This window comes from Saimiri boliviensis, chromosome 4 (genome assembly GCF_048565385.1).
Source record: "Saimiri boliviensis isolate mSaiBol1 chromosome 4, mSaiBol1.pri, whole genome shotgun sequence".
NCBI lineage: Eukaryota > Metazoa > Chordata > Mammalia > Primates > Cebidae > Saimiri > Saimiri boliviensis.
This window is the reverse complement of record NC_133452.1, coordinates 24,058,327-24,130,415: the sequence shown is the minus strand read 5'-3', so window position 1 is coordinate 24,130,415 and position 72,089 is coordinate 24,058,327. Positions and strand designations below refer to the sequence as shown.

The 72,089-nt window shown below is 37.2% G+C and overlaps 1 protein-coding gene and 1 long non-coding RNA gene across 3 annotated transcripts; one reads left to right on the top strand and one right to left on the bottom strand.

Annotated features, from left to right (window-relative positions):
* Positions 1-13,916: 13,916 nt before the first annotated feature.
* FBXO30 (F-box protein 30) lies at positions 13,917-34,709 on the bottom strand. 2 transcript variants are annotated; one of them, XM_039467885.2, is made up of 3 exons: positions 34,520-34,709; positions 24,407-26,462; positions 13,917-20,647 (listed from the first exon to the last, which is right to left on the bottom strand). In XM_039467885.2, exons 2-3 carry the CDS (start codon positions 26,444-26,446, stop codon positions 20,444-20,446), a joined length of 2,244 nt encoding a protein of 747 aa, XP_039323819.1. In that variant the 5' UTR covers positions 26,447-26,462; positions 34,520-34,709; the 3' UTR covers positions 13,917-20,443. The 2 variants fall into 2 exon arrangements, with proteins under 2 accessions (XP_039323819.1, XP_074253418.1); XM_074397317.1 differs by lacking the exon at positions 34,520-34,709 and adding an exon at positions 33,199-34,297.
* A 61-nt stretch (positions 34,710-34,770) lies between these two features.
* On the top strand, positions 34,771-54,720 carry LOC141584247 (uncharacterized). Its single transcript, XR_012517163.1, has 3 exons — positions 34,771-34,994; positions 53,409-53,642; positions 54,559-54,720. It is a non-coding gene; the product is annotated as an uncharacterized LOC141584247 (long non-coding RNA).
* The last annotated feature ends 17,369 nt before the right edge of the window (positions 54,721-72,089 follow it).

The following is a 72,089-nucleotide window of genomic DNA, read 5'->3' as shown; positions in this document are numbered from 1 at the left end:
ATTGGCTGCTCGTATGTCTTCTTTTAAGAAGTGTCTGTTAATGTCTTTTGACCATTTTTCTAATGGGGTTATTTGGTTTTTGCTTGTCGAGTTATTTAAGTTTCTTATAGATTCTGAATATTAGATCATTGTTGAATGAATAGTTTGTGAATATTTTCTCCCATTTTGTATGCTGTCTGTTTACTCAACTGTTAATAGTTCTTTTGCTGTGCAGAAGATTGTTAGTTTAATTAGGTCTCACTGAACCAAGATATTTCCCTGATCGCTTTGTGGGTGAGAACTGGAGTGCAGAAGCAAACTCCACTCACTTGCTACTCCACCCCTCATTCGAGGGAGAGCACAGGTGTGCAGATTCAGGAGCCAGGGTGAGCACTTTTGCGTGTCTGCAAGAGTAAACTTTGTGCTGGCCCTGCAAGAGCAAAGCTACACCATCAAGCTGTCCCTCTGAAGTCAAGCCACTTCTTTCCAAAGCCACACCATTGAGACGACCATCAAGCTGTCCCTCTGAATTCAAACCACTTCTCTCCAAAGCTACACTATTGAGCTGACCATTAAGCTGTCCCTCTGAAGTCAAGCCACTTCTCTCTAATGTCCAATTATAGTCTCCAACATTCAGCTGCTTCTCCTTTTCTGCTGTCTGAGCTTGGGGTTTTTATGGGCACAGAATGTGTGGCTGTTCGAGCCATGAATGGTTTTGCAAAAGGCAACATCTGAACAGGAAATCAGAGATGTATTTTCTCACTTTGGACCACAGTATCAGGCTTTTCCACTTGAGGGGAGCCCTTGCACAGACCCACTGTCTTCTGTCTAGAATTTCCCTGCCTCCTATCCCTATCATCACTTGCCAATTTTTCTTTTTGTTGCAGTTGCTTTTGAGAATTTAGTCATAAATTATTTTCCAAGATTGATACCCAGAATGGTGTTTCCTAAGTTTTCTTCTAGATTTCTCATACACTTTGATGTCTTACATTTAAATTTTTAATCCATCTGAAGTTAATTTTCTTTTCCAAAAACACACAATAACAAAGATCACAGTCAATTTACATCATTTACAACAGAATGAATCTCTCACTCTGATTGTTCTTATTTGAAAAATTATACTTTCAATTCTGGGATACATGTGCAGAACATACAGGTTGTTACATAGGTATACATGTGCCATGGTGGTTTGCTGCACCCACCAACCCGTCATCTACATTAGGTATTTCTCCTAATGCTATCCCTCCCCTAGACACCCAACTCCTGACAGGCCCTGCTCTGTGATGTTTCCCTTCCTGTGATCATGTGTTCTCATTGTTCAACTCCCACTTATGAGTGAGAACATGCAGTGGTTGGTTTTATGTTCTCGTGTTACTTTGCTGAAAATGACGGTTTCCTGCTTTATCCATGTCCCTGCAAAGGACATGAACTCATCCTTTTTTATGGCTGCATAGTATTCCATGGTGTATATGTGCCACATTTTCTTTAACCAGTCTATCATTGATGGGCATTTGGGCTGATTCCAAGTCTTTGCAATTGTGAACAGTGCTGCCGTAAACACACATGTGCATATGTCTTTATAGTAGAATGATTTATAATCCTTTCAGTATATACCAATTAATGGAATTGCTGGGTCAAATGGTATTTCTGGTTCTAGATCCTTGAGGAATCACCACACTGTCTTCCACATGGTTGAGATAATTTCCAGTCCCTCCAACATTGTAAAAGCATTCCTATTTCTCCATATACTCTCCAGCATCTGTTGTTTCCTGGCTTTTTAATGATCACAATTCTAACTGCCATGAGGTGGTATCTCATTGTGGTTTTGATTTGCATTTCGCTAATGACCAATGATGATGAGCTTTTTTCTTATGTTTATTGCCAACAAAATGTCTTCTTTTGAGAAGTCCCTGTTCATATCCTTCACTCACTTTTTGATAGTTTTTTTTCTTGTAAATTTGTTTAAGTTCTTTGTAGATTGAATATTAGCCCTTTGTCAGATGGATAGATTGCAAAAATTTTCTCCCATTCTGTAGGATGCCTGTTCACGCTGATGGTAATTTATTTTACTGTGCAGAAGCTCTTTAGTTTAATTAGATACCATTTGTCAATTTTGGCTTTTGTTGCCCTTACTTTTGGTGTTTTAGTCATGAAGTCTTTACCCATGCCTATGTCCTGAATGGTATTGCCTAGGTTTTCTTCTGGGGTTTTTATGATTTTCAGTCTTATATTTAAGTATTTAATCCATCTTGAATTAATTTTTGTATAAGACGTAAGGAAGGGATCCAGTTTCAGTTTTCTGCATATGGCTAGCCAGTTTTCCCAGCACCATTTATAAAATAGGGAATCCTTTCCCCATTGCTTGTTTTTGTCAGGTTTGCCAAAGATCAGTTGGTTGTAAATGTGTGGCATTATTTCTGAGGCCTCTGTTCTCTTCCATTGGTCTACATATCTGTTTTGGTGCCAGTACCATGCTGTTTTGGTTACTGTAGCCTTGTAGTATAGTTTGAAGTCAGGTAATGTGATGTGATGCCTCCAGCTTTGTTCTTTTTGCTTAGGATTGTCTTGGCTGTATTCACTCTTTTTGGTTCCATATGAAATTTAAAGTAGTTTTTTCTAATGCTGTGAAGAAAGTCAATGGTTGTCTGATGTGGATAGCACTGAATCTATAAATTACTTTGGGCAGTATGGTCATTTTCACAGTATTGATCCTTCCTATCCATGAGCATGGAATGTTTTTCCATTTGTTTGTGTCCTCTCTTATTTACTGAACAGTGTTTTGTAGCTCTACTTGAAGAGGTCCTTCACATTACTTGTAAGTTGTATTCCTAGCTATTTAATTCTCTTTGTAGCAATTGTGAATGAGAGTTCACTTATGATTTGGCTCTCTGTTTGTCTGTTAATGGTATAAAGGAATGTTTGTTATTTTTGCACATTGATTTTGTATCCTGAGACTTTGCTGAAGTTGCTTATCAGCTTAAGGAGATTCTGGGCTGAGACAATGGAATTTTCTACATATACAATCATGTCATCTGCAAATAGAGACAATTTGACTTCCTCATTTCCTAAATGAATATCCTTTATTTCTTTCTCTTGCCTGATTGCCTTGGCCAGAACTTCCAATACTATGTTGAACAGGAGTGGTAAGAGAGGGCATCCTTGTCTTGTGCTGGTTTTCAAAGGGAATGATTTCAGCTTTTGCCCATTCAGTATGATATTGGCTATGGGTTTGTCATAAATGGCTCTTATTATTTTGAGATATGTTCCGTCAACACCTAGTTTATTGAGAGATTTTAGCATGAAGAGGTGTTGAATTTTATTGAAGGTCTTTTTTATATCTACTGCAATAATCATGTCATTGTTGTCATTGGATCTGTTTATATGATGGATTACATTTATTGATTTGCATATATTGAATCAGCCTTGCATCCCAGGAACGAAGCTGACTTGATCGTGGTGGATAAGCTTTTTGATGTGCTGCTGGATATGGTTTGCCAGTATTTTATTTAGGATTTTTGGATCAATGTTCATCAGGGATATTGGCCTGAAATTTTCTTCTTTTGTTGTGTCTTTGCCAGGTTTTGGTATCATGATGATGTTTGCTTCATAAAATGAGTTAGAGAGGAGTCCCCATTTTTCTCTTATTTGGGATAGTTTCAGAAGGAATGGTACCAGCTTCTCTTTGTACCTCTGGTAGAATTCAGCTGTGAATCCATCTGTTCTTAGGTACTTTTGTTTGTTTGTTTGTAGGCTATTAATTACTGCCTCAATTTCAGAACTTGTTATTGGTCTATTCAGGGATTCTACTTCTTTCCAGTTTAGTTTTGGGAGGGTGTATATGTCCAGGAATGTATCGTTTTCTTCTAGATGTTCTAGTTTATTTGCATAAAGGTGTTTATAGTATTCTCTGATGGTAGTTTGTATTTCTGTGGGATCAGTGGTGATATCTCCTTTATCGTTTTTTATGGTGTCTATTTGATTCTTCTCTTTTCTTTTTTATTAGTCTGACTAGTGATGTATCTATTTTGTTAATCTTTGGAAAAAACTAGCTCCTGGATTCATTAATTTTTTTGAAGGGTTTTTCATGTCTGTATCTCCTTGTTTTGTTTTAATCTTAGTTATTTCTTTTCTTCTGCTAGCTTCTGAACTTGTTTTCTTTGCTTCTCTAGTTCTTTTAATTGTGACATTAAGGTGTTGATTTTAGATCTTTCCTGCTTTCTCCTGTGGTCATTTAGTGCTATAAATTTCTTTTTAAACTCTGTTTTACCCATGTCCCAGAGATTCCAGTATGTTGGGTCTTTGTTCTTATTGATTTCAAAGAACTAATTTATTTCTGCCTTAACTTTGTTATTTACCCAGTACTCATTCAGGAGCATGTTGTTAAGTTTCCATGCAGTTATGTAGTTTTGAGTGAGTTTCTTAATCCCAAATTCCAATTTGATTGCACTGTGGTGTGAGAGACTTTTTGTTGATGTTGATGCTATTTCTTTCGGTTAGTTTTCCTTCTAACAGGCCCCTCTGCTGCAGGTCTGCTGGATTTTGCTGGAGGTCCACTGCAGATCCTCTTTCCCTCCCCAGTGGAGGATGCAGAACAGCAAAGATTTCTGCCTGTTTCTTCCTATGGAAGATTCATTCCAGAAGGGCACACCCCAGATGCCAGCATGAGCTCTCCTGTATGATGTGTCTGTTGACCACTACCATGAGGTGTCTCCCAATCAGGAGGCACAGGGATCAGACACACTTGAAGAAACAGTCTGTCCCTTAGCAGAGCTCAAGTGCTGTGCTGGGAGATGCTGCTGTCTTCAGAGACAGCAGGCAGGAACGTCTAAGTCTGCTGAAGCTGTGCCCACAGCTGCCCCTTCCCCCAGGTGCTCTGTCTCAGGGAAATGGGAGTTTTTTCTATAAGCTCCTGATTGAGGCTGCTGCCTTTCTTTCAGAGATGCCCTGCACAGAGAGAAGGAATCTAGAGAGGCAGTCTGGCTACAGTGGCTTTGCAGAGCTGTGGTGGGCTTCACCCAGTTTGAACTTCTCAGTGGCTTTGTTTACACTGTGAGAGGAAAACTGCCTACTCAAGCCTCAATAATGTTGGACGCCCATCCACCCACCAAGCTTAAGCATTCCAGGTCGACTTCAGACTGCTGTGCTGGCAGCGAGAATTTCAAGCCAGTGGATCTTAGCTTGCTGGGCTCTGTGGGATGGGATATGCTGAGCCAGACCACTTGGCTCCCTGGCTTTAGTCCCCTTTCCAGGGGAGTGAACTGTTCTGTCTCACTGGCATTCCAGACACCAATGGCATATGAAAAAGACAAAAAACAAAAAAACAAACAAACAAAAAAACTCTTGCAACTAGCCTGGTGTCTGTCCAAACAGCCACCCAGTTTTCTGCTTGAAACCCAGGGCTCTGGTGGCATAGGCACCCAAGGGAATCTCCTGTTCTGTGGGTTGCAAAGACCATGGGAAAAACACAGTACCTGGGCCAGAGTGCACTGTTCCTCATGGCACAGTCCCTCACAGCTTCCCTTGGCTAGGGGAGGGAGCTCCCCAACCTCTTGTGCTTCCCAGATGAGGTGACACCTCACCGTGCTTCTGCTCACCCCACCCCACCCTGGGTGGCACCCATTGACTAACCAGTCCCAGTGAGGTGAGCCACATACCTCAGTTGGAAATGCAGAAATCCCCCGCCTTCTGCATTGATCTCACTGGGAGCTGCAGACTGGAGCTGTTCCTGTTTGGCCATCTTGCCAGCCACTTCAAGTTAATTTTTTTATATGGTGAAAGGTAGGGGTGCAGTTTTATTCTTTTGCCTAAGGGTAGCCCAGTATCTCAGCATAAATATAAAATTAATAAATTTAACATCTTTGATGAAATTGATGAATTTATTGAAATGCATGAAATACTAGACCTGATTCAAACACAAGAATTCTAAACATCTTTTTATATCTATGAAATAAATTAGTTCCTAATTTTACAAACCCTTCCCATAAAACTCTAAGCCTAATTAGTCTTTCTGGTAAATTCTATCAAACAGATTAGAAATAAATAATACCAGCCTACACAAACTGTTTTTGAAAATATAGAAGGAAGAAACACTGCTTTTCAATTCTTTTTATGAGGGCAGCATAACCTCAGTACCAAAACCTGACAAAAATTTAATAAGAAAATTATAGACCAATATATTTCATAAACTTTGAAAAAGTTCTTCATAAATTATTAGCAAATCATATCATGCAGTACATAACAATGTCAATACAAAATAATGAAGTTAATCTCAGAAATGCAAGGTTACATTGAAGATCAATGTAATTTGCTGCAACAACAGAAAAGTAGAAATATTATATAATCATCTTACCAGATGCAGGTAAATCATTTGATAAGATTCAACACCTGTTTGTAATAAAAACAAGATCTCTCAGCAATTAGGAAGAGATGTTAAATTCCTCAATTTGCTATACAGACAGTGTGTAAAACCTACTGCTAACATCACATTTGATGATTAAGTGTTAAATACTTTGGAGAAAGGTAAAGACGTTTGTCTTGCCATTTTTACTCTGTACTGAACTGGAGGACTTATAAAACAGATAAAGGCAAGAAAAAGACAGATGTAAGGATTGGAAAGAGATAAACTGTGAAGCTGAACACTGTGTTTGCCTTCTGCCAAAGCTTCCATACAGTGTCCTTATCTACTACTAACACGTTAAGTACCTTCAGGTCTGCTGGATCATATGGCCCAACCAACACAGTAGCTTGTACAGCCTGGACTGTTGCAGAGCTGTCTCTTGTTCTGGGCTTCAATCAAAATGGATAGTTTTTGAGATCTTACAGTAAATGGTTTGTAATAACATACTCAAAAGAGACATATATTGCCTCCAAAATTCAAAGAGCCCTACTAGGTGGTGTGCATTTTCCTTAGTGTTAAGAGAGGGTAGATATAGCAACTTGTTCCTCACCTTGAAAGAGATATCTTGACATGTCCCAGACAATTGGATTCCTAGAAATTTCACTAGAATAACTGTGAATTTTTGTGGGCTTTATTTCTTACCCATTTATAAACATCTTACTAATGTGTCTAGATTAGTTGCTAATTCTTGGTCACCAGTTCCAGTCACATATTATAGGTTAATGTGTGTCCCACTAGAAGTCAAATATTGAAGTTCTAACCCCCAGTATCAAAATGTGACCTTATTTGAAAAGATATCTGATTGTTAAGATCAAGTCATGCTGGAGTACAGGTGGATCCTAACCCAATATAACTGTTATCCCTATAAAAAGGGAAATTTTGAAAATTTGGACACAGGCATGCATATAGGGAGAATACCATGTGAATATGAAAGCAAAGATAAGATGATACAGTCACAACCAAGGAAAACCAAAGACTGGCAGAAAATCACCAGAAGCAGAGACAGAGATTCATAGTCAATCCACATTTACTCCCTCCTGGCCCCAGAGAAAACAGTGATCTTTCTATCACCATAAGTTTCTTCCTGTTCTAGAGTTTCATATTAGTGAAATAACAAGTGTGTATTCACTTGCATCTGGATTCTTTTTCTCAGCTTAGTATTTGGAGACTGTATATAGTAGTTCATTCTTCATTCTATTGTATTGCTGAGTAGTATTTTCTTGCATGTTTACAGCATAATTTGTTTATTCATTTGCTTACTGATATACATTTGAGGGTTTTTTTTTTTTTTTGAGCTAACAGGAACTGCTATATATTTGTATAGTCTTTCTGTGGACATGTTTTTATTCTGTTGAGGAAATACCAAGGAGCAGAGTTGTTGAGTTAGATCGTAAGTATACAGTTATTTTTAAGGGAAAGATTACTAAGATGTTGGCCATTCATTGCAGTTTGAAATAGTAACATCCATGTGTAAATATCCAATAGGTATTTTGAGATATAGATACCTAGAGCTATATATCTAGAATATGGCACTCTTTCTTCCATACCCAGGATTCATGGAACCAGGAATCAAGGGGTGCAAATGGGTGTGGCACTACCCACTATTACCCCTAGTGATACACTAGCAAAATTTTTGCTTCCTATTTCCACAACTTTATGCTCTGCTTGCCCGGGTGTTTTAGTTCCAGAGGGATGAATGTTTCTACTAGAATACATAACAATGTATTGTATTCTGGATCTAGAAGTTAAGACTGCTATCTGACCACTTTGGGCTCTTCATGCTTCTGAGTCAGCAGGAAGAGGGAAGTAACAGTGTTGGCTGCGGTGACTGATCTGGACTATCAAGGAGAAATTGGATTGCTATTCTACAATGGAGGTAAGGAAGAGTATGTCTGGAATACAAGATATCCCTAAGGGTGTCTCTTAGTATTACAATGCCCTGTGATTAAGGTCAATGGGAAATTATAATAATCCAATGTAGGTAGAGCTACAAATTGCTGAGACCCCACAGGAATAGAGGTTTGGGTTATTCCATCAGGTAAAGAACGATAACCAGCTAAGGTGCTTACTGCAGGCAAAGGGAATACAGAACTGGTAGTAGAATAAAGTAGTTACAAATACCAGCTACAACCATGTAGGTAGTTACAGAAACAATGGCTGTATAATCCCTGTTTTGTTAAAAATAGGCTTGTGTAAATATACACATATATGAAACAAGGATCTTTGTTTTCATTGCTTTCTTATCTTTTGTCATGTAACATAATACATATTGAGCTTATATTAGTATAAGTACTGTTAATTTTACATCACAGAATTTTAGTTATGGGATAGCAGAAAAGGAGTAAACATCATTCAAGAACTTCACCTCCTTTTCTGGGGAAAGGATTCGTGAGTTTTGGGTTATGCACAGGATAGCCATATTGTTATTTAGACATTAAGTATGATATAGAGATGTGTGTTAAGTTAACCAACTTAATATGGGTGTTAAGTTGACAAGGGGTGAACATGTGATGATGATTTGGGTCAACTTGACTGGCTTAAAGGGTATCCAGGTAGGTAGTCTAGAACTACATATCTTCAGTGCTTCAGTAGGCACTAAGCCCAACCCTCTTCTGCTGAAAGGAAATCCCAGGTGTTTTAGCATTTGATTGGAATAATTGGACTGCCCTATGTATGTCCATGAGGGTGTTTCCAGTGGAGACTGACATTTTAGTCACTGAACTGAGTAGGGATAATCTGCCCTCAATGTGGATAGGTACCATCTGATCAGCTGGATAAAACAAAAACATGGAGGAAAGGTGAATTCTTGTTCTCTCTTCTGGACATTGGACACCCTTTAACTTCTGCCCTTGGACATCAGAACTCCAGGTTCTCTAGCTTTTGGACTCCTGGACTCACACCAGCAGCCCCCTAGGCTCTCAAGTCTTAAACCTCATACTGAGAGTTACACCATCAGCTTCCCTTCTTTGGTGGTGAAGCCTTCGAATATGATCCAGGTTACTGGATCTCCTGGTCCTCCAGGCTACTAGATTTCCTGGCTCTCCAGCTTGCCTATCATAGGACATAGCCTATCATAGGACTCCCCAACTTCCACAGTTGAGTGAGTCAATTTCTCTCGATCGATTGATTGATAGGTAAGTAGGTAGGTAGATAGATAGATAGATAGATAGATAGATAGATAGATAGATAGACAGACAGATAGATAGAGATATTTACCTCCTATCAGTTCTGTTGTTTTGGAGAACCCTGACTAAAATACTAGCTTTACAGTTTGAAAAAAAAAAAAAGATAATTTTGATTTTGAATTGGCTCTAGTTTTTAATATTCAGGTAGACTGAGTGAAAATTTCCTGACTGTTTATAGATTTAAATAGGTGTGATTCTTCTTTTTCCTATACACATACTTATTTCCAGTGTGACTATCCTACTCCTTCCATCAAAGGGTATACAGTCTATTTCTTCACTCGGTGAATCTGGGTTTGGCCATGTGACTGCTTTGGAAAATGGGACATTAATAAATCTGATGAGCAGTAGCTTGGAAAGGGGTTGGACGTAGGGGCTTCCACTCTTGTTCTTGTTAGTGCCCTGTAAATAAGCCCGAGCTAGACTGATGGAAGATGAGAGACACATGGTGTAATCATCTCCATAACTCTGGCCAACAGCCTGCCAACTACCAGATGTGAACCTTGATCTTAGATCATCTAACTTCCAGCCAGTCCATCAGCAGACCATGGACATGAGCCAACTAGGAAGACATCAGCCAAGTCAGGCCAACCAGAAATGCTGAGCCAACCAATCGTGAGCTAGTTATATTGTTGTTTAAACAACATATTTTTAGGGTTTCATGTTATGCAGCAAAAGTGACCTAACACAACACTAAATTATTCAATTATTTTTCATCATTAGATTAACAAACATCTACTGAATGTCTTCTGTATTAGTCTGTTTTCATGCTGCTGATAAAGACATACCTGAGACTGGGAAGAAAACTAGGTTTAATGGACTTTCATTTCCATGTGGCTGGGGAAGCCTCACAATCGTGGCTAAGGGCAAGGAGGACAAGTCATATCTTATGTAGATGGCAGCAGGCAAACAGACAACTTGTATGGGGAAACTCCTGTTTTTTTAAAGCATCAGACCTCATGGGACTTATTCACTGCCACAAGAATAGTATGGGAAAGACCCACACCCATGATTCAATTACCTCCCACTGGGTCCCTCCCACAAGATGTGGAAACTGTGGGAGTTACAGTTCAACATGAGATTTGAGTGGGTGGGGACATAGCCTATCCATATCATTCCACTCCTGGTCCCTCCCAAATCTCAAGTCCTCACATTTCAAAACCAATCATGCCTTCTCAACCATCCCACATAGTCTTAACTCATTTCAGCATTAACTCAAAAGTTCACAGTCCAAAGTCTCGTCAGAGACAAGGCAAGTCCTTTTCATCTATGAGACAGTAAAATCAAAAGCAAGTTTATTACTTCCTGGATAAAATGGTGGTACAGGTATTGGATAAATACACCCATTACAAATTGGGGAAATTGACCAAAACAAAGGAGCTGAAGGCCCCATGCAAATCCAAAATCAATGGGGCAGTCAAATCTTAAAGCTCCAAAATGATCTCTTTTGACTCCATGTCTCACATCCAGGTCATGCCGATGCAAGAGATGGGTTCCCATGGTCTTGGGCAGCTCTGCCCATGTGGCTTTGCAGGGGCATCTGTCTCCTGGCTGCTTTGCAGGAGAGTCATGAGCTGGCATTGAGTATCTATGGCTTTTCCAGGTGCACGGTGCAAGCTGTCAGTGGATCTACCATTGTGGGGTCTGGAATACGGTGACCCTCTTTCACAGCTCTACTAGGCAGTGCTTCAGTAGGGACTCTGACCACATATTTCTCTTCTGCACTGCCCTGGCAGAGGTTCTCCATGAGGCCCCTGCCCCTGCAGCAAACTTCTGCTTGGGCATCCAGGTGTTTCTGTACATCATCCGGAATGTAGGCAGAGATTCCCAAACCTCAATTATTGACTTCTATGCACCTGCAGGCTCAACACCACATGGAAACTTCAAAGTCTCAGGGTTTGCACCCTCTGAAGTTATAGCCCTAGCTGTACTTTGACCCCTTTTGGCAATGACTGAAGTGGCTAGGATGAAGGGCACCAAGTCCTTAGGCTGCACAGAGCAAGGGGACCCTGGGTGTGGCCTATGAAACCATTTCTTTCCTTCTAGGCCACCAGGCCTATGATGGGAGGGGCTGCTGGGAGGACCTCTGACATGACCTGGAGACATTTTCCCCATTGTCTTGGGATTCAAGATTAATATTCAGCTCCCTATTATTTATGCAAATTTTTGCAGCTGGCTTGAATTTCTCCTCAGAATGGGATTTTCTTTTCTATCACATTGTCAGGCTACAAATTTCCCACTTTTATGCTGTTTCCCTTATAAAACTGAATGCCTTTAACCTCACCCAAGTCACATATTGAATGCTTTGCTGATTAGAAATTTCTTCCACCAGATACCCTAAATCATCTCTCTCAAGTTTCAAGTTCCACAAATCTTTAGGGCAGGGGCAAAATGCCCCCAGTCTCTTTGATAAAACATAACAAGAGTTGCTTTTGCTCCAGTTCCCAAGAAGTTCCTTATCTCCATCTGAGGTCACCTCAGCCTGGATTTCATTGTCCGTATCATTATCAGCATTTTGGTCAAAGCCATTCTTCAAGTTTCTAGGAAGTTTCAAACTTTCCCACATTTTCCCTTCTTCTTCTGAGCCCTCTAAACTGTTCCAACTTCTGCCTGTTACCCAGTTCCAAAGTTGCTTCCACATTTTTGGGTATCATCTTTTCAGTAGCACTCCACTCTACTGGTACCAATTTACTACATTAGTCCATTTTCATGCTACTTATAAAAACATACCCAGGACTGGGAAGAAAAACAGGTCTGATGGGTTGACTTACAATTCCACGTTGTTGGGGAAGCCTCATAATCATGGTGGAAGGCACGGAGAAGCAAGTTACATCTTACATGGATGGTGGCAGATAAAGAGAAAGAGCTCATGCAGGGAAACCCATTTTTAAAATGACCAGATCTCATGAAACTTACTCACTATCACGAGAATAGCATGGGAAAGACCTGCCCTCATGATTCAATTACCTCCTACCAGGTCCCTCTTACAACACGTGGAAACTGGGAGTTACAATTCAAGACGAGATTTGGTGGAAACACAGCCAAACCGTATCAGCTTCTGTTTGTAAGGCCCTCAGCAAGTAACAGAGATGCACAGCCACATAAGATATGGTTTCTTCCTAGAGGAGCCCATAATTTATACTAGTGTATAGATACCAGCAAATAGATAATGGCAGTACAGTGTGATGATACTGTAAAACAATATGATTTTAAAACAAAATGAAACTAAACCGTAGATAAGAGATGATTATTAATTAGATGGTTAAAAAAAAAAAAAAAAAAAAAAGCAGATGAGGTTGGAATTGGTCTTCACCAATGAACCAGGAAACAAAATTAGGGGAGAACATTCTAGACAAAAGAAATAGCATATGTAAAGGCTCACAGACATTGAAGGACATGAAGTGTTTGGGAAATAGTAATACAATGCAGCAGAAATGTAGAGTCCAAAGTGATGGAATAAGAGAAGGCAGATGATTAAGGAAATTCAGGTCAAATAACCTACGTGGCAATAAGTCCTAACTCTTGCATAAGTATCATAATATTAAGAAGAAATGACTAAGATAAAAAAATCGTAAAAATGTATTAGTGTATGAATTATCACAATTACCTTATTTTCTTTGATTTTGGACTCTTTTGCAGTGTGTAAGTAAAGCTACTGTACTGCTACGTGTCTCTATTACCTTATCAGCCTCATTTTAAGTTCATTTAATTATACTTAGTGTTGTTCAATCTGGAGCATACACATCCCTTAATTCGCATATATATCCCTAACTACATGAGAGGCACAGCTATTTGCAAAGCAATTTAACTGTTTTTTAGACTGATTTGAACAAACAGTACTAAGCTGGCTCCTTAGAACAACGGAAAATAATTGGTTTAAAGTGACTGGAAAATAGCCCCTTCCCAAAGTCATGAAAGTAGTAATATATTCCTTGAGAAGCAGACTGCTTATGATCATGTGTGCTTTACTGTGCTGAAGAACATCTCTTTAAGATGTTTGGAGAAGAATTATGAGAAGAACAACTTAAAGTGATTCTATGCCTAAAGCCGCCCCTCCTCTGAAACTTGTTCGTTTGTCCATGTGTCTGGCATAATAACTAGATGATGAAAGAAAAAAAAAAAGAAAAAAGGAAATTACCTGTGAAAGTTTCATGCATGAAATAATCTTCCAGAATCAAGCCTACACATTATCTGACATGAGTGTTCAATAAATGTTTGTTGAATGAATGACACACTGACAACCTCAGCTTCCATTTCTCCAAATAATAAAATGAGAAACTAAATGGTCATTAGAGTTCCTACCAATCTTAAGATTCGGAAAGTTTTCCCACAAGACAATATCAAAGCATACAAATGTATACATCAGTACAATTTATTTAGTCTTATCTAATACATAGTTGGATTTGTTCTTCAAAAGAAACAAAGTATAAAACTATAAAAAATAACCTTGAAAATTATACAAATTTTTTTCAAAGCATGATTTTAAAAACATATCTTTAAAAAGTGTGATTGAGATGTGCCACAAGGAATCATAAATTTCAAAAGATAAAAAATAAACATTGACACAAAACTCAATTAGTCACATAAGTATTAAATATAAGGAAATTTTGATGAATTACAGCTTTATTTCTGCTGCTGTCAGGAGTACTTATATGATGGGATTCACAAATTTTACCAGAACTTTAAACTGAATAGACTTGTCATGTTACTAATGCTATAAATCAATTACAAACCATAGTTTGGGCATTTCACAAACATTGAGAATACTAGTTTTTGGCTTTGGCAATGACTGCAAATATCAAATTCTTTTCAATTGTAATAAAATACACGTCAAATACTCCATTTTGAAGTATACAATTCAGTGGCATTTTGGCACATTCACAATATTGAACAACTATCCCCACTATCTTGTTCTACAATATTTTCATCAATCCAAAAGAAAACCCCATACCCATGAAGCACTCACTTCCCCTCCCCCAGCAACCATGAATCTGATTTGTCTCTATGAATTTTCCTATTCTGAGTATTTCATATAAATGAAATCATATAGTGTGTAGCCCTTTTGTGTCTAGCTTCATTCACTTAGGTTTTTTGTCTCCCCAAAGAATACCATCTTTCTGCATTTAAGATAGTAACAACTATTTATGTAAATCATGAGAAAAGCTAAATTGGAAGCCAAATTACATCTGAGGTAAGTGAATCCGTACAATGACCTTTCAGAATGCAGTTAAAGTTTCCAATACAGACTGGTATTGAAATATTGATCAAATGAACAATACTACTTTAACATTTTAAGTGCAAATAAAAATCTTTAGAATTCATGTCCACTGAATTATTAGCCATTCAGAGCAACTTACATCATATGTCACAGTTGTCATGACAAAGCTATTGGAATGTTTAAGGAGTCAATACTGCTCTATGTTTTATTAGAAATACAGATTTTTTTCTTTAAAAAGGTTACAACTGATTAAAGAGATCCAGTTGACATAATTACTCATTGGCTAATTTTACTCTTGAGCAGATACAGTGCCCATCATTACTTCCATGGTTTGATTTCTTTCAATCAAATTGCATGGTTAAACCTGAATGCTGATACGGATTCAGTAATACTTGACAATATTTGAAGAAAAAAATGAAAAAAAAATTGTTTTTTCATGGGTGAGCTGAAAGAGACTTTAAAACAAGTGTGATCACTTACTTAAATCTAAAACTACTGACCAAAATGACTACATTCAGGGTTACCTCACCAGAAAACTGAAGTCATGGGATAAAGAAGCAATAATGACAATATGGAAGAGGATTTTAACAGGAAAAAAAAATTCTATAACAGCAGAGGGCCCGACCCCTTTTTTTCAACTTCAGTCTTTTGATTTATTAAAAAATTGTTACTGTTCTTATATCATTAAAATTTATAACTACTGAATATTAATATAATGATGTTACTGTTTGACTGGAAGGGGTACTAGAAAGCTAACTGTAGTCAGTTCCTCTGTCAAATAAACAAATATATCAACCTATTTAACTCACATCTGAGAACCAAAATTTCTAAAAATTTATATAGAAAAGGTAGAAATTAAATCAGATGAATCTGCATTTGTTCAGAGCAATTGACCTGATTAAGAGTTCAACACAAATACTTTTATTACTTTCAAACACATGAACTATTAACCACCACAAGAACTAGCTACGTATTAAAAAATCATTTCCTAATAATTGCATGCAAATGGGTTAATAAATTTGTAGATGCTTAATTTTTACCCAGTATTTGCCTTGTCAGTTCGCTTCAGAAATGTTTTCTTCATAGTAAAGGACAGAAGCTTCAGTCCAGTATATCAAAAAGACTGAGAATTATTTTTAAAAAAGGAATTTACATCAAATGAATTTTTACTATATTTCTATAGAGCATGTACATGAATCTTCCTATTAACCCATTTCTTTGTAGTTTATTAATGAAACATCCCTCTTTACATAATACATTGAAATATAAAACAATCTGAATACAAAATTTCAGTTTTGAAATGTGTTAAGGTAACAAAGCACCTCAAGATGTACTGCCATTAATATGTTTCAAGGTGTATTGGCCAATTATGAAGATTATATATGTCAAATAAATATATGTATAAGCCATTTATGAAAAAAGTTCAATCACAGATGCAATAACCTACTTGTAAAATTCAGCAAGAGGCCCTAGTTTTGTAAAGACTTTCAGAGCAACATACCACACACTTAATTAGTTTGTTTCCTTTTGGTATTGCTCCCAAATGCTTTCCAAAGTAGTAGAAATCCAACATTCTAGGTAATATTTTCCAAATTTCCTTACACTAAACATCCCTTTCCTTCCTGTATTCGTAAAGTAAAAAAGTGATCCATGTAAGGACATAGTTCTCTCAAATATCCCAGTACACTAGTCACTGCCTAAACTTAAGTATCTGTTTTCTAATCCATAAAAATTGAAATTTGAAAGGTTTCGTCTCTTGACCTCATTTTAATCTTTTAAATAAAAGGAAATAATTATGTAAAAGATGACTTCAAAAGCAAACCATCTTTCTTTCCTCTTCCCTTATTTAGAAAGGACTTCATTACAGTTGATCTTTCCTGAATTCAAACTTTGCTTTTTTGGAAATCAGATAAATCTTGTCAAACCCTATTATTAAATTATCTTAAACACCATGAAACAAGTCACTGATGAGTTGACAAAGGTATAACTAATATTCTCTGCTTCCTAGGTCTTATAAGCACCTTAAGTAAGACTACTTACAATAACATTTAGATAACCAAACACCTACTAGAAAAATTCTTTCCATCAAGTCTTTGTGTTCAGAGAATTAGGGCCACTTGCTTCCTTTCTACTGCACTTCTAAACAATCAACTCTGTAAACTCCAATCACATCACTTTCAATGTGGCATGCCATGCATGAAACAAACACATTTAAAAATATTTGAATACTTTTTCCTTAGGAAAATTTAAAATAAACAAACTTCACGTCTTTTTAGGTTGGGATGCAAAACATGGAAGAAATCTGTTTTGCTTCCAAACACCTAAAACTAGTCAGATCTCCACAGGTAAAACCATTATCAATACAATAATATAAACTACCATATCTTCAAAGGATATGGAAGTTTTGCTGAAAATCCTACTATCTTCAAGATTACTAAGATCCCAACATCCAATGTTAAAGGACAGATATTAATAGCACAACACTGATGAGATAGGCAGCACAGGATTAAAGATCAAAAAAGATTCTATACTACCGATAAACAACAGATCCAATCTTTAATTAAACATCCTACTTAATGGGTTGAAAAAATCCCTAAAAACATTTTTGTAGGATTTAATCCAATATTTGTCTACTTCTACTCTTTGATTATCCTAAAATTTGAATATGTTCATAACTCTGCAACCACTAAACAAGAGAATGAGATGACTAGGCTAAATGTTACTGCTAATGAACTAAAATTTGCACTGCAATTTACCTTGAACAGAAGAAACACTGGTAAAATACTGGTAAACTTTTTAATACTAGTGAATACTAATTTAAAGAATACAAGTCCAACAACTACAGTACCCAGTGTATTTTGCCATATGGCTGTAAAATTGAGACAACATATATAGTTTAACCATTAACATATTACCATTACTCTTAATTTTGGATTGCACATATATTACACACACACACATACATACATATATCCACTCCAGTAATACACCAGAGGGTAGCTGGCATGACCTAGGCTTCCCGCTGTTTTAATACTTGACTGTGCATTAGAATCGCCTGGAGATCTTGTTAAAAGAGAATGCTGAGTCCCACCCCAGAGTTTCTGATTCACTAAGTCTGGAGAGAAGCCTAATAATCTGCATTTCTAACAAATTCCCAGGTGTTGCTGTTCCTGCTGGTTCAAGGACAACTTCAGGAATCACTACTATAAGTGATCTGTGAGTCTCAAAATCTAGTGAAAAAGAGTGAGAGAGGGAGAAGAAAGGAAAGGGAGAGGGAGACAGAGAGGGAGAAAGATTAAGCTAACAGGCAGGATTGGGGAAGGAGGCAGAGGATAAAAGTGTATTCAAGTATTTCCTTCCATCCCGATGTTTGCCTTTTACCTTGCTGTTTAGTAAAGACTAGGAATCAACAAGGAGTTCTCAAGGTACAATCTATTAGGGCAACTTACAAACCTTTTCATGCTTAAGAGGCTCAACAGATGGTTTCCATTACAATTTTTAGAGATACAACCATGCTACAAACTCTTCCACCTTTCAGTGCACCTAGGTGGTATTACTTTTGACACACTGAAGGATCAGAGAAAGCTAATGAATGGGCTTCTCATCTTTTAAAAAAATTAAGGTTCACTAGTAAAACATGGGTGAGCAATGATGATAATCAACAACTACTACAACATGCAGAAAATCCACATTACAGAAACAATATGATTGTGTTGGAATTTGTCAAACAAGTATTAAAATTTTATTTAAATGAAAGTTTTTAAGTTATTGAGCCATGTAAAGGGAAAAATATTAATTTTATTAGAACTTGAACAAATGTTTCACAAAGAAAACATTTTAACAAAATGGTATGGTGGCATAACAACAAAAAAGAACAGCAAAATGTGTAAAAGAAATATAAGGTGAAAAAATTGTTAAATATCTCATAATCCAGTGTGGAAATAAGAATTCTAAATTTAAAAACAATGAATTTTAAAAAGCGTAACTACAAAACAGAAAATGCTTGTGCTATCCTAACCACACATTCTTCAGCAAAACTTTAAAAGGCAGGGTTATATTTTATAGTATTTATTATCTTTTTTCTGTTTTTTTCCCACAGAAATAGACTATTCAATCTCACAGTTGAAAAAGAAATTGTAAGCACTGAGAAATAAATATTCTACTATTTAAAATGACAGGTGAGGCAAGACAATAGTCTTTAATGCTATATTTTTCAACTGTACTAAGGACTTGATCCAACCAAAAAAATCTTAAGCTTCAGAACTCTGTAATGCCCAAGGAACGCCTCTGCCTGATTGCCATATATGGGTATCAAGAAGCTAGTAATCATAGAGCACTCTCAGGGACAAATGTAGGAGGACAGGACACAACAGAGTTTTCACAATTTTAACAAGTAAGTCTGTCGCCATTTCAGAATACCAAATGCTAGAATTTACTTAAGACAAATTATTTAAGTATATATCCCCACCTTTGCTACTGATATATTCATTTTTTTAAACAGACCACATCAAGTTAATAATGGTATAAATCAATTTGAAAACTATAATAAACTATTTCAAAAATAGGGGTATTTTTCCATTATACCTTGATTATTAGGCAAATATGCAATTCTTACTCTCTTGATGGTGAAGCCTATGGGAAATTAACTTGGAAATCTTTCAAAGAGATTGTCAACCAAGACAGGTTTCTACATGATTGTCATTTTACAAAGATTAACAAATTTCATGTTTCTAAGGTCTTAAAACAACATAGTTGTAATGTTTATAAACATAAAAGGCAAAAATTTAAGTTAAGCCCTTTTGCATTCTGAACATTTAAAATTTATACAATATGCTCAATTCAAACTTAAAATGAGGTATATTTTCTTTTAAAACATTAAATACCTAGCAAATATGCAATATCATGAACAGTTTCAGATTAAAGTAAATTCACAGGCTTGCTTTTTGTTTGCTTGTTTTTGCTTTGACCTGTCATGTAACACACTGCGCTGAGTCTTTGGATGTGGCATCTAACAAAAAAGAAAGCTGCACATGGTCACTCTGTGTGTTGAGCTCTAAGTACATGAGATGAAAACATCTTTGTGGATTATTTTTTAAACACGATAAACTGCATTACCAAACTTTAGTTATGATTTTACATATGTAAGTACATATGAGAGATCATTTGTGCATTAACAACTGTATAAGGGAAGCACTAAAAAAACAAAAACATTATAATGATCTTATGGCAGTGCTTAAGAAATTGAGAATGTTTTTATATGAAAAAACTGTGCTGTAAAAAGTCTGAATCAAAGTTTTGCTTTCTGACTGCATGGGTTGCCACACACAGAACACAAGGAATAACTTGGTCAGGATTTTGTTAGTTTAAGATGCAAAAATGTAAGAACCAAAATATGCACACCATTGAAAATACTAATTCTTAAAATTATGTAGCTAAAAATTAAATCACCCTGTCCAGCAAGTTCCAAAATTTCACACATTTCAAACATTAAGGCAACTTTTTCCAACTAAACAGTACTTTATAAAAATAGATGTTACTTCAAAACATTATATACATAGTGACAATAAATTTAGCTAGTTGTAATATTTAATACATTAATAAGGTTTCACATATTACAAAGAAATTATACCAGAGGCTTGCACATATGTGCAAGTAAAATTACAACCCTTAAAGTACAGGTTTTAAAACTGAGCGTAGTGAACGTCCTTCTTTAGTGAGTTCTCGTGTCACACACATACATGGCAATGGGATTGCTTCCTCCCGTTTCTCGACAACATTATAACTGCATTTCTTCAAGTGGTCAGCCATGCTTAGGATGTCAGCAAATTTCCATTCATTAACAGAACAAAATGCAGTACTAAATCGCCACACCTACAAGAAAATTCTACTTTAGATTTAAACAAGTCAATTTTTAGAGAATTAAGAAACACTTTTTGCTCCTACTGCATACATTTCTACTGCTATAGAAGCATCCAATATAAAATTTCAAATAACTATAAAATAAAAATTGATAAATCCTTTTGAATGCAAATATGTCTGTCAAAAAATTACAAGATAAATCACTTCTATGACATTGTGACTTCAATAAACTTAAAAACTGTAACAAAACACCAAAACTCTATTAAAAAATCACACCAATCTGGCTTGCTAAATGATTTTTATAACATCAAAACTGCACAAATTCAGAGCTATTTCCTAAAGTATATATACTGCACACTATTCTTTCATACTCTCCAACTGGTTATCTAGAACTCTGGAGATACTGACAATGCAAGTGTTACTGTTTTTCTTTCCCATTCCTATTTACACTATATGTACTAAAAATACCCTAGAACACTGTGTGCCAAGGTAAGCTTATTTTTCTGCTGTTCACAAGTACTAAAGATACATAGTAATATTCAAGAACATAGGTACTTCAATTTATTCAAAATGGCTCTGAAAATTTATATAAAAATAATATTTGTAAAATGGATCCTATTTTAGTCCCTATCATTGTAAAACATGCTTCTAGGCAAAATACTCACCTGCCATCCCTATTCATGTCTGTAGGTAAAAATATAGGCTGAAGTAGCCCTTTTGTCTACTCAACAGCTCCAGGCCATGAAACACCGCCAAAACATTGTGAGATTTTTTTAATAATTTTTTTTTTTTTTTTTTTTAGCTCTTCAGCTATCATTATTTTATGTGTGGCCCAGGACAATTCTTCTACCATTGTGGCCCAGCAAAAGCCAACCAATTGGACATCCCTGCTTTAGAAAGTGGCAGATTTGAGAAAAACCCTCAGCATTTATTACTTCTCTGGAAAGCATGGTAGTCTTCTTGGGGTGGCTAAATGTCTTTGAATTTTGTGGAAACACAATTATTTTTCAACTAGCTATAGAAAATCCCCATTGTTCTGCACAAGTAGTCCCTATACACCTTAGGGTTATGATCAATTAACCTTTATGGAGTAATTTCCCAGGAGTCAGTGAAGGTCTAGTGATAGTATAGATGTCATTAGCCTCCTTTACCATTCCCCATGTTTATAAAGCTACAAAAGGAATTAGGAGTTTTCTTTAAGCTTTGGCAGATGAAATAGCTGAAAGATTCAATGATGACAGGCAGCCTCTCTACTTCCATACAACTGAGAGTCTGGTGAAACAAACTCAGGAAAAGCAGGCGAAAGAAAATATATAACTTCCACCTGCTTATGACAAGGTTTCTTAGTAATGGATCCATCTTTCATTCAAGTATGCATCAAGTATTTACTTAGTGCCTATGACATAGTAGGTACTATGCAAGGCAGTAGTATTTTGGTTTCCCAAGAATCCCACTTCTCAAGGAATTTGCAGTCTAGAGACTGAAACTGACAATTCATCAATCAATTTCAAAACAGCACAGTGAGTGCTTTAGCAGAGGTATATAATGGAGCACCACAGGAATACAGAGCAGTGCAACTCTCAGAAGGCTTCAGGGTGGGAGTCCCAAGAAACTGTCATCAGGAAGTAGAGCCTGAGAGTAAGCAGGGCATAGCAAGAAGATGAAGATCACAACATCAAGAAACCGGTTTCCTAAGTCAATTAGCTGGCCAGATTACTTAACCTCTGTTTCTTTGTCTGTAAAATGGGGACAGTGGATTATATAAGTTAATATAAGTAAAATACTAATGCACACTGAGTAGCATATTCCAGGTGCTGAAGTGTGAGAATTAGGGACAGCATATTTGAAGGACTTAATGTAAGAAAAAACATCTGGGAACTGTAAGTAAATCAATGTGGTTACAGTATAAAATGAAAGGAGGAAAGTGAAAAGATAAAGATGAGATTATGAAAAGTCTTAATATGTTTTATTAAGGAGCTGGGCTCTATCCAAGGGCGATGAACAAAAATTAAAGAAGTTTTTAAGCACTGTGGTGACAGTGCAAGAATTATATTTAAGAAAATACACATCACATTAGCTCTTGTGTAGGGAATATATTGGAGAGGGGCCCAACTGGAAGTAGGAATCCAGTTAGGAGGAAGCTGCTGTTGTAGTCCAGGAGACAACTAAAGTTGGGACTGAACTTGGGAAATGGCAGTGAAAACAGAGAAGCAAACCTGAGAGGTATTAAAAAAAGAAAAAGAAACAGGACTTCATGGTTACCTGAAAAAAAATAAAGGGAGGAGAAAAAGCAGTCAACTTAACTTCTAAGTTCCTGGTTTAGAAAACTTGGTGATGATGGTGCCACTTTCTCATACTAAAAGGGCGAAGAGTGGAGTAGGTTGGATTTGTTGAGTTTGAGGAAGCTGTAGGGTATTCAAGTAGAAATGTCCAGTAGATGCTTGTATATACTGCTTGGGAGTTCAGTGAAGCAAATGTCCAGGATACATATGTGTGAGTAATCTGTACATATGATGGTGAGTTACATTTGAAGAACAGGTGAGATTTTCTGTAGGAATGATTATAGAATCCCTACCGCCAAAAAAATTTCACTCCATATGTCAATAATAGTAGGCAAAGATAAAAAGAGGCCATACTAAGACTGTTCCAACCCAAAGGGAAGAAAAGTTAGATATAAAATCATATGAAAAATACAAACACAAGCAGTAGAAACTTTCTGCCATCAGAAATTTCCTTTTGGAAAAAAAAATCATAAAACAATTTGTGAGATCATTTATTGGTCAAAGCCTCAGGAAAACCAAGTAGATGTAGAATTCTGAAAAATTAGTGCAATGGATGAAAGAAAACCTAAAGGTGCTATGAATAAAGTAACCAGAGTTTGAATGCTGTGCAACTAAATGTAAAGTTTATCACAATTGTTTCCACTTTATAAAATGTAAAAGTTTCATATAAGTGTTCTACAATTTAAAAATAAAAACAACCTTCAATCAAAGGTATCTGTAATACCTTCCAGTTCCTACTGAGTAGTGCCAAATAGAAGCTGAGCAAAAGTAGGCTATCACAGAAGGAAAATGGTATAGCTTGGATTTGCTTAGGTCTGCCTAAATCTCTAGCTCAAGTTTTCCCATGCAGTACACATCACTCCTTTGGACTCTGCTAAACCCAGAGACCCCACCCACAATATCAAATTCTACTGCCCTCCTCTTCTCAGACTGGCCTAACATATTTCCTCATTTATCCATTTATGTTTCTTATTCTCCATATACTTCTCTGCTCGCTTTGATATATGACCATAGTAGTAGTTATAACTTTCCTCATCTCTTGCTATTTAGATTATACCTGAAACAACCAAATCCTAGGAACAAAATTGCCATAGAATGGAGAGACTATTACAAGAGGGGAGAAAACCCTCTCTTTGCTTCCTCTATTATCTTATGGCGAAAATGTTTTAGATGGAGTCCAAATTAGAAGATGATAACAAGAACCCAAATGAAGAGTTGCTATAGAAACATCAAGAAACGTAAGTGGTCTCTGCCATATTAGATTATAAACTAGTTCTAGGAAATCAGTAGTAAAGCTATAATTATGGAAAACAATTCTAACTATCCTAGCTCATGATTAATTACCATTAAAACAAAGTCTGTCATCATATTGATTTAGTAAGTTTTAGGGAATGGTGAATTTCTCAACAAGATATTAATTGTATTAATTCAGCAGCATTATTAAAGGCCTCTTTATGTCAAATAAGAGGTTGATAAAGATTAAACTAACCTTTTCTTTTATCTGCCACGATGAATTTCCTTCTGGATACTTCCTTTTCCCCCACTGCAGTATGACCATGCCACGAGACTGAAGCAGGCTGCCGCACACATCCCTCATTAACTTGGATACACATGAGAGCTGGCATAAACTGAAGCCATCAAGAAAGCCTGCAATATGCTGCAGGACCTCAAAAGGAAGGCTACTTAGATGGTCACTATGTAATCCCAATACACAGTTTCTAGCAGGCTCTACTAATACTGTAGATACACATGGCTGAACTCCAAATGACCTCAAATGGCGGTCATGGATAATCTTCGCTCCTTGTATTGATGGACAAAATCTACGCTGAGAATAGGTACAACCATAGTATGCTAAAGGGCACCTCTGTTCCATCCAGCCATTGAGTCCAGCATGAATGTCACCATGCACATTCTTAAAATGGGAGGAAAATTCTTTCCTTCTGAATAACTGTCCACACACAAAGGTAAACATTGAACGCTGCTTGGGTTGGTATCTAGCGACACATTCCAATACTAAATCCAGCCCAAGTGTCTGAAATGGACTTGGATTTGAAAGCTGTGGATTGGCATGATCACAAGCTGAAGCTGAAGCTATTTCCCCAACCATTGTATTTGTAGCTAATATTGCAGATGGAAGTGAAAAAGTCTGAGTCCCAAAGTCAATGTGATAAACATCAACCACGCGGCTATCAGATATACCCCTCCCTCCTGGAGAATCTCCTAGACAAAATAGCAATGCTGCTGTGATCAGATCTATTCCTTGGAGGCCCATGGGATCTTCTGCAACTTCCAAATCTGATGTATCTACTGCTTTATCTTCCTTTGGTTTAGACCAACATGAATTAGAAAGAAAACTGAATGAAGGAGCAGAACTGAAAGATAAGACATCCATATTCTTCAAGTCCCCTAAGTCTACTTTTCTCCAACACAATTCACCTTCATCCTCATCATCGGGTATAAGGATATGCTGAACTGTGCCATTAAGCAAAGCACTGGGTGGTATTACTTCCCTAAGTTGTGCTGCTACCACAAGTGAGCTGGAAGGTTTTGAAGTGCCATCTGATGCCACACAGGCTCCATTTGTTAAGTTACTTTGTTTTGAATCACCATGTAAATTATGATTCTGGTCTATGACCTGTGCACATATATTTTTCAAAGGAAAGCCATTACAAAGAGCAGAAGTGTCACAAGAACTTCTATTCAGGTCACATAATAAATCACTTGAACCATTTTGTTCAGACCGGGCATTCTGACTTGTGTCATTGTGGTCAATTCCACCTACTGCTCCTATCTCCTCCTCAAAAAGATGATCTTGGTCTTTCAAGTTTTGATCCTGTAAGCTTTCTCTTGCATTTTGCTCTTTACCCATTTCATTTGGGGAAGCACAGACACTTGTATTTAAAATGCCAATGTCTCTTGTAGCAGTATTCAGGATATCCAAAGCAGCAGCCAAACTTCTGGTTGTTTCTACAGTAGCTTGATAGAGTGCACCATAAGATTCTTCATCAACAGACACCAAACCATTAGTATGTGGTATTTCTGGGACACTTGATTTAACTGAGATTTGTTCTCTAGGTTTGGAAACTTTATCAGTTGCTTTTGACATCATGGTGGCTACTTTGAGAGATTCTAAGAGCATTCTTTGGTCTTGAAGAGCCAAGGCCATATCTAACTGTGCCACTTCATCAACATCTCTGCTTAGATTTTCATAGGATTTTCGGTCTGCATAACTAACTGGCCATCGGTTCCATTCCATAGTACAGCACACCACACTTGCAGGACACATTTCTAGATGTTCAGCAACTTTATTTCGGGCCATGGTAAATGGACATCCAAAGTCACTATTTAAGCAAGGCACTCGTTCAAATGGACATAAAAGTCGATGCTCATCGGCTTTACAAGAGTGGAAAACGGCACCACAAACCAATGGACAACCAATCAAATCACAGGAAATCCCAGGCTCTGGTCTGGTCATACACCGTCTACTGACACAATTCACACAATGTGAATGCTGCAGCTCCTCCTCCATAATGGCCAGTCCAGCTCTGGTCAATGAAATGGAAAAAGATAAGGAGTTAGCCAAAAAATGGTTGATTTTTCAAAATTATTTAATAAGTAAATCCCTAATGTATCTAATATCTTGGTTTATTTTAGGATGATGTATATAAAATAAACATACTTAACCAGTTAATTTTATATATAATAAATGTCTTGAAAGGATGTAAGCATTTATATCAAGTTACAATTCAATACTGTAGAATGTCATAAAGGCTAATATTTTTGTAACAATATGCCTAAAACGGCAAAAGTTTCAAACTATACTACTATAAATTCTAATACTGTGTATTATATAATGTTAATAACAAGTTAATGTGTATTTTAACTTTTAGATTTCAGAGTGTTTTCACTTTTACCTTTCTAATTTCAACTCAACTAATTTTGATGTATACCACATTTCAGAGATCTTACATTACTAAAAGAGAACAATCTGAATTTTATGAATATACTTAATCAAAACTTTTAGAAGTTTTCTTTTTATTCCTTCTAAATGAATTCATTTAAGATTTCATCTATTGATCCCTCCTCCTATATATGCCTTAATAAATTCTGCAACAAATCAAATCTTAATTAGAACATACAAAAAATTTATCCAGAAAATAAAAGTTCTAGCTCAAGCTCTGTGGCATGGGCACATCACTTATTTTTGAGGTTCACATTCATTCATTAAATGCCTATTTATTATTTAACTATTATGTACCAGGCACTGTGTTTGGTACAGCAATTAAAGAGTTCACACTTTTACAACTGGAATTCACTGAGAATTTGAAGCAGAGAAATAGTTCTATAAAATAACATGAACAGATTACAGATGTCTAATGGTCTTTCTTGAAAATTTGCATTGTAACTTTTACAAAGAAAAGTTTTATATCAAAAGTAAAAGTATAAGCATAATATATTGACTTAATTATAATTATTGAGCTAATTCAATGTGTTTTCAGTATAATCAACTTCTTTATTGGAGTGTTTCCTATTATCAGTAAAATCTTTAAAAGATTATTTAATCTTTAAAAACTGAAATAATAATTGTCATGGTGGCTCAAACCTGCAATCCCAGCACTTTGAGAGGCCAAGATAGGAGAATCATTTGAGGCCAGGAGTTCAAAATCAGCCTGGACAACATAGCGAGACCCTGTCTCTACAAAACAAAAGCTAAAAAATTAGGCATGGTGACATGTGCTTGTAGTCCCAGCTATTTGGGAGGCTAAGGCAGGAGACTCAATTGAGCCCAGGAGACTGAGGCTGCAGTAAGCCATGATTGTGCACTCCTGCATTCCAGCCTGGGTGACAGAGCGAGACTCAATCTCAAAAAACAATAATTGAAATAATAACATAATGTCCCCCACTCCGTTTTGCCACCATTTTTTTTCTTATCCAGTTAAGCTTTCTGAAGAAAAACTAAAAACCACCAAAAATCTTCTAATCTCCTATATATCCATTAACTCTCTATTCTGGTTCTGTTTTTACTACACCTATTAAAACCACTCTACTGAGAACCGCAATACTAAATCTGAAGGACATATTTTTTCGGACCCCATCTTCCTTGCCCATTATATTGTGATGATGACCAATCCTTTATTTTTGGAGTATTACATCTTCTTACTTTTCATGATGTCACTCCAGTCTTCCTCCTACCCTTAGTCTTCTTAACTATTACTTAATAATAATTACTTAAAGATTGCATTTCTTCAGGGCTCATGTCATTTTTTGCTTATTCTGTACATTCTCCCTAGATGCTTTCATCTTCTCAAAAAGTTTCAATTACCACACCTATGCTGAAAATCCACCTATACATCCTGCCCAGATTCTTCTTCCAAATTCTAGATCTCCACAATGAATTACTTATATTTCTACTTGTATATGGAACCGGCAACTCAGCTCAACTTTTCCATAATTAAATTACATTATAGTAGGCAGTAATTTTCTGGACAGGAAGGTGATTCTTACCCTGTTTTCTTCACCTCAGTGCATAAAAGATTGTTAAGTCTCTAATATATTTTTCCATAAAACCTATCTTGGCTCCAAGTAGCCAATTATTCACTCATCATTTGCTATTATCTTTTTTTTTTTTTTTTTTTTTTTAAGATGGAGTCTTGCTCTGTCGCCCAGGCTAGAGTGCAGTGGCATGATCTCAGCTCACTGCAACCTCTGTCTCCTGAGTTCAAGTGATTCTCCTGCCTCAGTCAAGTCTCCTGAGTAGCTGAAATTACAGGGACAGCTAATTTTTTGTAGTTTTAGTAGAGAGGTGGTTTCACCGTGTTAGCCAGAGGTGGTCTCAATCTCCTGACCTCATGATCTGCCCACCTTGGCCTACCAAAATGCTGTGATTACAGGCATGAGCCACCGCACCTGGCCGTTATTATCTTTTTCTCAGTTGAGGCACAAGTTTTCTCAAACTAGAATAACAAAAGTGTACCTAAATCATCATCAATAGAGCTTTTCTTGGTTCAGTAGAAAAGTTCCAAGCTGATATTATGGTGTTCAATAATGCCAAAGAAATGACAAGGTACACATTCAACACCAAACTGTATTTTTAAAAATGGTGTTAAAAGTCACAAATTATGAGTTAAATACCTTTAAATGTTTCTCTTCATAAATTTTAAGATAAGTACAGAACTATAAAAATAGACATACTAAAATAGTCATATAGAAGTAAAAGATTAACGACAAACATTTGTATGTTAAACCAGACATTTAAAGAAAAATTTTATTAAGAATTACAACAAATCTTACTGAGTGATTAGATAGTGAAAACAGCTGTAGCTTTCTTATTTTGCAAGAACCAGACTGAGCTGATGTCACATGATAACGTTTACAAGTTTGACTATTACTAAGGGAGAAACCTAAAAATACAAGCAGTTTCAACGAAGTAACCAGTGCTCTCAGAACTTTTAGGGACACTTCATGTTACTGTACACACCATCAATCACATGACACCAACAGGCAAAACACATCTTAAAAACATCACTTAATTCAAAAGCATTTAAAATAGCAACTGCTTGAAACAGTGTCTCAGTTAAAGACAAAAACAGCAATAATTTTCAAAGATAGAAGGAAAGTAATCAAGCTTCAAATAGTCTATTTTACACTACCCAATCCCCTTTGAATAAGGTTTAAAAAAGGCAACAAGTTCATAGTATTTATTATTTACTGAAGCAGACTTAGAAGGAATAAAGAAGAGAGAACAGTAATTATGTACTATTTTATCCTTCTTTACACATCTTTATAACAACCTGGAGGAAACTGAGGTTCAGAAAGAGTAAGTGATTTGCCCAAAGTCATCTACCTAGTAAGTGGCAGAACTAGGACTCTATGTTCTAGCTCTACGTCGGATCAACATCCATGGACAATAGCAGTTATGTTTACTTATAAAAGTTTAAGAAATTAGGGCAGCACTCTGTAACTGGTGATCCAATCTTAAGATGTTATGTGAGGAATGGAGATTACACAACTTTGCTTGTAGTTTTATCCCAACATTTAATCACTCCTGTGGTCAAGAAAGTCTTTTGGTCCCTTCTAATTATAATAGCATTTTACTCTGCTTTGAATATATGTTTTAAATTATTTGAAGAATAATTTACATTGATAATGCTCAGTATAAGTGTATGGAACATCATTACATTACTAAATTTAACAATTCTTAAAATAGCCATACAAATGAGAAGTCAAGATCAATTCCATTTTCCTGATAACTATATTAAGAAAATAGAAAATACAGTAGTCAATACCAAAAGAGTATTCTGGGAATAGAATCCTCAGCTTCAGAATTTAAAACTCTCCTTGATTCATCCTCCTCCTAAGCAAGACCACTACTATCAAATTAAACATGCCTATAAATTTGCAGTTGCTTATAAATCCTGTAAAATGGGGTTAAAAACATCAACTCCTTATTTATTCGTTGAACAGTGACACAGCAGGCACAGTAGAAAACAACTAACATCTATTAATTTACACGTGAATTTAAATTACTAGAAAAGTTTCACTGGACCAGAAAATATTCGTAAATCATGAAATGCTTTCAATGCTTTCAATTTTCTCTAACAGAAGTTCTTTGCCAACTTATACTCTGTGGCTGACAAGCAATCCATAAAAACAGTTTTAAGACATGGCATTTTTCCCATTGTCATTAAAGGCATAAATATATTGCCCTCAGAAAATTATTTATTTTTTCAAATTAATTAAAATACATAAAGAGATAAGGAGATATAAAGAATTGTAAATTAGCATGATTTTAAAATCTGCTAAGAGTCATCTAATGTATTCAAAACAGCCTGCTGCCTCAGGGCTGTTCCTAATGTCTGCCTCTACCTCTTTTCCCTCCTCACATGCCCTGCTGCTTCAACCCTATATCTCGGCGTGTTACTTTTCCACATACCCCAAAGACAAGGTATGGATCCCATATTGTGTATACTCATTACACACTCCATTTTTCCTTGGTAATACTAGTGAAACTTTAAGTAAATCATCATTCTGTTTACTATCTATTTCCACTGGAAAACTATAAGCTCCATGACGGTCAGAATCATCTCTGTCTCGTTCATCTTATGTTCCCTACATTCAAAATTGTGCCTCAGTTAGAGAATTATTTGTATTACATACACAAAGAATTATAATACACGAAAATAATGAAATGGATTCCAAAACAAATGATATTCTTCATTTCATGGAAAATTATATATTCCACATAAAAATACAGCGTTACAGATCTGGCATCAATCAAACTGAATCAAAATTACTTCATTGTACTGGCCAGAAAAAGTCAATGGTACTCTCAACATTTGTTGAGCACATAAGTAATATGTTCCAGGCACTACCTATGGAGTGAGACAAATCATCTATCAAAAAAGCAAATCAAAGAAAGTTAGTTTCAACCTTCCATTGTTTTAAAATCTTAAATAACAATAATAGAAGAATCAGGAGGAAACATTTACCTTATATTTATCAAATATTATAATTCCCTAATCAACCGTGAAGTCCAATTACCAGGAAAAAAAAGAATATAGAAGCAGTGGGTTTAAAAAGAAAGGCAGGGGTTAAAGTTTGCACAAAGGTACCTGAATAGGGTAGAGACTGAGAAAACGAAGTTCAAAATAGGAAGTGCTAACAGCCTACAGGTTAATATTATAAGTAATATGGTATTAGATGAAATATACTTATAACGGTTACATACTATTCCAATGTAAGTCTGATATAAAACTATAGACAGATTTGTTCAATTAATTAACCATTATTACAAGTCTACAAATAAAATTTCAAAATTGAAGAATAATTTGCATTGATAATGCTCAGTATAAGTGTATGGAACATTACATTACTAAATTTAACAATTTATAAATTTAGCAATAACTTATAAACTCTTGCAGTGCAAATCTCATTCTTTGTAAAGTATCAATCTTTGTATAGCACCTCTGCTGACTAATCTGTTTATCAGATGCACTCAGCTTTATCATAATAAATCTATACCTCAGGCATCTTATCTTACTGTTTAAAAAGAGGCAGGGCAGGGGGGTGGTGGTTAGACAAGATCAAAAATACATTATCCTTAAATTCCCAACTAGAAGCACTAGCTTTCAGTTCCAAATGGCTAAATGGACTACAATATATACATTCTTTTATTAAACTTTCATTCTTTTTATTTATAAAATGGATGACCTAATTATATAGAAATTTTTTTCAAGTTTTATTGTTCCAGATATAGTATAATCAAAACATGTATCTTCCATTTCTAAATAGGGTCATGGTCATGAGTAGCTTATTCGAAAGTGAAGTCTAACTACTTTCAATGTTATCCACTAAATAAGCAAATGAAATCATCATAAACTTACATGGGAAATTGAAATAGTATTAATAAATACTTAATACTTGGACTAGAATCTATTTGAGTTGATACTCAGACAAAAGTAATCCACCCAAATGGCAGAACTGTTTATTAAAACAGGTAACATGACATTGGGAAATGGGCCTCCAAGAAGTCTCAGCTTTGTGACCTTGAGGCAATTACTGTACTCTGCAAACAATCTAGAACTCTACTAAGATTGTTTACAATTATGAGTGTGTCCAATAGGATATAAGCATGTCTCAGAAACCAGAGGTACTTCAATTTGCACAACAGCTACACTTAAATACATTAAAATGTGGAGTAATTATTTTGATGAGGTAATTTATTAAATGCAATCATATGAGGAACTACCTAGTAATAACATTACTTTAAAAAAAGTTTTGTTTTTTTTTTTTTCATGAAAGACTTTCACATACTGGGTTTTAACTGAGGTACACCTGTCTGTATCTAACATCTAGCTACTTAAAATACAGAAGCAACTTGTCTAAGGCCAATCTCATGTATTTCATTACACTGAATTTGAATTTATATTTTACACAGCATTTGAATTGTTTAATGTCAACAAATTTTATAAATACAATGACATTCCATAGTATGTACTAACTCCTTTTATCAAATAAGCAGTCTTAGCAACTCAATTAAAAAATTTATCCAAAACCACACAAAATAGCAAAGGGCTTATCCATTAAATATTCTCATCTTAGAAACATGTTATATCAAACAGTAAACATTAACCAATGCCTATTTTGGTGACCTTAAAGTACCTCTCTATACACGTTATCATTACTTATATAATATTGCTTTTTAATGGTATATTAAAGACACTTTTTAGAAGAAGTCTCCCAATGTTAGACTAGGAGAAATACTGGATTGAAATTAAATACCTCGTACACTTGGAATACATTAAAGTTTGCCTATATTGGAAACTTCAGTTCTTTTACAGCATTCACGAAACTCCACCATTTCCAGAATTAAAAAACAAAAAAGTTATGTCACGGCATTAAAGTACTAGGTAAAAACAAACTGGCAAATAAAAAAGTTAGGAAAACACAATGTTATCCCCAATTACACTTCTGTGATGAGAAACAGTGACTAAGCATGAAGAAGAGTGATTCAGCGGAAACCGCATATTGAAATCTAACCCTCTGAAAAATCCTAAAGGTTTATTTTATGCTACTCTTTTCCTTTTGCCATGTCAACAATTTGACTGTTTTAGAAAACCTTGGTATGAGCAAATGCAAGACCTGTTAATATAATTTACATAGGTCTCTAAGGAACAAACAGTACTGAAATTTAGCAAATAGAAATAAAAATTTACAGTTTGGGGTTTTGTATCAAAAGAGTTTTAAATTAACCTACACCGATATCAGAATGCCCATAAATAACTCCATCTTGGATCAGAGTCAACGAAGTAATCATGGAATAAAAGGTCAATTCGTTCCCAGGCAACTTTTATCTGGGACGTACGACAGGGCTCAAAAAACAAAACAAGAGAAAGGTAGAGGTAAGTGGAGTACGTCAGAACCATGGTAAACACACACTGTTTTGCTTCTATACTCCCAAACACACCCGTTAAAAACAGACTGTCAAATTACTCTGAATCCAGCACGCGCTCTATAAACCCCTTCCAAGCAAAGTACTTCTAAGGCGCAGGACACAACACAACCTCAGGTCTGCAAAATAAGGAAGTTTCCCTTTAATAGGAACCGAGGCTAAGGCTAAGATCCTCTCACTTCCATGAATGGAAAAGTTACCAACTTTGCTCATCCCGTGCAGACTGTGGACGATGCTTCCCCGGTCTCTTTAACCCGTTTGTCCCCAAAGAACCCAAGTTTTTAAAAGCCAGACGGAACAAGAAGCTTAAGGGTTCCCTAAGTTTAACTCCTTCGGTCTTTACACAGACACACAAACGCGGGGGACACGGAGGTCGGTGCCCTCGGGGCTTGGGTCGCCATTTGCTGACCTCACTGCTGGCCCGGCAGGCGGCCGCGCGCGGACAGCAGCGCGCCCGGACCGCCGCCCCGGGACGCAAACTGACCGGGGTCTGCCGCCTTTCCTCCGCTCCAGGTCGGGCCCTCCGACCCCACGGCCGCCAGCGCCGGCGCCTCGGTCCCGGTCGCGGGCCTCACACTGCCCGGCCACCGCCTCCATGCCCGCCGCAGCGCGGACGCCGCCGGCCTCCCCTGCGGGCCTTCCGACACTCACCGGCCGGCGCGGCCGAACCGCGGCCCAGGCCCTAGCCGCCCTGGCCGCCGTGCCCAGCTGGCTCCGCGCTGTCTGGACGACGCTCCGTGCCGCACACAGCCGTCCGGACTGCCTCCTCCGCCCCTACCCCCGAGTCGAGCCGCCGCCTTTTCTCCTCTCCTGCCGGCCTGCTCCAGAGGCAGCCACCCTCCACGCGCGCCCCGCCCCGCTGCGCCCCGCCCACCCGGCCCGGCTCCGGCCGGCCGCTGGGCGGAGACGCGCACGCAGGCCCGGCGGGGACGCGCACGCTGCCTTCCGACCCCGCAGCGACGTGGCGGAGACCAGGGTCCGGAGGGGGCCCCCGCCGCCGCGAGTCCTGCCGTTGGATCCCCGCGGCGCCCGGTGAGGCTCCGCCCCGGCGGGGCTACCAACCCTGTTCGATTCTAGAATCCTGCATTCCTACAGGGAATCCTAGACCCCTCATTTTACAGTTGAGGTAACGGGCCCAAGTAACATGACTCGTTCTCGCCGCCGGTCGAAGGAGAAGCAGCCCCGATTTCCTGACTCCGGGGCCCTGCTTTCGCGTTAGCTCGTTTGCGGAGGAAACGGGCCAGCCCTTGCTGGACCCTCGGTGACTGCCGCCACCGGCCTTCCCGCCGGCCGACGCAGCCTGCCCCAGGCCCGTGACTTAGAGCCGAGACGGGGCTGTGGCCCGTTATCCCCTGTCGGGTTTGAGCTCCCCCGGGAGGCAGCCCGGCCCTGGATCCCGGCGGGCAGCGGAGCCTCTCTGGAGCTGGGACGGGGCAGCCCACCAGGGTCTGCTTCTGTGGGGGGCTCGGGCGACGTTACGCGAAGGCGATGAGCTGGGGAGGGGGCTTGAAGCCGCATGTGCGGTGTGCCGCCCGTGTGACTAAGGATTAAAGAAATCCCGCAGGGCTGTATCAGGATTGGATGGCCACGCCCCGGCTGCCAACACCGAGCCTTGGTCTCCGGCCGAGGGACACCGATTCAGAGCTCTGGGCGGTGGGTGCCGCTCACCCGCCCCCATCCCTCTGTCGGCGACTCCTGCCCACCCCTGTCGAAAGAGAATTACAACAAAGGGAACATGGCTGTAATCCTGGCAAGTGGGGATGGGGGCAGAGCCAGGAAAACACTGTGTTATCATCCTTTTTGTGGCTGCATCTCTACCCCCTGCTGTTGTGCTTTGGGAAAGAGAGCTCACACATAACTTGCCATCCTACAGAGAAATGACTCTCGGACTTGCGGGTTTTAAAGATTATCCATAAAATAAAACGAAACAAAAACTGAGGAATTTAGATTAATTACAGAGTAAAGGTTGATTTCTTAAATGATTAGCTTTTTGAAAAATTATCTGTTTCCCTTATTTTGCCTAATTTGGCTGCAGACAGGCCAAATTATCCTCAGTTCAGACTTTGAGAGCCACTGTCCAGAGAGCTACATGGTCAGGATGAGGAAGCAAGCAGGATGGCCCCGTGGGAGAGGATGTGGGTGCCGCTACATTATGGCCCTACTCCATGCTCACTGCCCTGGGCTGAGTCACAGACCTTTCTTTTGATTTAGTTGTCCTCTTATAAAATAGAGGATCTAAAATAGATGATCTCTAGAGCCCTTTCCAGCTTTACAATTCTGTGAATATCTACCTATACTTACTGAGATCTGGGACTTTCCCTTTTACTAAGTCACCTAGCTGACACTAGGTCACCCTCACCCGCTGGAAGCTGAGTCATTCAGGCTGGAAACCTCATTGTCTTCTTTGCCTCTTCATCTCAATAATTTTCCAAGTCCAGGCAGTCGTTTAAAATTCTTTCTTTCACCTTCATCCCTAGTTACTGTTAAATGAAGTTTAGCCTAAAGCAGCCTCCTTAATATATTTTAAGTTCAGCCTAAAGGTTTCTCTGTATATCGTGAGCTATAACAAGTGGAGGTGTAAACAGACCATAGCCTATACTTGTGTCAATTACTGAGTTTTGGCCAATCAAATGTAGTCATTTGTTCAAACCTTGTTTAAATAAGGCAAACTCCAACCTGTAACCAGTCCAGCCAGTTCTGTATCTCAGTACCTCAGTTTTCTGTGCGTCACTTTCCTTCTTCTGTCCATAAATCATCTTCCACCTTGTGGCTGCACTGGAGTCTCAGACCTACTCTGGCTAGGGAGGCTGCCCAATTCATGAATTGTTCATTGCTCAAACTCCTTTAAATTTAATTTGGTTGAAGTTTTTCTTTTAAGATTACTGTCTTAAACAAATTTGCGTTTCTGCTTTTGCCTAACCAGTCCTTTCTCCTGCAGTGTCTCCTATCTCAAATACACCATCACCTCAATTCTTCCTAAGACATCCATTTTATCTTGTTATTTTTCTATTCAGACATCTAGCTGGGATGGTGTCTTAGTATGTATATTAGTCAGGGTTCTCTAGAGGGACAGAACTAATAATATATACATATAAAGAGGAGATTATTAAGTTTTAACTCACACCATCACAGATCCCACAATAGGCCATCTGCAAGGTGAGAAGCAGAGAGGCAGTCTGAGTTCCAAAACTAAAGAACTTGGAGTCTGATGCTCAAGGGCAGGAAATATACAGCACAGAAGAAAGATGTAGGATAGAAGACTAGGCCCAGCCTAGTCTTTTCACGTTTTTCTGCCTGCTTTATATCCTACCTGTACTGGCAGCTGATTAGGTGGTGCCCACCCAGATTAAGGGTGGATCTGCTTTTCCCAGCCCACTGGCTCAAATATCAATCTCCTTTGGCAACACCCTCACAGACACACCCATGATCAATACTTTGCATCCTTTAATCCAATCAAGTTGACACTCAGTATTAACTGTCACAGTCTGTTTATGCTGCTGTAACAAAGTATTACAGACTGGGTAATTATGAATTATAAGAAATTATAAAGAACAAAGATTTATTTTCTCACAATTCTGGAGGCTGGAAAATTCAAGAGCAAGGCATGGCAGATTTGGTTGTATGGTAAACATCCCATCTGTGCTTCTAAGATGGCATCTTGAACACCTCCTCCTCTGGAGAGGAGAAAAGCTCTGTCCTCATAGAAGAAGGTGAAGGGGCAAGAAGGGGCAAAAAGGGTCAAATTCCTTTTGCCAAGCCCTTTTATAAGGGCTCCTAATCTCATTCATGAGGGCAGAGCCCTTAAAACTCAGTCACCTCCAAAAGGCCATACTTTACAACACTGTTGCATTAGGGATTTAAGTTTCAACATGAAATTTGGGGAATGGGACAAAACCATTCAGACCATAGCAGATGGCTGTCTAGAGCCCATAAGATACAGTCTCAACTCCTGTCTTCAGTTGCTCAAAGTAAATATTTGATTGTAGCCTAATTTGTTTCCTTCTTTTCTCCACTAAACACTATATACAGTACAATTCCAAGCCACCTGTGATTATACAGAATAATAATAAACCTGAGGTTCCTTCTTAACTATCTATACCACTCTAATATCATGCCCTCTGTGAGAGGATTCTGTAGCAAATACTGTCTGTTTTCAGCACTTCTTCACATACCAAATAGCACTGTTACCTGTTTCACAAATCTATATGTGAAATATATAGATTCACATATAGATACGGGCTCACAGATTATCTCTCAGAATTCATGGAAGCAGATTTTGCATCACTTTTATATCTTCCCCAACTATCTAGTATATTAAATCCATGTACATTGTAGATGCTTAATGAATATTTGTCATTTGAAAAATAAAATGTTTACTTTTTCTGTCATTTCACCCTATCCTCATTTTCTGTGTACCTTCTATTTAGCTTCTATTGGTGCCTTTCCAAGAGAATGCATCTAAAACGTAAGGTGAGCAGAAAGAATGCCAGAAATCACATTTCTTTAAGTATACCTTTCTCTCTAATATACATGTATTTTGACATAGACTTCTAGAGGAAAGCTCTCATCTGTGTGACTTAACCACTCAGAGAAGTGACAGGTTACCCTGAAAATTTAAGTTTTTTTAAAAAAAGGAGGAAAGGACAATATTAAGTTTGACCTGCCTGCTGCCTTAGAGGAAGGCCTTGCCTGCTCCTCACATCACACCCCACATGCTGTCACATACAGGCTTGGACAAGGCCTAGTGACTTTTTCTAGAGACCATACCCAAGTTGGGGGAGGTATAAGAACTGTAAAAGTAACACCGCAAATATAAAGCCTAGACACAAGACTAGATTGTAAGAGAGAGAAGTTGTCTAAGAAAATAAATTCATTTGCTAAATAAAGTAAATTCATCAACCGGACAAATGGCTCTTCACTTTGTTCAATATTAGGGCAAACAGACCTATGTTCAAGTAGATTTTCTTTTCCAACTAACCCAGCCTATACTCAAGTAGCCTAGGGCCAAGGCAACAGATAAGTTAAGACGAAAGTCTAAGTCATGTTCTAATTAAGGAAAGGATCATTGCCAGAGACAAGTGTGATTGGGGGCTGATTTGCAGCTGTGAAATCATGGGACAATCAGAATTACCAGCTGGGACTGTGGTGGGAAATACCATTCCTCTTTTATGATATGCTCCTACAGAATTATGAGAGAAAGAGCCAGTTTGAATCACCTGATTCCCAGAGTCTAGAATCTAGTAGCTATAATTATATTTCCTCTATAAGTTCATTTGCAGTATGAGGAATATGATAATTAACATACAATTATATGGTAATTTGGAAGCAGCCTGCCAAGGGTAATATTCATAACCCAAAATCAACCTAGCAATTTTACGTAAATTATCAGCAGAATTTTAACCAAGGCAGCCCGGAATATTGGAAAAGCAGAAGACCAAGGTTCTGTTCCTGTATACCATAGACGTGCTATAAGACAGTGTTGAAATTATCTATCATGTGCATTTCAATGTTTCACAATTTGAGTTATTACAATTAGATTTCTTAATATAGTGCCTAGCATACAGAATATATGCTCATTAAACAAAAAAATGAAATATCCCATTCCCCAAAAGGTTGTACCTCAAACGTGTTGTATATGCAATTACTGGGAGCTAGCACTTATGGGAACTAGTCTGTGCTTGAGCAGATGATCAGGTGGCCTTCTCTTGGTTGGCGATAATAAAGATGTCCTCTTAGATCAGCTGTCTACAAATACATATGTGACTTTGCTAAGCTAGCAGCACTTTTTTATAGTGCATTTTTACATGTTTAAGTTCTATGTATACATTTCTCCATTATTCAAAGAAATTTTGTATAGATTAAATATCTGAGAGAAATCACTTTTAATTTACCCCATAAATGGGCTCACTGTTTAGTTCTCAGGTCTGCTGTACTCTATTCAGTTGCATTTGTAGCAAAGTCAAATGCCTTCACATAAATACCATGCCAGTAACAAGAAGAGGGTGTAAAAGAGGTTGTTGGGATTAGATACTCACATTGTTACTAAGTTGTTACTGAGCTGTAGTCTCATAGCTGGTGCTACATGTGAATGGAAGAAATGGTGGCAACATATGTTCTGATTTTTTTTTTTAAGCTCCTGGAAATTGAGATAACTATGTGAAACCACATAATGTGGTTTTAAAAATTTTTGAAAACCCTGCATGGGGGAAAAATCAACCACCACAAAAAAAAAAAAAAGCCTACATCTTTACCACCCTTGTTTTAGAGACTCGTCCAAAAGGTGATAAAATAGAAGTTCATATTTATTTCTGTGCCTAGGGTGGTTTCTAAACCATTTGAGTCTCATTTTCCTCTGGAGGTAGATTTCCTATGCTCAAATGCTGACTCATAATCCCTGGTAAATTATTAACCTTTCTGTGTGGGAGAAAGACTCTCAGATGGCCCCCAATGACCCATATTTCCTACGGTTCACACATAATCTTTTCTCTTGAATGTGGACAAGAGCTACAACTTGCTTTTTAACCAATTGAATATGTCAAAGGTGTTAGGATATCACTTTTGTGTCTATGAAAGGTTGTGACTTTTGTCATGCTGGCAGACTCTCCCTCTTGCTGGATTTTTTGAAACAAGTTGTCATGTTGGGGAGGCCCTCATGGCATTGAACTGTTGATATTCACTGTCAGCCACCAGTTAGGAAACCAGGCCCTCGATTCAACAAAAGGAATGGAATCCTGCCAACAACCACCTGTATGAATATGGAAGCAGATCCTTTCCCTATCAAACCTTCAGATGAGACCCTAGACCTGGCCAAACCTTGAATTGCAGCTTCATGAGAAACCTTAAAACAGAGGTCCACATTAAGGCATGCCTGATTCACAGAAAATGTGAAGTTGTTTAAGCCACTAAGTTTTTGATCATTTGTTGAAGAGTGATAGATAACTAATATATCAGATCCTGCTTTTCTCATCTCTGAAACAGGAAAGAATAGTATTCTCCCCTGCCCCAACATGTGCTGTTTTGCGAGTTAAATCAATTGATATCTTTAAAGTACTTAGAACAGTGCCTGGCACATGTGAGCACTCAAGTGTTGGGTGTCTTTTCCTCAGCCACATTCTAGAAATAAAGTCAAGTATCTTAGCAAAGAAGGGTAGTAGACAGAAGCAAAAGGGGCTGTCTCTGTGTGGCTTCAAGCTCAAGTGACAAATTGTGACATTATTTTAGGCAGAGGAAAGTTCTTTCCCACTTGTTTTCCACCATGGGACAACTTTGCTGCAGAGCCTGACAGAGCTGTAGGGGTGCTACAGAAGCCATGGGAGCTGTGCCCTCATCAGGTAGATGGGTGGCCTTACCCTCAATGGACTGGGCAGTGAAAAGGAAGCCCAAGCACAAGATCATAAGTGGATTTATTCTTGAGCACTTCTAACAAAATCTCTGGGAAAACTCAGAAGCAACTGAGTCATCCTGTGCTATGTGCCTCTGAGAGATATTGAATCCACTCATTAAGATTTGTAGCTGAAGCCAGGTGAGGTGGCTCACACCTGAATCCAGCACTTTGGGAGGCCAAGGTGGGTGGATCACTTGAGGTTAAGTGTTCAAGACCAGTCTAGCCAACCCTATCTCTACTAAAAATACAAGATTCGCCAGGGTAAGTGGCACACACCTGTAATCCCAGCTACTCTGAAGGCTGAGACAGGAGAATCGCTTGAACCCGGGAGGCAAAGGTTGCATTGAGCCAAGATTTTGCCACTGGATTCCAGCCTGGGCAACAAAGCAGGACTCCAACTCAAAAAATAAATATTTGTAGCTGAAACCTCTGTTAAGCCTTGTAGTTAAGCAAGGCTGATAATTCCAGCAGGCGAAGGGACAGGGTCTGTTTTCTAGTTTATTCCTGTATTTCCAGAGCCTAGGGGAATATGATATACTCAATGTTAAATAAATGTTGGTTAAATGACATTTGTGTTACATCAATAATTGTAAATTGTTGTTGCTTCACATTTGGAGATGGCAGCACGCTTTTCACAGACCTTTCTCTGACTTTACACTTTGACAGTAAAGGAAAGAAAATGCATAATTACATTGGGATAGAAGCTTACCTGCACACAGCTACTTTGGAACATTTCAGGGAACAGAAGCAAGCTGGTCTTCAAGGTCAATGGATTATTTTCCACTCCACTGAAATATCTAAGGTGACAAACTAAGCTAATTTGTCTTTCTAAGACAGAATATTTCTTAAAGATATTTCCTTAGGGTAAATCAAAGTAATGCTCTCTATTCCTATTCATTTCGTAGACATGAAAAAAAAAGTCGCAATCCTTCATAGAGATGAAAGTGATATCCTAACACCTTTGACATATTTAATTGGTTAAAAAGCAAGTTATAGCTCTTATCCCCATTCAATAAAAGGAGATTATTTGTGAACAGTAGAAGACATGGTCATTGGGGGCCATCTGAGAGTCTTTCTCCCACACAGAAAGGTTAATAATTTACCAGGGATTATGAGTCAGCATTTGAGCTTAGGAAATCTACCTCCAGAGGAAAATGAGACTCAAATGTTTTAGAATAAAAAAAGTAACCAGCATTACTTTCATTCATCCTTAGTTATACAAAGTGATTCAGGATGTATTTAGAGTGTCAAAGATGGGACTAGAACAAGAGAAAGAAATGTGTTTATGCAAGTCAATAATTATGGATTGATATTCATAATCACTCAGTGTAGATCAAGTTGTTGCAGTAAGAAAGCCTCTATCACATAAGCCTTGAAAGTAAAAAATGTAGATTTGGGGGATTTTTTCCACCAAAAGAAGAACTGGGTGTCTTCCAGAGCATCGATGAAGGAATAGTAAGACCTAAAAAGAAACTCACTTTCTAACTTGCTTCTCCAGTATGCAAATGGTTAAAGGTAAGCATGCTCTCCATTCCTATCAGCTTACAAAGCTGAAGCTAGTACTTGGCACATGGCTCCCTGATTCATCTATAGACTGACGTTTTTGGGGGAGGGAAACAAAACTCTAGGAAAGGTATGTTTGCATTTCCTCTTCCTCAAAGTTGGGAAATCTGACGTCTATTCAGTGGCATTGAAAGGCAAGTCATCTGAGTGGAGCACAATGTTATAAATTTGTTTCTTTGGTAATTTATGAGGTCTTGTGGAATCACCTATTAAAAGCAATCCTGGAATGAGCAGTGTTTTATTTAGAATAATGGACAGTTGGTAACAGAAGAGGATCAGCTGTATGGGAATAGGAGATTCCAAGGGCCTCAAGATGGTGAAAGGATTGAAAGGGAAGATGGAAGCCTCCAAACTCTAGCCCGGTATGCATACATCCTATTTGTTGCAAATAGAAGCAAAGTCTTCCACCTAGTAGCCCTGTCTGTTTCTCATTTCTTTTTTCTCTCCTTCTGTATCTGTGTCTCTGTTTCTTTTCTTAAATTTGAATTACACAGGAATATGTGATATATCAAAATTATACGGGTTGCAACTCTTGACGTCATCATCCTCAATTTGCCTTGACACCCTGGAGCAAATTTTTATTCATGTAGAAGTTTCATTGGGTTTCTGGACACAAAGGAAGAACAAAGTATTTGCCCTTAATATCCTTTTTATAGAAATCCTGGAGCCAGCTTTGCTGGTATTTAGTGCCCCCTGAGGCATTATGACTTTTCATATTACTTACATTTCATAAATAGGAAGGGCAATAAAATCAATTTCTGAGCCAGGACCAGAGTCTGGGACCACTGACTCCCACATAATGTGATTTAATTAACAAGATATTGAGAACAAACACACTCAAACAAAAACTAGATTAACTGCACATTGACTTGCAGTTCACTTGTAAGATGCTTTCATTTCCAACCTGAAATGGAAAAATCTACCGCAAGCCCGCATGAGTCATGCATTATAGCCTACGTCACTGCAACCCAAAGGCCTTATCATCTTCTCTGGATGTTTAATCTGTACCTAAGTCTTTCTCAGATACTCCAGAGTTGAATTAGCTTACCATACCCTGATTCTGCTCACCCACTTCTCAGTTTATCTTATGCAGAGAAATATTATAAACAACATATGCTTCTATTTATCTCCCTTCTTAGTGAGGTCACACAATAACATTCCTCAGAAAAATAGAACAGTCTAATGCCTCAGTACTAAGATAACTTCAGTTGCTTCCCACATTTGGTTAAACACTTTTAATGTTTGTAAAAGAACGAACATTTGTGAAGTAGCGGGGAAAGACTTCAGAAAGAAACAGAAGGCAAATTGTACTTTACATAGTTAGATGATGCAAAGTACATCAAAGTAAATGTACATGATCTAATCGTGTTGTGCAAGCTCATGGTTTATGAGACCCTGTCTTGGCATAATGAGAACGCAGCATGAAAGCTTCCTTGAGTTTACCTAAGAAGTCTGAAAATATATGGATCTTCAGATCAGGGACAGGGTGGAGACAGCTGGGAAGTAGATGATAAAGAAATAATCTACCGAGAAGAGGGATCTGTCACCCAGGCTGGAGTGTAGTGGCATGATCTCCGCTCACTGCAGCTTCCTCCACCTTTCAGGTTCAAGCAGTTCTCTTGTCTCAGCCTTCTGAGTAGTTGAGATTACAGGTGTGTGGTGCCACAGCCTGATAATTTTTATATTTTTAATATAGACAGGATTTCGCCATGTTGGTCAGGCTGGTCTCTACCTCAAGAAATCTGCCTGCCTAGGCCTCCCAAAGTGCTGAGATAACAAACATGAGCCACTGTGCCCAGCCAGGAAAGTTCTTTTTTACCGCTTATGGAGTCCTGAGGCATAAGGAAAACTGCGAATATCCACAGTAACATCTAGCCTCAGCCAGATTATTTTTCAGTAAGAGCAGATGTGGGGAACTAGAAGGGTTGAAACTAGATCACGCAAGTCAGGAAAAATATTTTTACTTCTACCTTCTGCTCTAGCCTTAGCCCTTGAAGTCTTGGCTTCAATGCCACTCTTTTGCTTTGCTATTTTCACTAGCAGAGGCAAGTTGAAAGGTCATGAGTCAATTTTGATAACTACAACTGAACTAAGCTAATTTTAGGTGAAGTGCCCCTCCATATTTGTGTAATGCAACTAAAATTATTTCAAATCATTTTTTATAACCAATTGTTGTAAGTTCACTATCAAATCTCGTGAATTACTCAAGTTATCTCTACTTTGCATTTGGAGAAACAGGGACAACGAGCATTTAAGCAAGATACCCAAAGTCTCACAACGTAGAACTGGAGGTATAGCTGTGGTCTCCTGTTTCTGTATTTGCCCTTTTTCAGGAACATCTGAATTCTCAACAAAATCAACCAGCCAACCAACCAACTAACCAACCAAACAAACAAAACACTAGCAAATAAGTTTCCTCTTACCAGATTATTAATCCTATGATTTTATTTGATAAAGACAGATAGTGAATGCCTGAGTGATGCCAGGGTATTAATTATTGGCAATGTCAGAATAGCTGGGACTAGCAGACTTGCTATTTGGCACCCATACCACTGTGATGTAGCACCAAAAACAGCAAAATGCCATATGGACCTCATGCTTCCATTTTCAGAATGTTTAGATGCCTATCCTGGAGTTATGCAGTCCACAACTTGCAAATCCAAATAAAGTGGCTAGGGATGGCTTATTTCTATATTGTTGCGACACATCACAAATAGGGTGGTAAAAGATCCAGGGTGGTAAAAGATCAAACCATTGATAAGGTTTAACTGTGCCCCCACCCAAATCTCATCTTGAATTGTAGTTCCTGTAATCCCTAGGTGTTGTGGGAGAGACCTGGTGAGAGGTAATTGAATCATAGGGGTGGTTATTCATTAAAGAAACCAGGTCGTTTGTCTAATGGAATTTCTCTTATTCTGGAGTTTACTGATTCCCACCACTCCCTTATTTTCTGCAAACTGATAGTTAGATCTAGAGGTTTGATGAGAATCAAGTTCAGTTTTTCAGTAAGAATACTACCTAGGCATCCTTCAGCCAGGAGGAGCATATATCTGATGACTTTAGGGAACATTAGCCGTCATTGAGGATTATAGCTATTAATATATTTTTATCAAGCAACAGCAGCTGTAATCAAATACTGTTTCTTCTTGAGAATTATATTCATTTATTACTATAATTTGATTTAAAAATCATATTAAAACATCTTATAGTTTAATAAATACTCTTCATATAGTATTTTGATTGGCCCTACCAACAACTTATTTAATATACTTTATTCTTATCTCAATTTTTCACATGAAGTTAATGAAGTTCTGAGACAATAAATAACTTTCTGAAATCACACAAAGGGAGTTTTATAAACCAGGATCCCATGGTCTTTACATCAGAAAATATTGTCTCCTTATCAATTATATGTCATTGATTTAATCATTTGGAAATTTTCATTGAGCACCTATTATCTCTTAAAACACTAAAAGTTAAAGTGGTTAGTAAAACTGACATTGTCCCTACCTGCTTAGTGTTTACAATGTAGTGGGAGAGATGGACATTAAGTAAGTAATAACACAAATAAATACCCAATTATGACCTCCTGTGATAAACGCTTTCATATATTTGTTTTATAGGTATTTTAGAACAGCTATTTTGTGAAATGCTCTTAAATTGTTATTTAGCCTAATTTTTCATCTCCCTATCACCATTTCAGCAGGCTTACACTATTACTGAAATGAATGTTTCCAGGCCTTTGAAATTGGAGCAAAAACCTTCCCCAACACACATATGACCTCTATTCAATATTGAGAAAGTTGCAGAATCTCATGAAACATATGTTTATTGGTTAACCAGTTATTTAACTAGTCTCATGTATACATTAGTACTTCTTTTCTACAGAACTTAATTATCTTTAAATTTTGCCTAATGGAGAAAGCAGCCAATATCCCAGAAGCCAAAAAGGACTAAAATAAATATACAAAGAACAATCAAAATATGTGAAAATACTCTGAAACAAAAATGCAAATTTATTTTTCATAGAGGGATTCCATTTAACCTGTCAAAACCTAAATTCTCATATTTTACACACAGTAGTTTTGACTGTGGCTTTTTAATACTTTAACCTACCAAAGAGTAGAGGTTACAAATTATAATATAATAATAGGATTGAAATAAACACATATACTAAAGGCAAGAAGAAAGAATTGCCTGAGAGTCTGGTAGAAGAGGAGAAGGTAGGAAAATTTAAACAGAAAGGGTTTTTTAGATTTAATTTTCAGAGGTTTATGAATAGTCAAGTTTTCATTTGAAATTTTTATTAGAATCATCTCTAAATGAAACCAATAATAATTTGAGCTCTGGTTGATCAACTTGTATTGACACAGATCCCTGAGGATACTGTTGATTCAAAATCAAAATCACCTTTTTTTTTTTGAGATGGAGTCTCACTCTGTAGCCCAGGTTGGAGTCTAGTGGCACAACCTCAGCTCACTGCAACTTCTACCTCCCAGGTTCAAGCAATTCGCCTGCCTCAGCCTCTGGAGTAGCTGGGACTACAGGCACATCCCACCACACACACTAATTTTTGTGTTTTTTAGCAGAGACAGGGTTTTACCATGTTGGCCAGGCTGGTCTTGAATTCCTGGCCTCAAGTGATCTCCCTGCCTTGGCCTCCCAAAGTGCTGGGATTACAGGTGTGAGCCACCGCACCTAGCCTAAATCATCTTTATTAACTCACCTCCATTTCTTCAGCATGGGCTCAAAATGTAGTTTATCCATTTACAAGACTAAAATCCTTCGATTTCCTGTTTAAGAGTGATCTGCCCAGTGTAGTTAATTCAGCACATATTTACTGAGTAACTGCTGTTTGCCAGGCTGTGGCTATTCCTTTATGAGGAATAAGAAAGCACCTGGTAGAACTGGTTTACAGTTGGATCACTGCTATATTCTCTTTCATATAAATGATAAAAAATGATATTAGAAACAAGTTCTGAATTTTTTTCATCATTTCTGATCTATTGTCATCTATTGATTTAATAAGGATGCATGGGCCAAGCTTTATGATTTCAATATAAATAGCAGACTTTCAATGTGGATTCAGACTATCACAAAGCTACCTGCAAACATAGAGTGGCTAGGAGCTGATAGATTAATTTCCACTCCTAATTGGAATTTGTAAATTGTCACAATGATTGTTTTGATTAAATGCATGTTTTCTTGCCATAGCAAACGGTAAAGGACACATTCTTATTGGAATGACAGGTGGTTAATAGCTTAATCTACTAACTAGTAACAGTAAAATAATAATATATAATACTATTTAATCATTATTATAATTATTACTTAATAATATTATATAATGAAATATAATGACTATCATGCATAATAATAATATTTCCTGATGTTTATCAATGATACCCAAGCCCAAACTGTCATTTTGGTGTCCAGTCGATGTTTATAACCCTACTGTGATGATAAATTATTTAACATTAGCAACAGGGTAAGTGCTCTGGGATAATTCTTTCATGGCTACCTTATCCAGGCAGGTCTATATGGATACAGGCTGCTCAAAAAAGAACTATTCTACAGGAATGATAGATTTCTCATAAGTACTTTTATAGGCATGCACTGCTGTTCTCATGTGTTTTATAGGGCCCTTATTATGTTGAAACAGACATTCAGATATGTCACCTTGTAATTTTTCTTAATTAAAATCACTGCCAAATTATCTGGAACATAAATTCGGGACATTTGACAATTTATTATTTTCTAAGGATGATCTCAGTTCTGCCTATTGAAATTTGCTCACCTCCAAGAGAAGAGAGATGGCTTCAGGAAAATGTCTTGAGGTGTTTTTATTTTTCACAAGTTACTTATTGCAACACTAGCCCTTCCCTGCAGGAAGCTATATAATTGTTTGCTTAACTGGCAACATAGAAGAATTGCCAGCTACTTCCTCAAGAATATACTCTTGAATTCCTTGTCACTCAAGTTTGTCTATTAAAAACTCAATGAGAGGAAATAATGTCCATAGATTCCTTTGGGAAAAAACATGTAATCTCCTTTCGTCTTTTTTTCTCATTGTGTCAAGTAGTAGGTACCCCACAAAAATTGCTAATTGAATACATGAATAAAAACTTTCATTGAATTAAATCTTAAACGCTGAGACATGTAACTCCAGAATATATTTTTTGATCCCATACTGAATTATTATTCCTGAATTCTATTTGGTATGATGCTCTGGACTTGCACTGATAATTTCTCTGTGCAGCCTCCTGTGGAACTCATGTTATATATCTCACTCTCTACTTTATAAAGTGCCTCAACATTTCTTTTCTGGTGATAATGTGAGGGAGGTAAGTCAGGCTTATCTAGATAAATTTATTTGTTTTCATTTTATGGGTATCATGAATTGGATCACCAATCAGATTTCCCTTTTCCCATTCACTGTCATAGAACAAAATTTGTAGCTCAAAATGACAGTGTGATTGCATCTTTCGTTTAACTCATTTCTACATCTAGTTTTTGCCCCTATGTTTGTTTTTTCTTTCTCATTCTCTTATAATTTATAGTTTATTATATATTGGCATATTTTATTTGTAGCTTATTGCTGTATTTTATGTTGCCCTTTAAAGATCTTAAATCTCTTTTCAAGTAAGATAAGGTATTGATAAATAAAAAGTTTAATCCATCAATTAAGCAAAATATTTTCTATTGTATAGAAGAAACTGACAGTTGTTCGTCTGTATTTTTAAAAGCCACTGAGACTAGACAATCTTGGGAAGAATATTTATTATTTGTCTACTAACCACCTCATACCTCCTTCTGAAAAAAAAGCAACTCATTTTTCTGGACTACTCCTCCTTCCACTGTAACTCTGCCTCCTAGAAAGGGTTGAGGGCTCTAAGGATGGGTAACCAAACCAAGCCATTCTAATTAGAGGCATTCCTTGAGTTGTTTACTGGGGAATTGATGTGGTGTGTGTTAGGCAATCTTGTCCTGTAATGGAATTGAGATGTAAAACTTAGGAACTGTCAGTGATCATATTTCCTGCCATAAAGAGAAAGACTGACTCAGTGTATGATAAAGTTGGCAGAGAGGAGAGGCAGGGAAGAGAGAGAGGAAGAGAGAGAGAGAGAGAGAGAGAGAGAATATTAAGTGTGAGAGAGAAAGTAAATGAAGGAGACCTGGCATCGTACAAGTTCCTGAGACAGTCAGTTCCTGAAACTCAACTCAGTGTCTTTCACATGGTTTAGATATTCACTACTTCTTTAGATTTTGTGAGATAACAAATTCATCTTTCTCAAGATGGATTCAAATTGGGCTTCTATCACTTTCAAGCATGAGTCCTTCATGATATATGCTGCTTTTAAGCTTTATTGTGAAAAATTTTGGCCTTAATCCTCACCAGCCCCACCGTCTACTTTTGTGCAAGAATATAATTTACTCTTTGACTTGGAAAGTCTATATCTGGCTCTAATTTTCATGTAAAAGAAAATCAGTTTTGTCTCTTAATGATATGGTATAGAAAACATTTGAATTTTTTTTTTTGGAAAATATTACTATTGCAAGTATTTTTCAGTTACCTCAAACTCAAATTGTTTGCTCTCTTGATTGTATCAAAAGTTGGACCTGGACAGTGATTTCTGGAGAGATAGGAACATAATAATTAGCATTTCCACATTGTTTTGCCTCTATCTCCATACCAAATCAATAGAAATCTACATGCCTGGATGAGTAGAGTGGAAAAAATGTGACTTTAGACCAGGAAGGCCCAGATTCATGTCTTAGCTTTACATGACCAAGATCTTCAATCTCTCACAGTTCCCCTAGGAAACTCCTAGAAGAACAGTAGTATGTACCTCCCAACATTATTAAGGAAAATATCTGTAAAGCCCTAATACAGTGTCAACATATAATAGTGGGAGTTATTGTCACTTTGCTGGCTCACCATAGAAAGACATTTCAAAAACTTTAACAATTTGCCTTCAGCTTTTATTCGAAATTCATACCCTCCCCAACACCCACAAGCTGTATTTATGTATCTTCATCCTTTGTACTATTATTAGTTACCTAATCCTCTTTATAGAAATATCCTTACATGATATCCTTCTTTGAATTTTCTCCTAGAGGAAGAAAAAAGACATTTCTAAATTGCTCATTTTCTTTTTATGTTGATGAAAGCATGTGAACTCATCCTGTTCCCCCATCTTCTTTTTTTCTTTTTCTCTTTGACTATCAGTAAAAACAGAGCTAAATTTTATGCTCAGTTGCATTAAACTAGATTAAACTACTGACTTATTACCTCCTTAATTATTTTAAAACATTATGTATTCTTTCAGTGGTAATATTGTATGTGTGACTTCAAGTAAGCTTACATTATTCTTGGGAGTAGGCATCAGTATATAAATAACAAATGCAATAAAGGCCTACACTATTTTAGCAACCCTCAGATGAAGAGTGACTGAGCTAGGAGTGTGAGGGTGGTAGCTCTTGTGTTAGATAGTTGTAGGACAAAGTGCTCCAGCTCCCTAAAGATCACACTTCGGGCACCGGTTCTAGGTTGGCTGCCTCCTATTTTCCCTTCTGGTCAGGCTTTGTGAGAGGTGCCCTGTCTTTCAGACTCCATAGTCCATGTAGCCCATTGCCTGCCAGCTATGAATGAAAACCTCAAAAAACTTACTTCATTTTGAGTCAATTTGTTCACAGCTAAGGGAAATACCACACTCAGGGAAGGCTAACTCTATTGCTGACCATGCAGTAGACATAGGGAGAATTTATATCTTTCTTACTGACTTGGACTGTCAATAACCTCCACTCTCTGAAGAAGACTTGACCCCCACCTTTGTGTCTTGGCTGTTATGACACCTACATTTGTTCACCCACCATTTTTCTCTGTTTGTGTTCTTGTAGCAAAATACCACAGACTGAGTATTTAGAATGAACAGATACTTATTTTCTTAGTTATGGAGGCTAAGAAGTCCAAGATCATGGCTCTGGCAGGATTGCTGTCTAGTGAGGGCTGCTTTTTGCCTCTAGGATGGTACTTTGCTGTCATGTCCTCCAAAGGGAAGGAGTGCTGTGCTCTCATGTGATGGAAGGGACTAAAGCGGGGAAAAGGGCAAATTTCCTCTGTCAAGCCCTTTTAAAATGGAAACGGATTCCATGCAGGAGGGCAGAGCCCTCATGACTCAGTGACCTAAAAGTCTCATCTCTTAATACTGTTGCATCAGGGATCAAGTTACAACATGAATTTTGGATGGGGAAAGCATTTAACCCATAGCACCACCTGCATCTCCAACTAGAACAAGAACTTCTTGAAGTTAGAAGCTGTGTCTTACTCTTCTCAGAATCTCCAGCGTACTCCACAAAGCTAGTACATGGTTTGCAAAATATGTTGAAGGAATAAACATATCTTCAGCATAGCAAGTTAAAATGATTATTAAATGACTACTTTACACATTTCATTGATCTAAGATATAAGAACTAAAAAATATGGAAATAATCATTTGCCACCAATAACAAAGTATGAATAGAAATTATTCATTACAATTGTATTTTGTTCTCACTTCCAGAAATCAGATTCACGTCTTTTGTAAAGAATGTGTAGTCTCAGGATAGTGAAGTCCTGCACTTAAAGGGAGATAAGGCTTAGAAGAATCAAGTTACTTTTGTAGTTGTTTTGATATATCTGGAAACATCTCTGACAAGAAAATGAAAGCCAGGAAGCTTTTCTGGAACGGTAGGTTTTATGCAGCTACTTCATATATTTTGTGCCATTCTTCAACTATATCCAGCCCAGGAGTCTTTGAGTTTTAAATATTTGGCCCCTAGAGAACCACTTGGGACAGTTGCTGTCTGGTTACCACCCTATTCTAAGACTGCCTTTTGGGTTGCATACACTAATACTACCAAGCATTGACAAATTATCTTCATAGAAAAATAGAAAGCAAATTCTAGAGGTGAAATATATATATATATATGTATCTTTTTAAAGTAAGGCTTAAGAAAAATATTTTATATTTCCAAATCCCAGAAGCTGTTTCTGGACAATTTCTGAGATTAAAAAAAACACACATTCTTTATCTAAGTCAGAAGCAGCAAGTTTGAATTAGTCAATGGAATCTTCACCTATATTATTTATCTACATCATTTATCACCTATATAATTTATCTACATCTTATTAAATATGTCAGTTACAAGGAAGGAATTGGTATGAATATTTTCCTAGAACGGTAGTATATTCCAAAAGAGATGAGAAACCCGAGTTAAAGCTCAAGGGAAATAATTTCTTTATTTGTTTTTTCCTGTTTTAGGAATGGCTCTTAGCGTGTTACTAATTTCAAATAACTCTCCATAGGTATTTCATTTTTTTTTTTAATTACAAAATACATTCTCTCAGCTCCAAATACTTTCTAGCCTCTGACTATTGCTAACTGGCCTTTGAAGGTTCAAACAAGATCAGAATAGCTTACATTGGAGAAAGTGACTGTCACAGTTAATTTTATCTGTCAGCTTAGCTAGGCCACACTATGTAGATATTTGGTCAAACATTATTTTAGATGTTTCTGTGAATTTTTTTTTTTTTTTTTTTTTTTTTTTTAGATGAGATCAACATTTAAATCAGTAAGATTTTGAGTAAAGCAGATTACTTTCCATAATGTGGGTAGGCCTCATCCAATCAGTGGAAGGCCTGAAGAGAAAAAGATGAACATCCTGCAAGAGCGATTTCTGCCAGCAGAATGTCTTCAAACTTGAGCTGCAATACCAACTCTTCCTTGGCTCTTTAGCCCACCAGCCCACCCTGCAGACTTGACCTTGTCAAGACTCCACAATCATGTAAGCCAATTTATTGCAATAAATCTCTCTCTGTTTCTCTGTCTGTGTCTCTCCCTCTCATTTTATATATATTGTATTTAATGAATATATATAATTATCTAATACATAATGTCATATATTATACATAAAGCAGAATTAATATATAATTATATATAATTTATGCATTTATATGGTATATGTAAATATACAATCCGAATAATTTTATATATATTATTAAATATATAAAAATAATATTATACCAAATCTCTTTATCTCTCATTATATATAATATACACATTAATTATATAAGTATATAATCATATTTTTATATGTAATATACAAATTTATATGTCATATACAATTTATGTAAATTGTATATTATTTTTATATAATAATATTTAAATCACATATATAAATATTTATGGATTTACAGTAAATATATTAATATAATTATAATTATTTAAAATGTAATTAAATATATAAGTATATACTTTTATATACTAATTATATACAAAATTATATATAAAATGAGAGAAAGAGATTCATTGTATTAATTTATATATATTATTTATTTATATAAAAATATTTTCTACATATTTATTTGTATTTATTTCTATAGTAATATGTATATGTATTTAGAAATATACGTTATATATTATACATTTTATATATGAGACATTTTCTGTTTATATATTTTTTATATGGCATGTATCATAATATATAATATATATAAATATGTAATGTACATAAACGTATATATACACCTATACTATATATAATATGGTATATGGGAAGCTTACCCGATTTCCAATAGCAAAAGTGTTATATATTTGAACTATGCCATGTAGTACAGATTACTGTAAGAAATCTCAGCAAAACTGAGACAAATGTTTTTTAACTCATCATTTTCAATACTGTTTATGCTTTCCAACTCAAGAGTGCCTGGGAAGAACTGAGAAGACATGAAAACATGGATTTTACTTGATCAAAAATTAGGAATCCTGCTATCAACTCATATTGACTCTCAATGTCTTGAGCATTGTTTCATCTGGCTGAAAAAATGAATTTTGGACAAATGAGAAATAAATGCTAAATTAGAGTCCAAGTATCAACACGATATTACATAAAAGCCCTTTTTATCTAGATTTAGCTTAGTATATGTCACAGCCAGTGACAAGTCACTCATATGGAGAGGACAGCCAAGTCAGCACATTACTCAACTGTTGTACAAATTTTTCTCTTAACCTTGCCAAGAATATATATGTGTGTATGTGCACATGTACATTACATAAGTACATTATGTACATTACGTAAGGATATACACGTGTGTGTGTGCATGTACATTACACACACACACACACACACACACACACACACATACACACACGTATATATTCTATTGTTTGTTTCTTTGGAGAACCTTGACTAATACAATGACCTTTTATTCTATTTGGTCAGTAGAATCTGAACGGCCTCAAAAAGTGATGTCAGGTAGACTCTTCATTTTGTTGGTCTGCCTTAGTAATCTGTTACAATCTGTTACACTCTTTCAATTATAATTAATTACATAATCACAATATATTAAACATTAAGAGAAGAAGCTTATTAAAGTTAGTGTTGGGTTTGTTGCTACAACAAAATACCACAGACTTCGAAATTGTAAACCACAGGCATTTATTTCCCATAGTCTGGAGGCTGAGAAGTCCAAGATGACATGCTGACAGATTTGGTGTCTAGTGATAGCTGCTTCCTGCTTTAAGTAGGCACTACTTGCTGCATCCTCACACAAGGAAAGAGTAAAAAGGGAACAAAGAATGCTGTCTTCCCATGACAGAAGAGATGGAAAGGCAAAAAGGTGCTAGAGCAATCCCAACTTCTTCTATAAGAGCACTAATTGGCTGGGCGCGGTGGCTCACACCTGTAATCCCAGCATTTTGGGAGGCTGAGGCGGGTGGACCACAGGGTTAAGAGATTGAGACCATCCTGGCCAACATAGTGAAACTCCGTCTCTACTTAAAAAAAATACAAAAATTAGCTGGGCATGGTGGCATGTGCCTGTAGTCCCAGCTACTCGGGAGGCAGAGGCAGGAGAATTGCTTGAACTCGGGAGGCAGAGGTTGCAGTGAGCCGAGATCACGCCACCGCACTCCAGCCTGGCGCCTGGCGACCCCAAGACTCTGTCTCAAAAAAAAAAAAAAAAAAAAAAAAAAAAAAAAAAAAAAAAGCACTAATTAGCTTAAGAAGGCAGAGCCAGTGTGACCTAATCAACACCCAAATGCTCCTTTCCTTAATACCATCACTTTGGGCTTTACGTTCCTTTTGGGCTTTAAGTTCCAACATATGAATTTTGGAGGAACACCTACTTTGAACCAAAGCAGCTAGGAATAATTTTTAATTTATATATTCAAACATTTGGCATGTCTGTTATGGATCAGGCAATTGCATGTGTACTGGCAATGTACTTTTTTAAAGTTTAACAAGTGTGTATTAACGGAATGCTTTTCTGCTCACTGCAGTTCAAGCTATGATTTTGGTTTGAAAAGCTCCTGTGGTTTGGGTTGTGACATTTAGCACCTCACTGTAATATGGACACAGAAGTGATCCTCTTATCTAGCCATTGTTCTACCAGGAACTTGTTTCCCAGGATTTTTGCTGACCAACTTGTATTTCAGTTGCCTGTTTACTCCTGGAAGTGCAGCTATGGACAACTGGAAGTGCTGGAAATGATGCTGGTCCTGGACAATTGGGCGGGTTTGATGTTGGGCGGCTTCAGTTCTAGGCTTGACTAAGACAACACAAGAGCTTTTAACTTCCACACCCCTCTCTGCAGGATGTAGCAAAACCAGCAGGAGCAGAGCCAGGCAAAGACAACTTTTATTTTCTCTCCCCTCTTTCTTACCTGCCCACATCATGTTTTAAATGAACTGTTCCAAAGCACATGATTTCCTTCCCAGGGGCCAATATTCTTCCAGTTCCTCTGGTTGGTGCCGGCCTTTCCTGTGGGTCCCAGCAGGTGTGTCTTCCTCATGCACCATGTGCCCATTTTCCACTGAAATGGGTTTAGGGGAATGGACAGGCAGGGTAAGTGGAAAGCCTAAACAATGAAACAAACCGATGTCAGCATTTGCAGTTCTGTGAATAGGAGATTATTATGGGTTATTTTTATATGTAAGCAGCTGACTGCCTTTTATCAGAATTTAAAAAATGTAATTATCAAAACCCATATATATGCAAAACACTCTCCATAGCAAGCAGTGGTATGCACCGACCATATTTCTGATCCAGAAACCAGCCTTTGATTAGAGAAGCTCAGGTAGAGGGAAACAACACTTCAACATGATCAGGTCTATCCGGAGAAGAAGGGGTGGGTGAGAAAGCCCACCTCGAAGGAATCAAATCGTCTCTGGGCAGTTCTCCAACCTCTAGCTTTATGGGCCTCACTTTCTGAGTGGGAAAAAATCCATAGTTTGGCCCAATTAAGTCAAAAGATGACATCAAATTGTGTTAAAAAAAAAAAAAACCTCTTTTTAATTTCATAAGGAAGAGATTACAAATCACACTTCTAGAATGAATAGGAATTAGAGAGAATGTTATGGAGTCAACTCATATGAGAAAGATTTAGCCTCAAAGATTCTGAGAATATCTGCCTTCACCAGTTGAGAGAGAAGGTAGACTGTTTCCTTTTTTAGTCTTTGCTCTTTCACAACCACGGCAGTAGGGGAATTGTTTAACTTGTGAAATGCCTTTTATACAATCTGCTTGGGAAGGCGTTTTGTTTATAATGTGATACTGTGCCAGCTTTCAGAATTCCTTTCTTTTGTTTTTAAGGTCTAACATGAAACACTAACTGGTCCCTATCTTCACAGCCTCTTCTCCATCCTCCCGCTGCCCCTGCCTGCTTTTTCCCTGCCTCAAATCCCAAAGTCAGCTATCAGAACAACAGATTACAAGTAAACATCTGTTTATTGAGCAGTCATGGAATAGAGGTTTTTTTTTTTCCCTAAGTTGTGTACAGAGATGAATTTGTCAACATTTTATTAAAAGTATCTGAGGTAAAGAAAGTTTTGAATGATACTAGGGATTTTTAGCAATAAGTGTGAGAGTTTGGGGACATATAGCACAATGACAGTTTCCAGAAACAGAGACCTGCTTTTTAATTTAGTTAGTTGCCTAAATATCATTCTGTTTATTATTTGTTTTCTTTGCCGGCTGTGTCAGCTAATTAACTTCCATTAAGATATATTATGAGCAAAGTTTTTTGTTTTTGTTTTCACTGCAGAGAATATGTTCACTCATAGTTACTTGAATTTAAAGTAACTAAGTCCATTAAAAAATGTATTTTAATAGTTTGGTTACTGGGAAAAAAATTGTGATTTTAAGCAATTTTTGTTGGTAGAAGGGTAAGACAATCTTTTTCCTTCTAACAGCATAATAATATATTCTTCAAATATGTAGAGAGTGTTGCAAAAATGTGTTTTCTAAAGATGCTTATCTGTTTTGGCTACCAAAAGAGAAAGGTTTTCTGTATTTGATTTGCCTGTGGAAAGATTTTCTGTATTTGATTTGCCTGTGTGGAAGACGTCTGTAAGCTATTTATTTATTTATTTTTACTTGCTCTGCACTTTTTCCTTCTGGAGAAACAACTCATTTCCTACTTCAAGGTCAACTAAATTCAGGGTCAATCAAAGGTCAGTCAAGTGCTCATTATTCCCTCTGCAAACTGTGATCAAGGATGATCAAGTAGCTCAAATCAGGTTGTATTTCTAAGTGCCAGGGTGAGCGGTGTTTACTTTCACTAGAGTCTGCAGCTGTTAGAATAACGGAGCTCAGAGGCACTGTTTTGCCAAGACTTGGAAAATCTATGTATTAGTCAGTTTTCACACTGCTGTAACAAACTGCCCGATACTGGGTAATTTGTAAAGGAAAGAGGCTTAATTGACTACAGTACAGCATGGCTGGGGAGACCTCAGGAACCTTATAATAATGGTGGAGGCCAAACGGGAAGGAAGACACCTTCTCCCAAAGGCAGCAGGAAGAAGTGCTAAGCAAAGGGAGAAGAGCACCTTATAAAACCATCAGATATACTGAGAACTCACTCACTATCACAAGAACAGCATGGGGAAAACCACATCCATGATTCAGCTACCTCCACCTGGTCTCTCTCTTGACACATGGGGATTACAATTCAAGATGAAATTTGGATGGGGACCCAAAATTTAACCATATCAACCTATGAATGAAGAGCACATCAAGGCAAGCAGATCCAGAGGTGAAGAAGAAAGCCTGATGACATTGCATGGTCTTCTCAATCTATTCGTACCTGACTCACTTACTTAAGATGAGGTTTCCTCCTTTCTGTCTGCTTAAGGTAATTTGAGATATATTTCTAGCCTAACTTTGAGAAAGTTCTAATATGCCCATTAATCTTTAATTAAAATGTAGTTCATATGATCACATTTTGCCTAGTACATAATATGATTTCCAAAACCTTGTCTAGATGGGAAGCTTACCAGATTTCCAATAACAAAAGTGTTATATATTTGAACTATGCCCTATAGCACAGATTAGTGTAAGAAATCTCTACAAAACTGAGTATCTGAATAAATCTTTTTTAACTCATCATTTTCAATACTGTTTATGCTTCCCAACTCAAGAGTGCCTGGGAAGAATTGAGAAGACCTGAAAACATGGATTTTATTTGATCCAAAATTAGGAATCCTGCTATAAACACATATTGACTTTCAATGTCTTGAGCATTGTTTCATCTGGCTGAAAAAATGAATTTTAGACAAATGAGAAATAAATGCTAAGATCCAGTCAGAGTCCAAGTATCAACTTACTATTACTTAAAAACCCCTTTTATCTAGATTTAGCTTAGTAGATCTCATAGCCAGTGACAAGTCACTCATACAGAGAGGACGGCCAAGTCACCACATTACTCAACTGTTGTACAAATTTTGCTCCTAATCTTGCCAAGTTGTTGGTGACTGTGCAGTTTATACTCCAGGGAAAATTGTATTTGTCATTCTTACTTGGTTAACTTACCCGTGAAGTTTGTCATTAATAACTTGAATTCTCTGGATCTAATACCTTTAAAAATAGAAGCAAGAATCCCAGGATACTAATTCTGTCTAATGAGTCACTTTTTATTTCTGCCAACGACCCTCTAGGGAATCAGTCTAAGGCTTAAATCCTATAAAAGCCATGGATGAATTTTCTAATGGGTGATGCAGATGGGTGTGGAAGTCTGTGGCTTAGGAGTAACTTGTGAATTACAGAATGAATGGCAAGAGAACACCTGCTACCAACATTCCTCCTCCAGCCACCTTTTAACACTTTAGGATACAGGAGACAGTCTTATGAGTAGAATATAGAGCACATTTGTTAAAGAAATGTTAGCAAATCACTTTACTCTGAGCCTTTATTCCCTTTTATAAAAATGCCAATACAAACTAATCAACATAGCAAGACCCCATCTCTACAAAAAATTTATAAAAAGAGTAGCTGGGTGTGATGGCACATGCCAGTAGTCCTAGCTACTCAGGAGGCTGAGGTGAGAGGAAGTTCTATCACTTGAACCAAGGAGTCTGAGATTACAGTGAGCTATGGTCATGTTACCGCACTTCAGTTTGGGTGGCAGAATGAGGTCCTGTCTTAAAAAAAAATGAAAAAAAGAAAATGACAGTATGCTTTCTAAGCATGTTTATTGTGGAGATAAAAAGAAGATTCAGAATGTAGGTGAAAAGTGTTTGGAAATGGAGGTTCAACATGTCCTTCCATCATGATGTGGTCCCACCTACCTCTCCAGTCTTTCCATTCGCCATTATCTGCTCCCATTCTCCCAAACTGTATCCTTAGTCTTAAATAGTATCTGGTCTCTCATGCTTCTGGAATCTTTACAAATACTGTTCTGACCTGTGTTCTCTCTTTCCCCCGAATCCCACCAAAATCTATCTTCTCCCCTCATTGTTCAGTTTCCCATTCATATCCTGCTTTCTTCATCTCCTCAAACTGGATTTTGGGATTTCTTCTATTATGGCGCTTGGTTTATTATGTTTTGATTGCCAGTCTTCTTATTTGTTCCCTTCACTAGTGTGGCTTTGTGCATGTCATCAGACCTAGATTAATGAGGACACTCCCAACTGTGTTCAAATTGGATTATTAAAGACTTAGAAATTGACTACAATGAAGATGACATAAAAAGTTTAATCTTGGCTTCTTCAGAGATAATATTCGACATCTTTAGTATTCCCTATCCTCAATTCCTTTCTTGTGTAATGATTGCAACATGGGTTTGACTTTTGAAAATCAGGAGTGTAACTGAGTAGATGCTATATCAACAATGACAGTGATAACGTCTTCTAGATTAAAAGAGAACACTATTTGGTGTTCTTAGAACTATTTGGTGGTCATAGAAATGGAAAAGTTCTATCCTATGTATTTAAAATAGTAGCTCAAAAGCTAAACATTCTGGACCAGGCACAGTGACTCAAGCCTGTAATCCCAGCACTTTGGGAGGCAGAGGTAGTGGATCACCTGAGGTCAGGAGTTTGAGACCAGCCTGACCAATATGGTGAAACCCTGTCTCTACTAAAAACAAAACAAAAAAAATTAGTAGGGCATGGTGTTGTGCACCTGTAGTCCCAGCTACTCGGGAGACAGAGACAGGAGAATTGCTTGAACCCAGGAGGTGGAGGTTGCAGTGAGCCAAGATTGTACCACTGCACCCAAGCCTGGACAACAAAGCAAGAATCTGTCTTAAAAAAAAAAAGAAGAAAAAGAAGAAGAGAAACATTCTGTTTAGTCAAATGGGCTAGATTTATTTGGCCAGCATGTGCATGCTAAGCGTGTTGTAGGGGAAAACTGAGAGCCTTCTTACTAAAAACCTGTTATAATCCCTAAGTCTTTAATGACCCCTCTCATGGAGGCCCTGAACCTGATGTGTAAGGGCAGATTAAAGATTGAGAAGGGTACAAAGCATCCCAATTTTTGTTCAACTACTTGCTTTCATTTATCACACTTGCAGGTTTTATGACTAGTTAAACATCTTTTCATTTGTACTTGATAGTTAATTTTTTTCTAAATCAATCTTCCTTGAGAAGATGGAGGGAAAGACTGGTTAGGTTTTTCTTTATGCTCCAACTTTACACCTTGGAAATATTTATGGTTCACTCCTGGTTCTGCTTATCCAAGGTAAGTAGCCTTGCTAATTGAATGAAGCTTAGACATCCTCACTACCTGTTCTCTCACAGTCTGAGTGAGGAAATAGGCCTGGAAATGTCAAGATCTCCTCCAACACGGCAGAGGGAGGTTTAGCACCCAGGTGTCCTGGGATCTTTCCCTAGCCCCTCACTTTGACTTTTGCTCTTTCACCACTTGATATGGTCATGCTGCAGAGCTTTTAGGTCTGTCTTGGAGTTATTGGTCTCTAAATTGTCATCAACAAGTCTTTATAATCTGCCAGTATTTATTTACATCCTCTCAGGGGTGATAAAGATATATGTGATGGGTATTGGTTATTTGAGCAGGGATTTCACCTTTAAAAATAAACAAGATAATTTAGAGGTAATTTGTGAGCAATACAGGTAACTCTGTTTTTCATTTTTTCTATTAAATGCTGAGAAATAGCTTTAAAACAATAAAGTCAGTGCTGGTGGTGGCTTAAAAACAACCTCTAAAGTTCCTTTTGGAAAAGGAGTTCCAGTAAGTTTAAACTGATTTCTTATTTATATTAATATGTGAAAAAGTCGGCTGGGCGCGGTGGCTCAAGCCTGTAATCCCAGCACTTTGGGAGGCCGAGGTGGGTGGATCACGAGGTCAAGAGATCGAGACCATCCTGGTCAACATGGTGAAACCCCGTCTCTACTAAAATACAAAAATTAGCTGGGCATGGTGGCGCGTGCCTGTAATCCCAGCTACTCAGGAGGCTGATGCAGGAGAATTGCCTGAACCCAGGAGCCGGAAGTTGCGGTGAGCAGAGATCGTGCCATTGCACTCCAGCCTGGGTAACAAGAGCGAAACGCCGTCTCAAAAAAAAAAAAAAAAAAGAAAAAAGAAAAAGTCATATGGCTTTATAGATTTTATAACGTCTTCACAGCATTATGATTTGCTACCAAGTATAATCTACATTTCCACAGGATGGTTAGACTTAATTGAGGTATTATCATTCTACAAAGCCAAGCTTCTGAATATCAGAATTTTTCTCTTGCTAATTCAACCTAGAAGCAGATGGAGAGGCCATGGAGTTAAGTCCTGTGCTTCTATAGGCCTGATTCCTGTTTCTAAAATTTGATCTAATTGTATCAGTTTATGTCTCCTGGGAAACAGACACCAAAATATAATTAGAAGAGCAAGAAATTTATCAAGAGTAATTTCAGTGAAAGATAAAGAGGAAAAGGAAGTAGGAATAGACAAAGAAAGACTCAGACTACTGTGATATAAGTCTGACCCCTGTAGAAAGGGAGAATAAGACAGAAGGATTGGGCAGGTCTAGCCTCAAAGGGCATTAAGTATACTAGTGACAAAACCTCAGCCAACCAAAAGAGAGGTCTGGTGCAAACCGTCACAGAGGAGGAACTCTGCATAAGGGACAGATGGCCCGGCCCTGGTACACCATACCCAGGCATATCTAGTCTCCTGAGGGCACTCGAGCAGGAGGCTCTCAACGGACTGCACTCCTCCAGGTGAATAGCAAGTCCTTTTTACATGAGGACTGCATCTTGACTGCCCCATTAGTAGCGAGAGATAATACATTTTTCTTGGAAGGTGCCCTTAAAGATTTCTTTTGCAGACTACAAAAGAAATCTTTAAGGGCACCTGCCAAGAAACTGTGGGGATAATTGCAAACTGTGGGGATACCTTGGGCATATTGAATAGTACCATGGTAAAGTTGGGCTCCTGAAGTCAACTCATTCACAGGAGGCATATCAATATCCTGCATGCCATTGTTTTCTACTAAAAAGTCCCAAACCGGCAGTTCTATGTTTTATGCAAGATGATGAGGTGCATTTCTAACACAAATTCTTATTGCTAAACTGAGGGAAATAAGGCCACACTGTCAAAAGTCATATGTACTCATTATCTTTTGAATAATTGGAGCAAAGCTGAGATTGTTACAATACATAATTGGTTGACATGCTACCAGGGACACTTCATGCCCTGTGCAGTTCTGTGAAATCAGTTTGGATTGTGGTCTTCTAGTCCCCGGTCTCTCTCTCTCTCTTTCTTTACTCCAGCAATCCATCCTCAGTTGATAAACAGTTAATTTTAAATCACAGAGGTCATTTATAGCTAGTGTATTAGATTGTCAGGAATTGGCTTTTGCAATTATGGAGGTTGAAAAGTCCTATAATCTGCAAGCTGGAGACCCAGTAAAGCCAGTGGTATAATTATAGTCCAATTCTGAATGCCTGACAACCAGGGGAGTGGAAGACGTAAATCTCAGTTCAAGCACAGAAGACTGATGTCTCAGCTCAGGCAAGCAGGCAAGAAGCAAAAGGGAAAAATTCCTCCTTCCTCCACTTTTTTCCTTCTGTTTAGGCCTTCAACAGGTTAGATGATGCCAGCCTATACAGGTGAGAATCATCTATTTTATGGAGTCCACTGATTGAAATGCTAACCTCATGTGGAAATACCCCCATGGATGCAGCCAGAATTAATGTTTACTCTGAGGGCACCATGGCACAGTGGAGTTGACACATGCAATTAACCATCACACTTAGGAACACAGGAACAATAAATTTTGTTAAGGGGATTCAGGGGAGCAAGAAAGGAAAGATGACGTTTTGAGAAGGAAGGAGACATTTGCAAGGCTAGAGGGGAGGGGCATTTCAGGCAGAGAAAACCAGACAGAGAAACAGAGAGAGGGAGGGAGAGAATGAGAGAGAGAGAGAGAGAGAGAGAGAGAGAGAGAGAGAGTCTGTGTCTCTGTGTGTTATGTGTGTGTTTATGCTGTGTGTGTTTTGCCTGGCAGGGAGGAGGGAAGGGGAAGAGTGAGTGGAATGAAATCATAGAGAATGGCTAGAAGAGCTTTATTTTGGTTCTCATAGGTTTTAATTAGTATCTCACAGAAGCTTTTTTGTGTTGCCCTTTGTCATGACAAGTGAAAACTTCTCCATCATAGATCTGCTCTGCTCAATACAGTAACTTTTAACCACTTGTGACTGTTTTATTTAAATTTAAGTTAACTAAAATTAAACTAAATTAAAATTTTCGTTTCTCAGTTATGTTATTTACATTTCAAGGGTTCAATGTCCATGTATGTCTACTGGCTATTGGATGCTACAGATATAAAACATTTAGATCATCACAGAACATTCTATCAGACAGCACTAAAAGGACAATCCACAACTCAGCATTTTGCAATATCATTTCTACCCTAAAACAGAGACAGATAACTTAATGACAGAATATTGGGCTATACCCAATATTCTCCCTGCATGCATATATGAGCACTGCTGCAAAGACAGTTCAGAAATTTGCTTTGCATCTTCTGAAAAAATTGAACTCCTACATGCACAGAGCTGTGATAATCCCTGGCTTTCATTTTTAAACAAATTTAAAGGCTAATTGAGAGAGGTTAGTGTAAGAGGGGGACTCTGGAATAACACTGCTGGGCTCAAATTTGGTTCTGGCATTTACTAGATGAGAGACTTTGGAGAATGCCTAGGTTACCCCACCGGTAAAATGAATATAGAAAAAGAACTTTCCCATAAACTAATTATAGTAGATCATAATAATAAATATATGTCAAGAATTACAATGGTGCCTGGTGTATAATGTATGTTTTTAGCATTAACTGATATTATTACTAATCAGCTCTTTTTTGTTAGGTAGACGCTAAATCACCTAGTCTCTCAGCTGGATTTATGAGTCTGATTATATTTTATTATGGCAAGTATTCAATATCCACTTATTATTGTTGTTGCTATTATTATCTTTCAAATGGCAGTGTTGCAAGAAGGCAATTAGCAGTATTCTCACAAGGGCCCTACTTCCTAATACCATCACTGTGAGAATGAGCATTCTAACATACAGATTTGAGAAGTACACAAACATTCATACCATGGCAATATGTTAAATAGAAAATGTTTCCAAAAATCTAGAAAGGGATAAGATTTCCATAAACAAGTTTTCTTTTGTTATTTGTTTGTTTTGCTTCAAAATTGTGTGACAGTGACTTCTGCTTTCTGGCAAAATGGAAAAACAAGAATGGATTTATCATTTGAAACAAATTAAAATTATAGCAAAATATAGGAAACAATGGTTTTCCGAAGAGCAGCTATCGGGCAGTGTAGGAGAATGATACCACAGAGACAGGAAACAAACAAGACGAACATTATGGTTGCCCCAGATTACTTCCGTAAGAGCATTTTCAGGTCATGTCACAGGGATGGAGATCACTGGTAGATTCCAGCAGATTCCCTAGGTTGAGAACAGGGAACTAAGGCTCCAAGGACGCCAAAGTAGCTAGAGTTCACAAGAAGAGTATTTACGAAAAGAGATTTTCACCAAAAAAGAATCCAGGAAACAGGCAGCAAACAGCCCCTAAGCATTAAGCAGAGTACCAGTCAGTGCTCACATGTGAGAAAACCACCTGAGGCCAGGAAAAACATCACCTGAATGAATCAGAAAGAACAGTGCCTGACATTCACAAAGGCTGAAAATAGTTCATATTTTCACCAAAGTAGAACTTATCATAATTCATGGGGCACTGTGTAGAGTACTCAAGAAGGTCTTGCCTCAGTAGTGGGAAACAATTATACCTTTACCTAGCACTGCTTCTGATATGCCTAAACATTTTTGCATAATTTAACTCCATCTCAGAATAATGCTCAATTATATTTATAGGGATATAAAAATCCCCAGCACACACCCACTTCTGGATATATATCCAAAGTACATAAAGTAAGTATTTTAAAGAGCTATCCACCCTCCTGTATTAGTTGCAGCATTATTCACAGTAGCCAAGAAATGGAAACAACCTGTGTCCATTGACAAATGAATGGACAATGAAAACATCAGATAGATGGATAGATAGACAGAGATAGATAGATATACCCCCCCACACATATATGTATAGATGTAGATATAGATACACAAACATAAACACACTAGGATATTATTCAGCCCATAAAAAGGAGGAATTTCTCCCATCAGTGATAATATGGCTGGACCTGGAAGACAGTATGCTAAGTGAAATAACCCAGACACAGAAAGACAAACACTGCATGATCTCACTTATATATAAAATCTAAAATAGTCGAACTAATAGAAGCAGAGAGTAGAAGCAGTTGTCAGGGACCACGGGTGGGAGAATGGGGTGATGTTGGTCAAAGGTTGCAAAGTTTCATTCATGTAGGATGAGTAGATTTTGGAGATCTGCTGTGCAAAATGGAGCCTTTGTACATTACATTATTCATTGTAATGGATAACAATACTGTATTGTGTATTTTAAAATTTGCTAAGATGGTAGAGCTTATGTTAAATTATCTTATGAAAAAAGAAAAAAATAATAACAAAAATGGAGGAGGAAGAAACCTTTGGAAGTGTTGGTTTAGTTTATGGCATGGATTGTGGTAACAGTTTCATGGGTGTATACTTTTCCCCAAGCATAGCAAGTTTACATAATGACAAATATTTTGTCTCGTTTTTACATTTACAGCATTTTACACAGAGCTTGCCAGTTATATAGTAGATGTTAAACAATTTCTTTGTGTTTCAGCTGTCAAACTCTGTTCTGACTATATGAGGTACTGCATTTCTCTTTGAAACAATCTGTGAAGTAGTTTCCTGTGTAAGACTAATAAAGAGGTACAACCCTTATTTTCCTATTTTTTTAAATCAAATTCTCATGAATGTCTTAGAAAACCCTCTCACATGGAAGGTATAAGATTACTTCTTTTTTCTGGATGTTAGAACTAGGTAGATATAATATATTATTAGTCTTTGTATTCCCAATGTCTGACACATAGTATGTGCTCAGTTTATTATAGTTGAAAGATTAAATGAATGATTGAAAGCAAATTGTGTAGTGTCCAATTTCACTGGACTGGAGTTTGAATCTAAAGAAATCATGTATTGAGCAACAATTATGTATGAGACCCTGTGTTAGAGCTGAGGATACAAAGGTGAATACAGGAATCTCTATCCAGCCTCAAAGAGGCAGATACGCAAACAGATCAATTGTGTATCACATTGTAAATGCTTTACCCAAAGTATGAATGAAGATCTATGGAATTACTAGTAAAGGAGACTAGATGATACTTGTGTTGAGACTTGAAAATAAGAGGATTGATTTTTGAATTTGCCAATGAAATTGCCAATGATTTTATTTAAGCTAATCAAGGACAAAAAAATCTTTAGAATAACATGTTGAACTTAATCAAGCCTGCCTGTATAAAAGTAGACATAAATAAGATTAAGGTTTTCAAAAGAATGGGTGGAAAAATGCGGATAGATCGCAACATATTTCCTGGGTTTAATTTGTATAGCTCCTTCAATAAACAACTTTTTAAAAATTTTTTTAAATTTTTTTATTTTTTATTTTTTATTTTGAGACGGAGTTTCGCTTTTGTTACCCAGGCTGGAGTGCAATGGCACGATCTCGGCTCACTGCAACCTCTGCCTCCTGGGTTCAGGCAATTCTCCTGCCTCAGCCTCCTGAGTAGCTGGGATTACAGGCACACGCCACCATGCCCAGCTAATTTTTTGTATTTTTAGTAGAGACGGGGTTTCACCATGTTGACCAGGATGGTCTCGATCTCTCGACCTCGTGATCCACTCGCCTCGGCTTCCCAAAGTGCTGGGATTACAGGCTTGAGCTACTGCGCCCAGCCCAACAAACAACTTTTTAAAGAAATCTGGATGAAATTGGCAGTGGTAAGTTGTCATTTTGCAATAGCCCATCTTATTAAGAAGACAAAGAGGAAGGAGAGCATTCTAAGTAAAGAGAACAGCTTATGCAAAGGTACGCAGGTGTTGAAGTTAATGTGACAGTGAGCTTAATGTGAGCAGAGTTTTTAGGGGAGAATATCGGAGGTGGACTGGGCTAGTTAGTAAAGGACAACTTTTTACCTCTTAAGGAGTTCAGGACATTGTCAGTGTCAAAGAGGGGCCAGTAAAGGTTTGTAATTAGGGAAGTGACACGATCAAAGTGTTTTCAGGAAGGTAACTTTCACAAGCAGCATCTTCTGGTGGCTGCTTCCTGCTGTCCTTAGTAATTCATTAAGGAGCTGGCTGTCAGAAACCAGGACTGAGACTCGGTAGGATACAAGTCACTGAAGAATTATGATTATTTATATTGTATTACTAGAAAATTGTTGCTAAATAGGTTTTGTTAAGATCTCTTGTGATAAGTGCATATCTATTATTTATCCACACGAGTAATTTGCATCATGCTAGCGTCTTGCTTGTGCTGTGGTTCCTGCAAACCTGCAAAGCCAATACCATCATATATAAACCTACATTTCTTTATGTAAGTGCTTTATTCTTTCACCTTGTTGACAGATCACCTCCCCTCTCCCTGTAGCATGACCATAACTTAAGACAAATCTCTTAGGTCTATCATCTATATTCTCATTTCCTTGTTTCTTTACTTACTCTTCATGTTTTGCCTTTCCTTAATTTAGACCTAATTTGGGTGTCTTAATGTTTATTCCTTAGAGACATTTGTTATTGAATAAACCCTGTTATTTTTACTTGTGCCAAACAAATGTAAACTGAAAAAGATTCTAAAAAGAAATAAAAAATTTTCTAAAGTAAAAAAAAAACTCACAAATCATCACTAAAACATTTACTCATGAAACCAAACACCACCTGTTCCCCAAAAACCTATGGAAATAAAAAATAAGAAATAATTTAAAAATAAAAATAAAAACAATAAAAAATAAAAAATAATTTAAAAATAAAAATAAAAACAATAAAAAATAAAAAATAATTTAAAAATAAAAAAACAACAGCAACAACAAAACAATAAAGACTCTTGTAAAGAGGCTGTATTTAATAATCTGGTACAAAGAAAGAAATGTATTTTTTTTTTTTGGTAAGCTACTTAACTTATGAGCAAAATACACTCCACGAATGAAATTTTAAAATGTTTGGACAATAAAGCTAAGGTAAAAAAAAGAGAGAGAGAGACGGCATTCTTTCCAAGTAAAAATCCCACAGAGACCAAAGTTTGATGACGCCCTAGATTCTGTGACAGTCAACGCTGAAACAATTATTTGTTCCTTTTGAATTGCCACATTTTAAATCATTAGTAGTGAGCAAATGTATTAATGCTACAATCATTTTTTGCTGATGTTCTCCTTTCTTCAGCCTAGTAAGGCTATAAATTATATCAAATAAAATTTATAAACACACACACACACACACACACACACACACACACACACACACTTTGAGGACATGGTCCCTTTCTATTTGTTTCTAGTATGGAACATTCAGAAACATAAATTGTAACATTTTTGTAAACTGCTATAATTTCATTATTTTGCATTGAACATCTTCTTGCCCATAATTGTGACCATCTCAGGTCCCTGGCTTAAGCCCATTAGTTCACATATTGGCATTGCTATATACAGACCTGTTTCCCCACGCAAATTCAAATATTGAAGTTCTAACCCTTATGACCTTTAGAGATGGGGCTTTTGGGAGATACTAGATTTAGATGAGATTATGAAGATGGGGCCCTCATGGTGGGATTAGTGCTATTATAAAAAGAGGTACCAGACAGCTTTCACTTTCTCTTTCCCATGTAAGGACATAGGAAGTAGGGGAAAACATGGTTGTTAAAAAGAGTTTTTACCAGAACCCAACCATGCGACATCCTGATCTTGGACTTTCAGCTTCCGGAACTGTGCAAAAATGGATGAATGAATGAATGAATGAATGAGTGAATGAATAAAACCTATTGTTTCCACTGAGTCTCTGAATCTTGTTATGGTAGACTGAGCTGACTAAGACAGGTGCTCTTTGACCCTGCTTAGGAGTTTCCTCTCGGGGTTTAGAAGCAGGTGTTTAATTTCCATCTCAGTTCAAGCTGCTATTCCAACTGCAATTGAAACAACATGCATTTGAGCAAGTTCTGCAGCTGGCTTCATTTCAAGAGGTGTGCCTCAGTAAGGGGAAATAGCAGAAAACCTCTGACCAGTTTACTTTTTATGCTTTCATTTCCTTTTTTTTTTCTCTCTCTCTTTCTTTTTGGTAACTTTCTTTAACTTAAGATGACAAAAGAGTACGTTTTTCAGAAGCTAGGACAATTGGTAGAGTGAAACAAGCCTGAATTTGGTGTCAGAAAGTCTAAGATTCACATCCAGGCCCTATTTGGAAATCTATGCAATTATACAACCTTTCTCTGGTGATCCGATTTCATGGGAGCTACTTTTACAACTCTATGTTGAACCTACCTGATAGTCACACAAATTCTGTCCTGTCTGCCACAAGCTGTATTGACTTCTCTTCCTCATGTGCCATTAATTTAAACATTCTTTTATGCCATATAAATTTGTGCTTCTTGACTTCTTTTTTGAAATGGTTATAACATCTGTCTGCTTCCGTCATTGAATGTGTTAAAATCTTTAACATCTATTCATTTTTTATATCTGTATGAAAGTCACACTTTTTAAAAATATAAAACTATTATTCCAAAGCCATGCCCAAAACATGCAATGAAATGCATCCCCTTTAAAGACTTAATAAAAAGAGCAATCTTTACAAGTTGAAGACCTTTTGTTCCCACAAAATTCTCATAAAAAGTTAATTCCATAAAATGTCAAATGTACTTTCCTGTTTATATAAAATATATTCTCTCTTTAAATGGAAAACATTCAAATATAGCAGTTTTATTATAAAATTATTCTCAATTTCTGAAATTCTCACTAGTCTATAGCATCCCATTTCCACACACTTCTTAAAATGAGGTAAGAAGACAAATGGTGAAACCTTTTTCTTCAGATCATTTTTTTCAGATGTCAATGCCTTGCTGACGCAAAGAACAACATGTCTTTGTCATTCCTTTCATCTGAAATATTTTCCGAGTGGTTACTCAGTATTTTGCACAAAGAACAGTTGCGATACCTGTCATTTAAAAATTTATAACTTGTTGTAATTCATTTTATACAATTTTAAGATCTGAATCAAAGCTATTGCTACAGCGATTCACTATTTTCTTTACAGGCATTTTAATAAATAGTCCTCAGTTATAGAAGACTCCTCAAATTCTTTAAATTGGGAGTCAGTAAACATCTTCCCTAAAGGTCCAGATATTTTGTCTTGTGTGTCATTTTTCTGATACATTTTTTTTACAACTCTAAAATGTTTTAAAAATGTTTTATCTATGCTGTATTTGCTGTCCCCCGCCCCACTTTAAAAAAAAATAGAAGTAACTAGTCTCTAAATTAGACTACTCAAGTGTAAATAACATGCAAACTTCACATTATGCAGTAAAATAAATCCACGGTTTCTGAC

Excerpts from the sequence above, each read along its gene's own strand:
- FBXO30 (XM_074397317.1), bottom strand. The coding sequence starts at position 33,218 with ATGTATTCCAAGTGTACGAG. Across the intron at positions 26,463-33,198 it reads ATGTATTCCAAGTGTACGAG|AGCTGGACTGGCCATTATGG; the intron begins GTATTTAATTTC and ends TTCATTGACCAG. Across the intron at positions 20,648-24,406 it reads CGTGGCAGATAAAAGAAAAG|GTGTGGCGATTTAGTACTGC; the intron begins GTTAGTTTAATC and ends ATTTTCTTGTAG.